The following is a 71,331-nucleotide window of genomic DNA, read 5'->3' on the forward strand; positions in this document are numbered from 1 at the left end:
GAAAAACACATCATTGCAGGCTGGCAGGTGTCATCTCTTAGGCCTGGCCTCCTAATCCTCTAGGCTCTGATCAGAGTGGAGACTGTTCTTTATACAAACTCTTTGTATCCCTTGGCTTAACCAGGGACCCAAAACCAAGTGCTCAGTGAATGACTGTTGATGACAAAAGACTGACTGAACCCAGTTCACAAGTATATGTACCAAGGGTCAAGCAGTGGGATAGGCTCTAAGCATAGCTAGGTAATTAAAACCCAGCCCCCGACTGAAGGAGCTTCTCCTCCAGCTAAGTTTCTACAAAGGCCTGAAACAGTCACGCTCCTTTCCAGGCATCCAGTTCCCAGGGCTGACCCCTCAGTGAGGCGGCCTGCTTCCCTGTGTCACAAACAGAAGACAAAGGCCAAGTCCGCAGAGCCATTTCTCCCCAGAGAGACCTAACAGGACATTTAGTGCCCACAGACCTGGGGCCGTTCAGGACCTCACAAGCTGTCCACATCGCCTGCTCAAGACCAGCCCAGCAGCCCCTGCTCTGGTGGGGGGAGGAGATGGTAAGCACGGGAGCTGGCCCATGCTGTCCTTACCACAAGGGGACAGCGCAAGATTGCGGGTGACAGAGAACTTGTCAGCAAGAGATCCCTCATGACTCACTTGAGCGGTGCAGTATCTGAATGATTTGTTCTTGGGTGGAGTGGATAAAAGGGGAGCACGGGTCGGAAAAAATGAAACCATCTGTTGAATTCACAAGTTGCCACAAGTCATGAGTTCAACCGATGTTCAAATGACTAAGTATTTTTAGTGCAAAGAAATAAGGTAATTTGAGGGTTTCAGAAAAACTCCCTGCAAACCCAAATGATAATTGAAGAAATACTATACATTAGCAAAAGTTTTACTCTTTCATTTGCAAAAACAGCATGACCTTTTTTTTTTTTCAGGAAAAGGAAGGCTTTCAAAAGTTTTTTAAAAACTCACAGTTTAGAGACTAAGCCTCCTCTGAAACAGAATAAAGAAACTTTCCTCTTATCTGGGTTCAGAACTGGCAAGCAACTTGGGTGTGGGCGCTTCATAAATATTCATTGTTGATGCAAATGTTGAAGATGCAAAGAAACCATTTTGTCATTTCCAGAACCCTTCTAAATGCCAGTGGTTGAAGCAGGGTCTTGACTGTCCTTTGCAGACTTTGAACAAGAAAAGCCCAGTTGGGCGAGTCACGTGGAACGGAACGAGAACAGTGCATTGGTCTGTCCTGGAGTCTTGGGTGGTAACAGTGCTTACAAGGAGCAGAGCACATTGAACAGTGGGTAGGATTTTTATTTTTAATTTTTATTTCTTTCCTTTTGGTTTTTTGTCTCTTTTTTCCTTTTCATTCGTCTCTTTCTTCTTTCTCTCTCTCTCTCTCTCTCTCTCTGTCTCTTTTTTTTTTTGCTTTTTTATTATTCTGAGTAGGATTTTTAAACCACTACTCCCAAAACATCTAAGCAACTGGGAATCAGAGACTTCACAGTGTGGAGAAACTGGCTGTGTCTCACCGGGCCTTGCATGTGCAGGCTGTGCATATAAACTGAAATACAGTCCGAGCAGGGAAGGCAGTCCATTTCTGTCATCTTACTGTCCTGGACACGATGTATCAATTGAGCTGAGAGACATTCAGAAAGAACATGCTGAAACCAATACTTCAGTATGTTGCCCAGTCAAGGTCTGCTTGTTTTGGCCTGAGTACACCTGACCTTGGCCAGTGTAGTCTCGATAAACAGAAATGAATGGACCTCAGTAACTACTGCCCAGACAGCCTGTGCTGTCAAAGCCAGGTTCTGGCTGCAATGTGCTGAGTTGGCTTGAGGCCGTCAACCAAGGGAGCTGGGCTCTTCACATCCCTATAGGAACCTCCTTCTGGGTTCTAAGAAATGCATTCCATTTGCCAGTGGTTAAGTCAGGCCCGAGCAGGGATGGGACCTCCACTGCTTTTGCGGGGGGGCGGGGGGGGGGGATTATGCACCTGGGCTATACCACACCTGGAACAAAGCACCCCTATCTCCTCACACCAGGCCCCACACCACACCCACCACCCCATGCTGCCAGCCCCAGTGAGCAACTGCAGTATTTCTCAGCACTAGAGTGCTGGGGAGTGGAGGGGGCAGGTACCTCCTCCTCCCCAGTGGCTTCCCAGGCACCTGGGGCTCCCTGGCCTTGAGGTGAGCTCCAAGGTTAACTTTGATACAAGGGGCAGCTGAAGTCCATGTCACGGAACCAGAACCCCAGTCAGCGAGGTGGCACCTGAGCATTCAGGGCTGGCCCGGGGAAAACCAGGGCACCTGCCACAGCCTCAGCCCTCGGACCTGGGCCTCGCGCACACACACCTCGATTTCTAGTGCGCCCCTCCCTCCTGCCCTCCAGCTTCCCACAATCTGCCCTCTCATTCACCCCTCATATGCTGGCTGAGCAACTATATGTGCAAGCCAGACCTTGGGTGAGAGAGGACATCTGTGACCCTCCTAAATGTGAACGGCCAGGGAGGGAGAAGCATCAGTTGAGTCCTTGCTTTGTGCCTGGAGCTTTAGATGCATGATCTCTCTCAAGCCTGCCCTCATAACTAAGAGGAAGGCTTCATTATCCCCCTAAGAGGTCAAGAGCAGGGACAGTGCCATGTCTGCTGAGTTCAAAGTTCAGCTTTGCTACTCATGCTCTGTAAGACCTTGGGCACGTGATTGACCTACATGGTATAGAGGTCAAGAGCAGGGACATTGCCACATGTCTGCTGAGTTCAAAGTTCAGCTTTGCTACTCATATAAGTCCTTGGGCATGTGATTGACCCACATGCCCACCTGACTGGTCCCAGTGAGGGAATTGGGCTATTGTGAGCATTTAAATGAGATAATTTATGTAAAAAGTGCATTGAGCAGCCCTACAGAACAGTCAGCTGTCCATGTATGTTATTATCTATTATTATATGCTAAAGATGAGAAAACAGAGGCCACGAGACCATGTGCAAAGCTTGGATCCGAGAGGGCTCCATGAGACGTTCTTCCCTATTCCACGCTGCTGCTCTCTAACACTTTCGAGTGTTGTCCCCTCCCAGGAATGGCTACCTTTGTCTCATGGCCAGAGCCTCCAAAGTGAGTTTTAAACCACTGTGTGGGAGAGGATTAGGGGAACAGGAGCCACCTGAGCCTTGTTTGGGAGCCTGAAATTGTGTCCCGTGAGCTGAGGGTTGCCAGCTACCCACAGTAGCCCATCCCTCACCTCTGGGCAGGAAGGCCAGGACTGTTGGAAGAGTGCGGGCCCTGGTCCCCGCCCTGCCCCACTTAGAAGCAGGCTGGTCCACAGCCCTCTAACCCAACCCTCCTCGCCCCCACCCCCATCCTAGAATCTGGGCGGTTTTTCCCAAAACTATAGCAGAGCTGGGATTTCAACCCAAGCCCATGTTTCCTCCATTCTTATCTTGTCGGTTGCCCCAGAGCTACCCAGATGTCTGAGGCAGACAAATGAGGCCACAGGGGCTGACAGTCACGACTTGGCCTTCCTGTGCAGTGGAAGAAGGAGACAGGAAACTGGGACGGAGGCCAACAGTGAGCACAGGCACATGTATGCATAACTAAGCTATGTGATTGCTCAATGTGTAAATCCAATCAGTGGGCAGGTCAGGTGCTCTGGCCTCACGTGCTCAGGGACTCCCTTCAGGCCGAAAGCAGAGACGTATCCAGAGGTGTCTTGGGTCAAGTAAACTGCAGTCTCAAGGGTGTAGAGTTTTCTGGAACTTAGGGCTCCAGTTTGTCACGCAGTCAATCAATACTCTCCTCATTAGCTGTGTGATCTTGGCCAAATCTCTCAGCTTCTCTGAGCCTCAATGTACTAATATGTAACACAGGGCAAATGAGCCCAAGTACACAGGGTGTTCCTCACAGTCAAACGCGATGCCGTGTGCGAACAAGCTGGGGGCTTGCACACGGGCGATGTGGATAAAATGTGGGGTTTCCTACACGGTGTAAGGACCTGAGCACAACAGCCTCACTCAGCTCCACTCGGAGACGAAGACCCTGGAGAAGGCTCTCCGCACACTGGCTCGCGTGTCCCAGCCGCATAGGGCCTGAGCCTGGGTGTCACTCCCCTTCCCCATGGGCAGCAGGAACCCTAGTTGGGAAACCGGCTGGAGCAAGCAGCGCCAGTGGTGGGTTATCGCCATCTTCCTGGGTCCTCGCAGACCTCTGTGACACACTGTCCCACTGCTCCTCCCCTGTCAGACCCTCCAAGCTTTTCCGTGTGGCGCTCACTGGTTTCCCCAAGGCGAGGCGGTTCCTGTTACCCAGTGGACAGTTTTTCTCAGTTCGGCAGAGTCTCCAAATGCCCACCATCCTGCCTGCTCAGGAGGGCGGTAGCGAGGGCACGGAGCTTAGCAGGGGACTTCCAGAAGTCTGTCAACCTGACATCCCAGGCCCGGCACCAGGACGCCTTCAAGGGAGTGAAGGGGTTCTGCAGGGCCCAGGCAGGCAGGACTCCCGGTCAGATGGAAAGGGAAACAGACAACGGCTGCCCAGGTCAAAGAGCGTGAGTCTGCAGCAGATTAGTCATCGTGACTGGAGACCGACTGTTGACGAGATTATTCATTTTGCTGGTATGGAGGGACAGGCTCGTTAATTTTTTTTCAAGTGTTTTCCTCCCCAGCACTCACGTTGTTCCCATTCTGCATTCTTAATCAGCAGAGCCCGTGTAACTCAACTCCAAGCTCTCTGGGACAAGAGGAGGGTTTTGAAGCCAGATTACCTGGTGCAAGCTGTTCCCCTCTCTCCAGCTTGTGACCTCTTGAACCCCAGATTTCTCCTCTGAAAATAGGGACAGTTGCTGTGGCGAGCAGCCCGTAAGAACATGTAGGCCTGAGGAGGCCCCTCGTAAAGTGGGGACACAGCAGTTACTGGGCACTTGTTTTTAATGGGCAGAAGCTCTAATTTCTTTTCAGGCCAACTGGCGCGGTCTCAGTATCAGCAAAGAGAAAGAGTTATTTGGCATTTTGTGATCTTGGGGGATCTTAAAAGGTTTGAAGAAGAGCAGTTAAGTGCTTTGGTTTCTCACCTGTTCTTCCATCCTGTCCCCAGCATCTAGGGGGAAATACCAGCTGTTCTGGGGAAGCCTCAGCAAGTGCCACCCTCAGGCCCCAGCCAGGCTGTCTGCAGGGGCAGCCCACAGCCGCTAGCTGGCTGGGGAAGGGTGGGCTGGGAGGCACTTCCCACTGTGGGTCCAGGAGTGCATTATACACTTCTCCTTCTGTGGGCCACTTCCTCTATCACCAGTATATATATTTAAAATTATAGTTTATGATTGTATTGATAGAAAAGTAGATATAATCCAAGCTAAATTCATTATTACATATTCATCATTATTCATTTTTCTTAGGCTTGTAAAAAAAATGAATGCTGAGGAGCCATTTGGCCGCTAGGGGGCAGCACCAGCTCACTAGATGCTCACGGGAAATGGGTGGAGGGGTGGCGGGTGGTGGATAGGTGGTGGAGAAAGACAGAGTAAGGGTTCCCAACCACTGACTCACAAAGGGCTTGTGCTTCTCACAGCGTTTCCTCTGTGAGTGCTATGCTTCTGACAACATTAGCCCCGCCCCCCCCAGGCAGGCGGGGCGGCAGTTATTGCCCCACTCTGGGCAACATGAGAAGCTCACCCTGGGAGGTACAGGGTCCTGTGGGTCTGGGTTACACAGAGGCAGGGCCTGGCTGACCAGAATGTCCTGACTCTACCTGCCATTCTCCTTCCTCCCTCAGAGCTTCAGCCTGGCTGGATCCTCTGAGCAGACAAGGTCAGGGCCTGTTGGCCAGACCCACCTTGACACTGTGGGCGGGTCAGTCCTGCCCTGCAGCCTTCCCCATCCTGACAGAGGGGACCCTGCATTCCAGACCAGGCCCACCCCCAGCCTCCCTGGGGCCAGGCATGTCTTTGTCTACTCCGCCTGCATGACTGCCTGCAGGTGGGAGACACGTTCATCCCCTCCCTGGAGAGTTGAGTGAGGACATCAAAGGTGCACAAAAGGCATTCACTGAGCAGGGCGGAAGGAACCACAAGTACTCCACCTACTTGGAGTGCCCGGACAAGCGGGTACAGTGAAGTAGGAAAGACCAGAAGCAACACAGAGCCTAAGATGGTGCCACTTGGAGGCGGCTTTCTGCCTCCCAAGGGGTACACCCAGCATGCTGCCTGGTGGAGTGCACATTCCTGGCAGGAGCAATGGGCCTGTGTCTTCTCCACATGACCAGGAGGAACGGTACCTCTTAAGGAGACCACGTCTGAGCTGGGCCTTGTGGGCAGCTAGTACACACAGTCTCCTGCTGAAGTGGTGAGAATGGTGCATAGCCCCATGTGAGAAAGGCAAGGCAGGTTTGTCCTTGCTGGATGAGCAAAAAAAGATTGTTCGGTTTTTTAGGGGAAAAGTGAGATGTCAATTGACTCTGACGTGGATGTGGCAAAAAGCAGTCCTCGGTGCTGGTTCTTTCAGAGAGCACCTTTGTGGTTCAAAGGAGCCAAGAAGCTCCTGGGAATAAGTAGTCCTTGGCAAAGTACAGCCAGGCCTGAAACAGGGCCATGGCATTACACAGGAGCCCTGGAGCAGGGGGATGGGTGGGTGGGGCCTTGGCTGCCCCAGACACTCCAGGGACAAAGGTGACATCCACCCACTGAACAGCGTCTGCCCTCAGAGTCACCAACAGGCCAGAATCTCTCTCCCCACTCACACACGGAGTGACCCAGTGTTGGTCTGGTTAGGCAGGCCCAGCTGAAGGAGGCGTGAGAGGCCTGTCACGCGGATGAAGAATAAGAGTCACAGTTCAGTTTCTGGGTCCCACCCCTGACCGGTCAGGAGATTGCTGGGCAGAGCTGACAGTCTAGACTAGTTTGGGAGCAGAGGGACTGTGGAACCTGCTCTGGGGAGGAAAGGAGCCCTCAGGACAATGCCTGAGCTTTCCTGAGGAGGCTGTGGGCGCAGTGCCTTCCTGGGAGGACAGGCATGGTGGCTTGTCTGGAAAAGGCTTATCCCAGGAAGGCTTTCCCCAGGCTGAGCCAGACCCACGGACTCCGGAGCTCGGGGCCAGAGGAAGGTGATCCCCTCACATTGGCGCTGGGAGGGACTTTGGGGAAAATAGAGTCAAGACCCAATGTTGCCCAGAGGGATGACATGACTTGCTGAATGCCCCTAGCTGCTCAGAGGACAGGAACAGGAAGTCCCGACTGATGTCCCAGAGCTCTTGCTGATGACACCACCCCCAAAATGGAGGAGAGAGTGGCCCAGAGGTGTCCTGAGGAGCCAGGTATCTCTCTGAGGCCCATGGGGCTGAGGGTGCAAAGTGTACCTTACTTTGAAATCCAGACCAGAGAGGGAAGTAGGCCACCAGAGCAGTGCAATTTATCAGAATAGCTGGAAAAACAAAACACCACCAGCTCCAGATCACATGATGGGAAGGACGTCTGTGACATGATGTCTGAGTTTCCTTCCATCTCGTGTTCTGTGACCCGCTGTCCTAAGAGCCTGGCGCTGCAGGGGGACCAGAGGGAGTCCGTGGGCCAACCTGAGAGGGGCAGGCCCTGCAGGGCAGTTACTTACTCCGTCAGGACTTCCCTGGACACTGAAGCAGTGCTGAGTCAGTCTCTGAGACTGGCAACATCGCCCAAGGCCTTCAATTGTGATTCAACAGAAAACAATAGGACAACACATTGCCCTTGGGTGGAGAGACCTGTCACTTTGAACCACCCAGGTGTGCCTTTGGGACAGCAGGGAGCTGCTTGCTTTCTCCGGACAGTGGGACAGTGCCGGCTGGCAGAACCCCCTTGGCTCAGGGCTGGGCTGGGGGGCTGGCCATGTGCCCTGAAGCACCAGTGTGATTTCTTGAGTCAAGCAGCCAGATTTCTTCAAATGTTTGTTCTGCCAAAGAGAAAAGGAGCATAGGGTTTAGATTTGGAAGACACTTTAGAGAACAGCTAATTCTATAATTTCACAGATGAAGAAACAAGTATGAATAGATTTCCCCAGGGCTATACAGAACCTCTTTCCTCAAGGCCTCCGTTATACCCGGCTAACCAGTGAGCAAGCGGGAGGAGATTCTCCTAGTGGTAAACTCGGATACGCCAGGTAGCACAACGCCACACACACCCCTCCTGTTATCCACCCCCTAATTCCCAGAACCCACGAATGTATCACTATACGTAGCAAAGAGGACTCTGCAGATGAGCTGAGGATCATGAAGTTAAAAAGATTACTGTGGGTTGTCTGGGTGAGTCCTATGCATTCGCTGGGATCCTCATAAGTAGAAGCCTAGGGCAGGAGAGGCAGAGTCAGGGAGAGAGATTGGAAGTTGCTGGCTTTAAACATGGGGAGGGGGCTTTGATTCAAGGCATGTGGGAAGGCTGTAGAAGGTGGAAAAGAAGGAAACACATCTCCCCCCTAGAGCCTCCAGGAGGAACAAAGCCCCCGCTGACACTGTGATTGGAGCCCTGTGAAACCCGTTTTGAACTTCTGATCTCCAGAGCTGGAAGATGATAGACTTGTGTTGTTTTAGGCCAATAAATTTGTGGCAATTCATTATGGCAGCACTAGGTAACTAATACATGTCACCTCACCTCTCCATCCCACTGCTATGTAATTTGTGGTCGTAAAGCATGTGCTTGGAACCCAATTTGCCAGCCCTTGATTGCAAACTAATGAGATATAAAAATAAGTACTTTTGAAAATCACAGTAGAAATACCAAGTCCCTTGCATCCAGTAGTGAAAGCTATAGATGCTGAGCAAGTCGGACTCAGCTGGATGTAAAAACTAAGCAGCTCCATCTTTCATCACCGACCTCTTAAGCTCCCTCTGTTGAATTATTCTTCCACTTTCCTAGGTAAAGGGTGAGGCTATCCTACACCTTTTCTGGTCAATTCCGGGTATTAATAAACCTCCTTTTTAGGCGTGCAAAGTCCAGTCCAGTCACACAGCAAAGCCTTAGTCTCTCGTCGAATACAGAGCTTTCCCACCTAGTTTGGGCCCGAATAGGACTCGGAGCCACGCGGAAGTGCAGGGGTGGGGGTGCGGGGGATAGAAACAGGTAGCTTCTTGACGAGTTTCCTACCTGATTCCTCCACTCCTCTGCCACTCACTTTGAGGGCTCGGCTCCTTCCAGGGGGGAAGGGAGGGGCAGGTGGGACCCACTTGGGGTGTGGCAGATGTCCCAGTGACAGCTCCTGACTTCTGGAGGATTGGGGAGACCTCCAGAAACACAGTTCTCTCCCCAGGGGACCCAGCCACTGGGTACCCCCTAAGAGCATTTCCCCCGGTTCCTCCACAACAGTGCACCCCACAAAAAAGCCACCTTTCTGTTCGGGACACCTCACTCCATCTTCTTGGGTGGGGTCTCTTTCACGGTGGCATTTTCCAAAGCCTCTGTCTGAGCCACAATGAAGGCACCTCTCTGCTTTGCAAAGCTCTGCAGGTGCCCACCGTCCCTGCCCAGCCGTGTCCCTCTCCTATCCCTCGCAGCTCCAGCCGGAGTCCCACCTTCAGGTTTTCCCAGGTAAGTTTCCTTGTTACAGACCATCCTAGGCCAATGCTGCCACTGGATTGTTTGTGGGAGGTGACAGGAGCTGGCCATATGTAGAAGAAGGTGAGGTGTGTCCTTCAGGACCCCTGGATCTGTCTTTGCACAAATGAGTCATCTAAGGGAAACATTATGGCATCGTCGATGTAAGATTCAAATAAACTGTATGGTCAGCATCAGATTCCTCAGAGCCAGTTGCTGGCTATGGGACCATGTAGGGATCAGGCCTCTGGTATCTTAAAGGTAAAGGCTCCAGCACCCTGGATCTATGTCTGCTCAGTTCATCCAAGTGTGAGGGGGGTCTCAAATATTTGGCCAGTCCACACAACTTGAATACTACAGATTTCACCAAATACAATCCCCTTTAACCATTCATTAAGCTAGTTAGTGAAGCCTCTGGCCTTGCCCAAAGATAAAGATAACTAAATGCCCTGGAGCGGCTGTCTGTGGGGTGAAGGTGAGGGTTCAGCTTAACACACATGCACGGCGTCGCCTTGACCAGGTTGCAGCATTTCACATCACACTGCAGGCGTCATTACAGTCAGGCTCCAGCCTCTGTTCCTCTCGGTTCCTGGGGACTCAGGTCAGGCCCTCCTGAGAAGCCTCTCCCCGAGGTCTGTCTCAGTCCTGTGATGCCAGCGTGGGGTTGAGAGGTCTCCGCAGCTGTGACCAGCCAGGAGGCAGGATGTCGGTCTCCTGGGAGATAGCTCACCTGAATTCCCTCTCCACTTGGCCTGAGGTGAAGATTCATGTTCTCAGAAGGCCAACAACTCTCCTGGAAGGGGTCCCACCACTCACCCTCTTCTCCCCAGCCTCTTTCCCTCCTCTCCACACCCTGTGGCCAGAGATGAGCTCAGGGTCCCAGGGCTGGGTTTTTTGGGTCACTGCTCAGCAAGGTCTGTGTGGATGGCCTCGGCTCCCTCCTTGGCGTGCGTAACTGCCACATAATATGCCTGGTACTTAGCTTTGAGGGATCAGCTGAAACTCTGTAGCAAGAGGAAAGCCCCACCCTTCTCATCCGGCTGCAGAGTAATGGAATTCGTCATGTTTTCCTTTTTGCCTTCATTGTCAAGGTCAAATTTAAGACTCGTCTGAGTAGCTCCTCAGCCGAGGTGTTCAAATCCCTGGCTGGCCTGTCCTTCTGCCTCCTCCCCCCTCCCTCCCCGTAGCCCTCTCTCTCCTCTCTTCTGCCTTCCTCCCCGTGCACTTGCTGCTGTCCTCTGGTTCCTTCCCCTCACTTCGGTGATCCTGTTCACTTGCTTAAAGCTGAGACGAAGCTATTGAGAAGTGAACGGATTGTTTTAAACAATTGTAAAGTTTTACTGTGCACATCCCAGGGGATGGTTACATGAGGCGTAAGGAAAACGTGAGTGCTTTCCTCGTGTGAGGTTACAACGCCAGATGCACGCAGACGGCATTTGTTTCACTAGAGGTTACTGTGGTGTCTCTCTTTAATCAGACCATGAAAGATAAAGTGTATATGACATCGGAGAAACAGCCGATAACAGGTTCCGAAGAACTGGGAGAAACTTTGAACACAAAGGTTTAAAGCAAACATTTCTTCTTTTCAGAAGAGACTGATGACAGCCGAAGGAGCAAGACCGAGGCACAGGTGCTGAGGAATTTCAGCGCTCTGGTGACCTGCTCTGTCAGAAAAAGAGGGAAACAGTCACCCACGTCTCTGAGAGTGTCAGAGGGTCACATCAGGTCTCGGAGCACAGTTAGCCAGTCCCAAGGAGGGACAGAGTGGCTGTGTGGCCTGTAAGATCCAACAAAAACGTCCTGAATGCATCAGCAAGAGAAAGACTGGCAATTATGGGGCAGGGAGCAGGTCGGGGGAGCAGAGAAAGAGGAGAGTGACTAAGGCAAAGGACAGTCGAACCCTCCCTGCAGTGAGTGCCCGGGAGAGGAGGGGCCTGTGGCAGGGCTGCCCCCAGTGGAGAGATACCTTCCGGTGGGCTGGCAGCCACAAGAGTCTGGGTAACACGGGCTCAGAGGCGCTTAATACCAGTAATTTGGGTTGGTGGTTTTATGAACCCCATGATGAAGTATGCAAATTGGGCTATCTAAGCCTGATGTCCTTCAACATTTAACACACATACTTCTGAGGAGGACCTGCCTTTCCCAGCCTGAGAGAGGATGGGCTAACGGAGCCGGGACACACCATGGCCCTGGGAGACTAGCACACTTGTAGTTCCTGGCTCAGTGTGAACGAATAGATGGGTGCCCTAGGTGATCCCAAGGCATCTGGCCTTGTACTGAGGCCTGGTGAGTGCCTTCTCTTAGAGCAGTGGTTCTTAGACTTCTGTGGGCGTCAGTTCACCCAGACGACTTATTTTCCTGAGCTGTGTGTCTGATTCAGCAGGTCCGGGTGGGACAAGCTCTGCGGTTACACTGAGCCGGGGTCCAGGGACCACACCTTGAGAGCCACTAAGAGTCCCTCCCCGCTGCCTAAGCCACTCCAAACGTCGGTTGAATCAGAATCTCTAGAATCAGAATACAGGCACCAATAGTTTTTTTTAAAACTCCTGGGAGGTTCCAGAGATGACCCGACTCTCGGGTCTGCCATTCGAAGTGGTAGACATTAAAACACCGTCATCATCCGGGCATGAAAGAAGCATTTCCCGCCCTGCGGCCAAAGAGCACTGGGGGATGCTAGTTGCCTGGAGAACGGTAGTTACCACCTGCCCTGCGCCGATATCCTGCCAGGATGAACTAGTTTGCTCCTTACAGCTCTTCCCAATGTTACAGATGCATGGGACAGGCACCCAGTGAAGTGAAGTCATTGGCCAAGGCCATGGACCTAGGGACAGGACTGGGGTTTGAATCCAGGCGCCCTGGCCCCCCGAGTCTCTGCGCAGGGCCTGCGTGCTCGGTCTGAGGGAGCCTGTTAGCAGCTCAGCTCCCTGTGAGCAGCCTTGGACGTGCCATGAGTCCCACCCACCATCAAAGTGGGTTAGAATCCAGAATCCACCGTTGAATAGTGATTTAACTTGAGCAGGTCCTTTAGCCCTTCTGAGCCTGCTTTCTCTGCTGGAAGGTGGGTATCAATGTGCCTACCGAGATGCATGCCGGGAAGGCTTGAAAAAGAAATTAGGCAAGTACTTGGTCCAGCACCCGACTCAAAGCTGAGGGTCGAGAAATATTCACTCTCTGAGCAGGGGTGGGGGCTGGGGGAAGGAAAAAGAAAAAGGAAAAGGAAACAGAAATGCCCACTCTCTTCCCCTTCTCCCTCAGCCTTTCCTCTCAGGGTCCTCAGAAGCCAAAAGAGTTTTTCCCAGTCGCTTCTCGAGTGACTTTGCAAACAGCCGTTTTCCTCCCAGCTGGCAGGCTCCTTGGGCCACACAAATACATTCTGGGGAAACGAGGAGGTTTTCCTGCTCTGTGGCAGGAAGCACAACTGTGAGGCTTTTGTTGAACAATGAGGTGAACACGCAGGACTCTTGAAATGAAGGAAACCTGTGCTTCAGCTCGGGGGAAAATAAGGCATGATTCAGAGGCTGTGGTGCCCCAGCACATCCCCGAGCAGCTGCACGGCAGCAGGGGCCGGCGGCTGGGTGGGGCACCCACAGCTGCAAGGCGGTTGCTCCCAGTGAGACAGGACTGAAGCGTGTGAGTGACTCACCCCCCACAGTCAGACGTTAGACTCCATGCGCTTTCTGTAGGGGGCTGAGCAGGGCAGAGTCTAGCTCACGGGGACTGGCCACCACTCTGGAGCAGACCTCTGGGAGACTTGCAGCTGAAAATATGCCCAAACGGATTGCAGATGCTGTGTAAGGCAGATTGAAAGAGCATTTTGGGGTATCTAGAATAACAAATTTTTATATCCACACGCTTCTGGGAAGTTTTGAGGGGGATCATAAAAGAAGATACAAGGCCCTGGCTGGTGTAGCTCAGTGGATTGAGCGCGGGCCTGCGAACCACACGATCGCTGTTCTATTCCCAGTCAGGGCACATGCCTGGGCTGCAGGCCAGTTCCCGGCGGGGGACACACCAGAGGCAGCCATACATTGGTATTTCTCTCCCTCTCTCCTTCCCTTCCCCTCTAAAGATAAATAAATGAAATCTTAAAAAAAAAAAAAAGATACAAGTACCTTAAACAAAGATGGGATAAATAAATCAGAGAGAGAAAAATCTGGTGTGGCCAGGGGCAAGGAGGGTTANGGAAGTTTTGAGGGGGATCATAAAAGAAGATACAAGGCCCTGGCTGGTGTAGCTCAGTGGATTGAGCGCGGGCCTGCGAACCACACGATCGCTGTTCTATTCCCAGTCAGGGCACATGCCTGGGCTGCAGGCCAGTTCCCGGCAGGGGACACACCAGAGGCAACCATACATTAATATTTCTCTCCCTCTCTCCTTCTTGTCCCCTCTAAAGATAAATAAATGAAATCTTAAAAAAAAAGAAGATACAAGTACCTTAAACAAAGATGGGATAAATAAATCAGAGAGAGAAAAATCTGGTGTGGCCAGGGGCAAGGAGGGTTAAAGCATGCGAACTAATCCCGAAAATCTAGGCTAGGGGGTCACTTGACATTGAGCAGAAATTAGGCTTTGAGACGCCTGGCAGGGAAGGCAAAAAGAACTGTACAATGCATTATGTGGCTTTCTTTTCTTTTTCCTTTTCACTGATTAACATTTAAAAAAAAAGAAAAGAGAAGCATAGCCAAACTTTACCCAAGCACTGAAATCCAAGTGAAAATTATCTGCAAGGTTTTTGTTTTGTTTTTTTAAATTAAGCAACATAATGGATGTCTATGGCAACTTACAGAGAATTTAAAGTTGTTCTTCCTCTGACTATTTCTTAAAATGACACAGGATAAATGATCTGAGAAAACGTCTTTATTGAATCCTGGAGTGATCTTATCCTGAACAGAATGTTGCAATCCAGAGAAGGAAAAGTTGAGTTCCTTGCAGGTTACAACTTCTGGTTGTTTTGGCAACATCTAACTGTCCCCGACCCCACACCAATGCAAAGATAAACATTATTTGATAGCTCTTTAGTAAGAGTACATTTAACAGTGAACAACTTTCTGTGTATGCAGGCTATCTAAAATGCAGCCCGTGGAGAGAAAGAGAAATCCAGTTTTGTTCTTCTTTTTGGACCAAAGGGGTTGGAGTGAAAGGTGGTGTGCAAATTCCAAGGTTTTCAAATTTAGAAAAACGAAACAAAATCCACTTAACGGGGATTAAGTTCTACTTCGAACAAAGGATGGAATAGCCTGCTTTGCTTTCTGAAGTGAACAACGGCCCAAAGGGAACCCACGTTTTGAATTTAAAAGAAGCAGGATGAGACTAAAGTTAAGAACAGAGGAAGCAACAGAGTCTTCCTAAATATATTATCTTCATTAAACGCATTAGCTTTCAGATAGTCAAAATTTACTACCTAGTCGCTGAACTGTGGCCCAGTACACGCTTTATTATCAAACTTGGCCTCAAGAAGCTTTAGGAGCCTTCAGCGCATGTCACCGTCAGGCCAGAGGGACTCCTGGATCTCCTGCCTTTCCAATGCAACATGCAGCCTCCTACCCACCCAGAGCCTGGAGCCCACCTGCAATCTTCCCTGTGCTGCTCGGATTGTTCAGCAAACACTGTTGTTCACAAAAGTGCAAGGTTCAATTTGTAATATAGACCGGCAACAGCAAACACCCAAGCACAGGGTCACAGTTACTGGGCTGGGGCCTCCTGGGGTTGCAGCGCTTAAGCTCCCTCTGAGTGCACCAGGGTGGAGAGGCCCCGTGGGAATCCAGCCAAGGGAGGGCCTTGGCCGCAGGCGCAGAAGCCAGCCAGCACCCAGTGGATCACACACAGGGACTGTGTCCCTGAAAGAACCTGCCACGTATGCTGCGGCCTCAGGCTGCCAAACACATACGAGAGCTTGTTCCCAGGTTTCAGGGCCCTAGACATGTGGTCTGCCCCTTTTGTGGACAGTCTGCTGACCCCTGAGCACCATTGGCCAGCAGAGGCACCACCTTGTCCCAAGCTGCCACCTCCAGTCTTGGCCCTGCCATGTCAGGAAAGAAGGGGGCTTTGGGCCTGGCCACGCTCAGCTGCGGCCATCACGGCCTCAGTCACACCACCTGCCTGGGGCTCATTTCACACCTGTGAAATGGGAGCAATACCAACACTGAGCTTCCTACCCACCCTCGAGTGTTACGAGGACCCTGTGAGGCAACGAATGTGAAAAATGGCAACCTTGCTCGCCACAAATGAACTCATATGTGAATCCCATTTCCTTCTTGATGCCTTGCTGGACTGAGGGAGGGTTGATTTTGGCCAGTGGGTTGTCTTAGTTTCTTTTTCTTTGTGTTGACTCTAAAATTGAATTTGTCTTTGCCTCCCACACCTAAAACCTGTGCTTTCATGTTTCTATTTGGCTGTTTGCAAGCCCCCTGTCTATTCAGACGTAGAGGCCCGGGGCCAGATATAAAATTTCTCTGGATGGGGTCTGCTTCAGACTGCTTTTATATTCTGTTTTCCAAACACTGAGAATCGGGTTGATGGTAAAACTAATTTCCGATATTTTCATTTTTGCATAATAGTGTTTTTTTCTTTTTCCTATGTATAAAAATAAGTACACGGTGGAGATTACTCAACTCTATGTAATTTAACTCATAGGCTAACTCTAATAACATTTTGTACCCTACACTTTTTTCAGCATTATAGCATGTGTTGATGTTTTTCCACAGCATTTAAGTATATGTAAATATTGTTTGTAATGGCCATCTCTCCATTTAGTAGGCTATACCATATTTTACTAAATCATTTCCCTACATTTAAACATATGAGTGGTTTCCAAATTTCCACTATGATAAATAATAATGCAGTGAACTTCTTTTTTTTTCCATAAAGCTTTTTCTGCTTCCTGTTTGCTTCCTTAGAATACATTTCTGTGAGAAGGCATTCTGGGTCAAAGGTTACAAAGATTTCAAAAGACTTTTTGATGTCATGGTGTAGAGTGTAGGGCTAAAATAGTTCGGAGCAGTAAGGATTTTACCTAAAAACTATGATTGACCTGAAAAGATGACAGAAAGAGAGAAAGATGGCATGGGGAATCTCTTAGAACTGGAGGGCCTTGTTCTAAATGTATATATTCATTTTCATAACTCTATGAAACATTTGTCTGCTTCAGAGTCTTTCCCCTGAGAGTGTCACCAGCTTCACTGACAGCCTGCACTCAGGCAGAAAGTTGGGACAGTATCTGGCAGTGGGGGGTGACAACTGCTTCCTCCACATGCAGACTGGGGCTTCTCAAGTGGCCCCACGCTGCTGTCCTCGTGGTTCCGGTGATTACAGAAGTAGAGAGGACCTTCGAGATGACCACCTAAACTCCTCACTTCACTGTCAGCAGAAAATCGAACTCTCCCATGGGATTGCAAGGAAAGCATTCCAAGGAGCCATGCACACAGGAGCTGGTGATGTGGCAGGGTTTATTTGGGTGGAAATCTCCCCCTTAGTTTCCAGTGTCTCATCTGCTTCCGTCCCACCATGGAAAAAGTCCTCAGCAAGGCCAAAACAAAGGCCAGTGTCCAGAGCTTCTGTTTCATATTAAAGCATAGTCCTCGGGCCCACACAGTCTGCCACGGGCCCTGATAGCTGCTAGAGCCACATGGTTTCGTGCGTTCCAGGGTAAGACAGCACATGGACTAACGGGGCAAGTAGAGGTCAACGAGAGGAAGGGCTTTTTTGTTCCCCTGGGATTAGATTAACTTGGGTTTGGGACAGACCAAGTGCTTTTCCCTTTTCTTTTTAAAGATTTTATTTATTTATTTTTAGAGAAAGGGGCAGGGAAGGAGAAAGAGAGGGAGAGACACATCGATGTGTGGTTGCTTCTCATGCACCTCCCACTGGGGACCTGGCTCGAACCCTGGGCATGTGCCCTTGACTGGGGATCGAACCGGTGACCCTTTGGTTCACAGAACTGCGTTCAGTCCACTGAGCCACACCAGCCAGGGCCCAAGTGCTTTTTTCAAAATAACCAATCAACTGATCAACTTCCCAAGCTTTCATGGGCTTTTGATAGGCCCACTCCCTAGTTGGACTGACAGGCCCCTATGGTTAAGCACGTGCCCCTGCGAGTCCCAGCAAGTGCTCCAGGGGCATTTCCTGTGCACCCAGGACTAAGTCCCCTCAGCCAGGGGACTGGAGTGTGAGAATGAGTCTGTCAATGCTATAGCTTCCTGGCTAAGCAAGCAGGGTCATGCACCCCCGTGAAGTAAACGCAAAGTCTAGTTCCCTTTTTTCTATTTCTTATTGCTAACAACTAGTAGCTAAACTATCTATGGCACAAGTGGCAAACACAAGGCCGGCAGGCCGAATCCGGCCCTCCACTTTGTTTTATCCAGCTGGGACCTTGTTTCTACCCGGCGGCAGCGCTGAGCTCCTTGCCCCTAGTTAAGGAGTAGTTACGTTTATACAGTCCTAAAGTTACATTCGGCCCTTTGAAGGCAACTTGGGGGCTGATGTGGCCCGTGGTGAAAATGATTTTGACAGCCCCGATCTATGGTAACACTTTTTAAAATTATTTTTTAAATTCTCACGTAAGGCCATGCTTACTGATTTTANTGCTATAGCTTCCTGGCTAAGCAAGCAGGGTCATGCACCCCCGTGAAGTAAACGCAAAGTCTAGTTCCCTTTTTTCTATTTCTTATTGCTAACAACTAGTAGCTAAACTATCTATGGCACAAGTGGCAAACACAAGGCCGGCAGGCTGAATCCGGCCCTCCACTTTGTTTTATCCAGCTGGGACCTTGTTTCTACCCGGCGGCAGCGCTGAGCTCCTTGCCCCTAGTTAAGGAGTAGTTACATTTATACAGTCCTAAAGTTACATTCGGCCCTTTGAAGGCAACTTGGGGGCTGATGTGGCCCGTGGTGAAAATGATTTTGACAGCCCTGATCTATGGTAACACTTTTTAAAATTATTTTTTAAATTCTCACGTAAGGCCATGCTTACTGATTTTAGAGAGAGGGGAAGGAAGGGAGGGAGAAAGAGGGAGAAAAACATCAATGTGAGAGAAAAAACATTGATTGGTTGCCTCTCCTATGCACCCCAATCAGGGGCCAAACCCACAACCTAGGTGTGTACCCTGACTGGGTATTGAACCTGCAACCTTTTGGTTTACAGAATGATGCTCAGCCAACTCAGCCACACCAGCCAGGGCACTACAGTAACAATTTTTACAGTTGAAGAATCCGAAGCTTAGCTTTCCTGGGACAGTGGCTCTTCACCCTGGTTGATATTCTGATTTCATTGGCCTGAGCAGGGCCCAAGGTTTCAGTATTATACAAAAGCTCTCTAGGTTAATACTAACATGACCAAGATAGAGAAGTTCTGGTATAGCAGGAAAAGTCTGGGCTTTAGAATCACTAATATCTGGGGCAAATACCAGCTTTGTCATTCATTAGCTGTGTGCTTTTGAGTAGATTAAAAATGAGAGTTCTCATTTTTACATAAGACTTTCATGAGGATTAATGAAATTACATGTGTAGAGTATTTTTTTGAGGTTCCAGGCACGTGGTTGGCATTCAGAAATACTGGGTGGGTCCGAGGGCCCGTGGCCAGTCAATGGCAGAGTCAAAAGACCAGTCAGAACCATGCTAGGCAACCGGTAGGCACTCAATGAGTACTTGGTGGAATTCTTTTTATAGGATGATCTTTGAACATGAATATGCATGTTACGGAGATGTTCTAACTGCATGTTGAGTTGACATTAGTCAGAACAATGAGAGATTTATCTGATTTGCTAGGCATGAATTTGCATCTTATTTTTAGTTCCTCAACTACTAAGGAACCCAGTTTAATTCTGAGAAAACAATTGCTTTTGACTGACCTTTGCTGGAAAAAAGTTACATTTTTATGATCCTATAAAATAAGAGAATGTTTATGTAACTCATGTAATAAGCTAAGGACGGTTAAAATGTCCTTTTAAAAAATTGACAAGAAAATTGTAAGACCCCTCAGGCAATGGTCTAAATAACCTCATAGTTCACTGACACCAGCCTGTGGGTCTTTAGCATAATATTTTCTGTCTCCATTCTGGGTGGTTGGGTAGGTAGACAGATAGGGAAGGCAGGACTTTGTTTGAAAAGACCTGCAATTGAGACCTGGCTCTGTCATTCACACGTGTAAACCTTCGGTGTTATTTTTTCTTTTGCTCTTTTGCCTTTTCTTGAGTAAAGTGAGGACTTTCATGCCACCATCTTTAGCACAAAGTGAGTCTAGAATTATGATGCTGATCAGTAGGGCACAGTTATTAAATATTTATTACGCGCCTGCCCTGTGCCCGGCACTACGGCAGAAAGCCCTGCAGGAATTACAAAGCCCTGGGCCTTTATGGGGACTCCAGCCAGTAGAGAAGAATCCCACAACTGCGGAACCAATTTCCACCTAAGAGCTGTGATAAGTCCAGCCCAAGTGACTCATGCAAGACATAAATGGGAACATTTAACAGATGATAGTCACGGAGACACGGAAAAGAGGTTGAAACTCAATTTCCTGCCTCTTAGCACTTTATTTTTCTTGAGTCCCTGACACAAAGTCCTGTATCATAATAAGCTGAAACAAAACTGTTTTAAGCTGGTCGGGGCCAAGCATTTTCCTAAGAGCACACTCCCTTCGTCCGCCTTCTACGTCCTGGTTACTGTGCCCGGTCCCAGCAGCCTTTGCGAGCCCCGAGCTGGCCCCCGCCCCCCCGGGCAGGCCTCGGCCCGTCTCCTGCAGCTCCGGACAGAGCCTGCACTGTGTCCAGGACACACAAAGGGGGCACAGAATGCAAATGGCCGCGAAGAAAGGGTGGCAGCAGGAATGTCTGAGCCGTGCCATCTCACAGATGGCCACTGGGAGGGCGAGGCCCGAGCCGTGAGTCACCGCCCTTGGCAGGGCTGGGCGACTTGATGAGACGGGTGGGCATTTTTGCCTGACCCCATTTCAAGCAACTCCCCAAGTCCCTCCATCACCCTCTTGTGACAGTCTCTTCCTGCACCAGGAGAATACCACAGTGGCAGCCTATATATATCAAACCTCAAAAGTAAAGCCGTCTGGATTATGAAGATGGAAGGGGAAGTTCGAGAGACTTACAAAGAAAGGATTTCACAAGAGCTGACTGTGAGAGTGTTGATTTGGGAAGTCTCGGAGCATTGGAAATGATTTCCTTAACAACGGAAGGAAAATTGACCAGGGGCAGGACTGTTTCATTCATCTTTCAGATCAGCAGGGCGGCATTGCCAACAGAAGAGAGTGTCGCCCAGGGTTTGGGGCCTCCGCGCAGCCACGGGATCCCTGTGTGTTCCTGCGCATCTCCCGGGTCCCATTCTATCCATCTGTAAAATGACAGGCTGATCCAGGTTACGCTGTAAGGTCCTTCCTGACTGGAACATCCTGATTCTATGCAAGCCATTTGAGGGTTGCTAAATTATTCATTGCTTCACGCAGAGATCTAACTTTGTGCAAGAGATGAATAAAGCATACTCATTGACTTTCTGACTAAGTGGGGCCTGCTGGGGCACCTCGGAACTGCTGGGCCTCTGTGCTGGGCTGCGCTGCTGGGGGATGACGAGTCTCCGCCGCCCTGGGGAAGAGAGCTATTTTGAGGCAGGGCTGATTAGAGATAAGGTGTCTCCTTTCTTCCCAGGGCTCTGGCCCTGACTCACCCGAAGTTCTTGGGTTTAAAGCTTAACCCTTGATGGATGGATGTAAACTAACCCCTCTGCTTGCCTAAGTAAATGGCTCCCAGAACACTGCCTCCTGAGCCCCAGCTTTATCAGTGTCCCGACAGAACATTCTTTGACCTCAGCTTGCTTAGAGAGCTTCTCTGAAGTCCAGTCCTTGCTTGTAACCTCTCTCCTTGACATCTTTTGTTTGCTCTTTCCTGTTATTCCCAGAGTCTTCTGGATTATATAAAGGGAACAGCTCAGTAATCCTCTTAACAGCAAAGAAATCTGGCCGTCCTCTGTTAGGTTGGGGGATGGAAGTGTCACAAGGTTCTTGAGAGAGGCACTAAGTAGAGCTGCGAATGTTTTGCATGGAAAAGCCAGGAACACAAATGACACAAGACCATTAGAATTATGCTGCTTTGAGCGACAATGAAATTAAACTACAAGGCACAGCAATTCTAACATTTTAATTTAAAAACTTTTTATTAAACCAACAGATATCTACTATTACAAGAGCTTGAGATATCTTTCCCCATTTATTTACACTCTTAGTGTGTTATCTTTCATTGATTTTTTTTGGGGGGGTAGCTTGGGAATGTTGAAAGCACCCTTATGACACCTGACCTGGCAGGACCATGGGGCTGCAGCTTGGGCTGTGCCTGACTTTACTCAGTCACTTTGCTCCTGGCAAGCTGGATGCAGATGGAAATGCTAAAAAGTGACTCATATTTCAAAGACACTTGAGAGAGTTCACCCCTTTGAAAAAATGTGCACCAAAGTCCTTCCTCATATAATCACTTTTCTGTTTGTTTTTAAAATTAAGTTTCTGAATTTTAAGTTTTCTTGACGTAAGGAAGATGACCTAGTGAGGAATGCACTGTTCTGGAGAGAGCTGTAGGGTCACAGTGACCCAAGGTCATGGGGCAATTATAGTCACCTCTTCAAAGGGCTCTTTCTTTACCTGGGAAAACAGGCTGTGGGCATGTGCTGGATTCGCAGACACAGAGTTGGGGGGTGTAATGAAAAGAGGCCGGACTGGGTTCCAGAGCCCGAACTCCTGCTTACGTTCTCTCCTAAGTGGTGTGGCCTGGGAAAGGTCGCGTTTCCTTTCTGCGTCTTGGTTTCCTCATCTATAACATGAGACGATTATACAAACTGGACTCAAAGTTCCTCTCAATTTTTATATTTTAGGATTTGAGCAATTCATTGTTTGGTAGCAGCTACAAAAATAAAGTTGGTAGTATTGATTTCAATTCAAGTTATGAAGCAGCCTGGGCACCTGCGGCATCTGGGTGCTTTGTATAAGATAGGAGATAACACTCAAGCATTCATTTGTCCAACAAACACTTATGCACACCTACTGTGTGCTAGGCACTGTGCTAAGGGACAGGGGTACAGATATGAATAAAAGCTAGCCCCTGTAGGGAGCTCTCAGTTACACAGAGGAACTGGGCATGTGAAAACTCACTTTAAAAAAATTATTTACCTATTTAACTCATTAAACTCTCAGATTTTTTAATCTTTTAATGAAATTTATTGGGGTGACATTGGTTAATAAAATTATATAGGTTTCAGGTATACAATTCTATAACACATTATCTGTATTATGTGTTCGCCACCCCAGGTCATGTCTCCTTCCATCACCATTTATCCCCCTTTACCCTCTCGCCCCTCCCCCGCCCCTCCTTCCTGGGCATCACTGTACTGTTCACACTGTCACCTGCGTCTGAACTTAGTTTTCTCTTTTTTTCCCTTCACCTTTTCACCCAGCCTCACAGACCCCCCTCCCCTCTGACCGCGGTCAGTCTGGTCTCTATGTCTGTGAGTCTGTTTCCATTTTGTTCGTTAGTTTATCTTATTCCTTAGATTCCCTATCTCAGTGAAATTATGTACTATTTGTCTTTTTCTGACTGACTTATTTCATTTAGCTTAATACTCTCCAGGTCCATCCATGCTGTTGCAAACGGTAAGATTTCCTTCTTTTTCACATCCATGTAGTCTTTCATTGTGTGCATGAACCACAGCAGTTTTATCCACTCATCCACTGATGGGGACACTTAGGCTGCTTCCACATCTTGGCTATTGCAAATAACACCGCGGCAAACATATGGGTATACATATTCTTTTGAATTAGTCTTTGGGGTTTCTTCAGATATATACCCAGAAGTGGAATCACTGGGTCATAAGGCAGTTTCCATTTTAATTTCTTGAGAGACCTCCATGCTGTTTTCCACAGTGGCTGCACCAGTCTGCAGTCCCCCCAACAGTGCATGAGGGTTCCCGTTTCTTCACATTCTCCCCAGCACTTGTTGTTTGTTGATTTATTAGTGATAGCCATTCTGTCAGGTGTGAGGTGATATCTCACTGTGGTTTGAATTTCCTTTTCTCTGATGATGAGTGACACTGAACATCTTTTCATATGCCTATTGGTCATCTGTATGTCCTTTTTGGAGAAGTGTCTACTCAGGTCTTCTGCCGATTCTCAAATTCTTAATTACAAAATTAGGTACCAAAGAAACATTTTCACCCCACCCCTCAGCTTTTACTTCATGCCTCAGAATCACTGGGTTGAGGTAAAGTCAGGGCTCTCTACTGATTTTTTAAAATCTATTTATTATGGAAATTTTACATGTGGGAGAGAGAGAAGAAATAAATAGAACCCTATGTAAACATTAACCAGCTTCAATAATTATCAGTTTGTGGACAGAACTGTTTAATGTTCATCTCAACCCTCATGCACGGTTGGTGGGAATGCAGATGGGTACAACCACTGTGGAAAATTGTATGGGAGTTTCTCAAAAAAATTAAAAATGGAACTGTCTCATGACCCAGTGATTCCACTTCTGGATACATATCTGAAGAAACTTCAAACACTAATTCAAAAGAATATATGCACCCCTATGTTCACTGCAGTGTTATAATATCCGAGCTATGGAAGTAGCCCAAGTGCCCATCAACAGAGTGGATAAAAAAAGCTGTGGTACATATATATAATGGAATATTACTCAGCCATAAAAAAGAACAAAAACAGGACTTGTGAGTGACCACACGAGTGGACGTAGAGGGTATTACGCTAAGTGACGTAAGTCCATCAGAGAAAGACAAATGCCATATGGTTTCACTTACGAGTCTATGTGGAGTCTAAACAACAATAAGAATGAGCAAACAAAATGGAAGGAGACTCAGGGATACAGAGAACAGACTGATGGCTGACAGGGGGATGGCGTTGAGGGACTGGGGGAAACAATCGGAGGGATTACAGAGTACACACTGATAGTTACAAAGTAGTCACGAGGAGGTCTAAGTACAGCACAGGGAATAGAGTCAGTGATAGTGTGATAGCTACGTGTGGCGCAGATGAGTCCTGGAAATATCAGGGGGACCACTTTGTGAAGTACATGACGTCTAAGCACTATGCTGTGCACCTGAAACTCACACACAATGATATTGAATGCAAACTGTAATCGAAAAGGAGCAAAAAATAATCTGCACCTTCCCTCAACTCCAGACTACTTTGAAGCAAACCTAAGAATATCATCACATCTGTAGGTATCTAAGGGTGTGTTACTAGAAAACAACAGTTCTTTTTATTATTTTTAAAGAATATACCACGATGCCCTCAGTCATCTGTTTCTGCACCTGTAGGCTGTCACTACAGTGCTTTCCCTTGTAGAAAATTCATCGTCTGTGCACTGGAGGAACGTTGCAGGTGTGCACACAGACACACACTTGAAAGGGAGTGAGCGTGGCCTCAGAGGGTGCAGCCTGTGGTAAAGCTCTTAGACGTTTGGAACAGGGGAAAGTCCTTAGGTCGAGCTGGGGACCCTGTGTGACTGCGTAGGAGAGGTGAAGGGTTGCCTCGTCTGCCACAGAGGGGCTGGCCGGGGTGTGGAGCACCCTCCGAGCAGCTCTGAGGTGGGACCCTTCAGAGGCAGGCCCAGGCCACGTGGGCGACTCCAGGACCCCCCAAGGCGCACAGCCTGTGCATGCACATGGCCATCCTGTGTGATGAGTGAAGAGGCAAGAAAATGAATCTTTCTCTGTCACTGAGTTATTTTCCTTCAGATGCTTCTATGCACTCTATAATTTTTCTCTGGAATCCTTGGAAGGCTCTCTTCTTGTTTCAGAAGCTCTGTCGGTGTTTCTGAAATAGTCTAGCAATTTACACCTCCCCAGGCACCCCCAACACCGTCCCACCCTTGGATTTTACAGCCACTGCTCCTGCCCACATAGGGGACGCGCTCCCTAAATCTCCTTTCCTCTCTGCTCCCCAAGAATTCCTCAAGGTTCACCCCCTCTGCTTGGGGCTGCCCTGTGGCCCCACTCCACAGCTAACCCTCCCATTCTGTATTGGCACCCTCAAGGAGGCTGCTGTCGGGGCCAAACCAGACCCGTCCCCCTCCAGGGGAGTTAGGAAGATCGGTGGGGATGATAAAAGCAAGGCAGGAAATTTTAACATCTACAGAGGAGAAGAGTATCGAGTTTCACGAATTCATCACTCAGCTCTGCCAGTTATCAGCTCATGGCCATTCTTCTCTCACCTGAGTCTCCTCCTCTCCTCCTCTCCCTGTCCCGCACCCTCTCCTTCATCACCGGGTTATTTCGAAGCTGATCTCAGGGCGTGTATTTTAATTTTTTTAATTTGAGTTTCTTCTGAATAGGTAATATTGACCTGACTCAAATGCGAAAAGTACAAAGGGCTGAAAAGAGAAAAAACTCTCCCTCCTGCCTCTGTCCTGTCATAGGGCAGATGAAAACCAATGACCACTATACACTGTAGCTCCTCCCACTGAAAAACGTAGCTTATCTCTCTGCCTTGAATGTACATTTGCTTGTGTGAATTGCTTTGGCCAGAGGCACTTCACCAAACATCACGGAAGTGAAGGCTGCAAAGTGTGCGCCCCTGGGCTTGCCCTCCTGCTTCTGGGGACTCTGACATGCCCAGGTGAAGCGGCCCCCGCCCATCCAGCCAACCCACAGAAACGTGAGCTGGATAAAACGGTGGTCGTTTCAAGCCACTAAGTTTGGGCTGGGGTGGTACACAGCACAAGTCAACTGAACCCCCACCCCACCCCAGTTCCCACACCCAGCAAGTACGCTCCCTCCTGAGGGATCCAATATTACCAGCTTGTGAATCCTTCCCAAGACAATCCTCCTTTCCCAACTCCTTGTTTTTTTAAACAAATGACAACACACAATTCTGCACCTAGTTGTATTCGACGTAACAGTGTATTTTGGAGCTCACTTCCTAGCAGGGCATGAGGAACTTCCTTTATAGCGTGTCATTGTACGCACAGACTGCAAACGATTCCACCAGTCTTTGTTGACAGCATTTAGACCGTCTGCAGGCTTCTGCTATTCCCAGCAACGCTGCAGTGGACAACCTCACACTCCCTCATCCGCACACGCGTGCTGGTTTCTGCAGGGTGAATCCTAGCTGGGGCTCACAGGGTAAGAGTGAGGTGACGTCACACACGGAACGCAACCTGGAGGGAAGGAAATGCTTCCTGTTCCTCAGCCTCCCCCTTCTCTCTGGGCCACAGCGGCCTCTTTGGCCGACAGGACTGAAGTTGCCAGTCCTGGCATGAGGCCTCTCAGGTTGGCCCGGCCCACCCTGCCCTCACCACAAGGGGACCAGCCCGGAGCTTCGTGGGCTCCACGGGGGTGGCGTGCTCTGACTACTGCTTCCCTTCCAAGCCCCAGACGTATAAAAACACTGATGTGTGAAGCTTCTAGGATCCGCACACCCACGATTCTGGGACAGTTCTGGTGTGTTATCATTCACTGACAGACTCTCACAAGGCCAGTGGAGGCCAGAGTCCCTGCCACTCACAGCGGACGAAGGGGCCTGTGTGGCATGAACTCCGACTGAACACACATCGGCACCTCAGCCTAGACCATTCACGCGGGGAGCACTCTGGCTGGCAAACCTGAACAGACCAAAACAGCAGGTGAGATGCAGTGCCCTGCCTGCTATGGAAGAGGGGTAGACACACAGCAGCACCTGGGCCAGGTGCACGGGAGCAAAGGCCAGGCCCACCTCCCCCGCTCTCAGCCAGCTCCCTCATGGTCTGTTCCAGTCACTGCCAGGCCCTCTTCTCGAAAGACTGTGCTCCGCTAGATCTCTGGGCTCCCAGGGAGGAAAACAAGTTCCCAGGAGACCAAACCCTCATCGAGACCTGCTGGCCTTTGCGGTGTGCTCTGGAGGACCCAGGCTGGGGACCTGCTGTCTTTCCCTGGCACTCTCCTCCCTCTCTCCCGCCTGGCCCAGCTCAGCGTCTGCTCTGTCCCTCCTTAACACTTACGTAAACCTCTCGCTTCCTCCCCAATTCTGGGCCACATGCCTGGTCTTGCAGCCCCCCAGGCCTGTGGTCACTCCAGATTTGGCAGGTGACCACTGTGCTCAGTCCCAGAGGTGCCTGGCCCTCCTCTGCCCGGGTATGGGGAGGATCCTGGGCTTGGAGCACTTGGAGGAACAAGACAATTCTGTCCACACCTGATAAGACTGACGCCGAGGTGAGGTCAGAGTCTGGTGAGGAGGCAGCCAGGCCCAGGGACAGATAACCTGAAGATGCTCTGGGCCCTCGGTGCCTCTCAGGAAGGCAAATACCTGCATGAGCAATAAAAGCAAACTCATGGGAAGGAAGAGAAAAGCACAGGGTGTGGAGATGAATCCTGTGATGGGGACCTGTGAAGTGGCCTTGGGGTCTTGGCCGGGGGTCTCCTCGGGGCCTCCATCTGCCCACACTCATGGCCTTTATCTCCAAAGTTGCAGGCACCAGGAACGTTTTATCTCTCACTCCCTGTATCTCGGATGCTTGAGCTGCTGGAGAGTCGCACAGTGCGGCGGAGCCTGTCCACTCCCCGCCCGCGTCCTCATTCCTACAAGGGGTGGAAAAGGTTTCTCTCAATCTTCCTGCTTAAAAATAGATCCTTAATAACTATGTGTGAGTTCGTGGCTTAAAAAATCACGACTCCACTGCTTGGGTGGAATTTAGTTTGGACAACGCTAAAAGGCTACTATGGACTGAACATCATTGTACTTCCGTCACCCAGCAGAGCCTGTCTGCAGGGCAGGGAGAGCCTCCAGTTAGTGGGGAAGAACACTGAAGCCTTGGAGAGGCTTGCCCAAGCTCACACAACGGGCGGGGGTCGGGTGGGGGTTTGAGTCCGGTCTGGAGGACTCCAGCGTTCCGGCCCCTTTCCCTTAGGGCCCAAACGCTGCTTTGAGGTTGAGCTGGGAAAGCATAGAGGTCAGAAGCAAAACAGCGCAAGGGACGGAGCCTTCCTCTCTCTTGGTCGTGGGTCGTGATGCACACGATGCAGGGCCATCGCTAGGCACTGTGCAGCCGGCAGGCGCCACCAGACCGCTAACAGGGCAGAGTGGGGCCGCTGACATTGGGTGTTGCACACACCAGCCTCCCCCCAGAGGCTCCCTGGTGGGAGAGTGAGTGAGCGCAAACCTTTCCCCTCTTCCCTTGGTTTGACCTGAAGCACCTAGTACCTCCTGGACTTGTGTGTGATCGTGTGATCGATGAATACTTGTGATTTTTTTCTGAGGTAGTCTTTGTAGTTAAGAATGAGGATGTACCTCATTTTTTTAAGAAAAGCATTACCTCCACTTAAGCTCCTGTTAAGAGAGCCCGCAATTTGCTGCAGGACCCTCAGGGAGTTGTGGGATTGGAATTAATAATAACGATCTGTTAATTCTCTGCCTTTGCCCCGGCTGCCTTCCAAGACTTGATGTGGCGTCCTGCTGTTTCCGCTCCAGATCAATCAATGATAATCTTCAACTCAGTGAGGGGCACGTTCTGGGGACGTACTCCACTGTCAACGCGCGGCGGCTAAAATCAGATTTCTTGGAACCCGTTTACAAGAGGCTTTGCATCTGCCAGATTGCTTGCTGAGCCTAAAACCCTGCACACGCGTGGTGACCTTGACGTGGCTGTTTCCAGGAATCCTCTTTTCCCCTAAGCCATGGCTGTGTGACATTTCCAAGTCACCCGGCAGGGATCCGGCTTCAGTCTCTGTCTTTCCACTAATGACCATGACCGTCATCCAGGTCTGGCCCATCCTCTGGGCCCCACGCCCTCGCTGGCACTGATTGTGCTCTGGGGGGGTGCAGGGGGGCAGGGGGCAGAGAGGGCCGCACAGGGAAGGAGGAAGCAGGCTGCGCGTGCCTGCCAGTGAGGGCTGATGATTTCGCCTCTCTGCCCGGCTCCTCCTGTGGGGCAGGCTTGGGGAAGGAGAAGCTTTTCTTGACCTCAGTCCCCTCACCCATTTGTTTATTCCTTTGTTTATGCACCCGCTTATTGGCCATGCACGAACTGAGTCCCTGAGAACGGAAGCATTGTGTGGCTGAGCGAATCCACACAGAGGAGGTGAGAGTTGGATTTGGCCTTTGAATAGCCCAACTCGGGCAGAGAAAAGAGAACCCCCAAACGCCCACACTGACCATGGCCAGGGGGCAGATTGAAGAGTGGCTTTTATTTTCTTCTTTACAGGTGTTTGTTCCTAATTTTCTTCAATGGGCATGCATCTATGAGTATTTGTGTGATAAAAGTGACTTAGAAGGTGAATACACGGTTCATCAGGTGCTGGGTGCACAGGGGGGGGGTGCAGGTGAGAATACCTGGGGAGGAGAGAGGAGGGGAGTGGTGTTTTCTGCATCACTCACGAAGGTCATTGTTGAGCTGGGCCTTGCATCGGGAGGGAGGGCTGGCAGTGAACAACCCATCTGTGTCGATTCAGCCCTCCTCCCCTCCCTCTGACTCCCTCTCCTGTCTTCGGACCTCGAGGAGCCCCCTGGGGATCACGTTGCTCCTTAAGAAAGGCTCGTCTGAACGCTTGGAAGGGCTCATCTTGAAAGGGAGCGGGAAAGCTACGGGCGCACAGATTTCAGAGGTGAGGTGAGGGGCCCCCTCTCCTGCCCGCCTTGCCCTTTCATTCTGTAGATGCCGCACATAATACAAGGAGCCGCAGCTAGAACCCAGGCTTCTGACAATGTCAGCCTTGTCACATTCTGACACCTGGCACATTCAGGTAATCTCCATCCTTCATCCTCCGCACTGTTCATCCCACCCGCCTTCAACATTGTGTCTGCCTGGGAAGGGCGTTCGGAGGGTGCCAGCTGCCACACAGCCCAGGCGTTTCTCCAGGGGGGACCCAAGTCCACAACACATGCTTCGCCGAGTCGATCAGCCTGTCTGTGTCTCTCCGGCAGAGATGGGGATCGTCTGGCCATGAGGGTGGAGGCAGCAAGACCTCGTGGGTTGTTTCTGTTTTATGCCCATGCAGTTACCTTAGCAACAGAAAACAAGGGGAGGCAAAGCACCACTTAAACACAGCCTCAATCCACCCAGAGGCCGAGGTGTGGGGAGTGGAGGAAGCCCCAGCCTGGAAGTCAGGAGGCCAGGCTCCTGCCTGGGTTCTGCTGGACCCTGAGTGGCTGCTGCCGGCAAGTTGCCTCCTCTCTGGGCCTGTTCTGGACAGAGGGGCGGTTGAGGGCTCTCAGCATGGCCCGAGGATGGTGTGGAGGAGCCCAGTCCTCTGTGGGGAGAAGACCCTACTATTTCTTCTCTCAGTGGCTTCAAGAACTATCTCAGAGCAACTGTTTTTCAGCCAGTCTCCCGGGACTTAACTTGTCACTTGCCACCTGTGATGCAGAAATGTTTGAGGACTAAGCAGACGGTTGAGCTCCAAGGAGGCTGGCACTTGGCAGGTGGACCTGGATGGGTATTCCTTTAGCTGGGGTAGGAAGTAAACCTGGCACATGAGCGTGTAGAGAAAGAGAGGCGGAGGAAGTCAAACATAAATAGGAGCGGTTCAGCTCTGCAAGTAGCTGTAATAGTAAAAATAATACCGAAAATGCCTTCAGCATGGCCCTTAATATTTCTAGCGCCCTCTCACACCTATTCGCACGCCGTGTCCCCACAACCATCTCGTGAGGCAGGCAGAGTGGGCATCGTGGCCTTCACGTTGCCAGGAGGATGCGAGGCGCAGGGAGGCAGAGATGCTGGGGTCTCGGGCTGTGGCGGAGCTGGACCTGGACCTCTGTCCTCTGCCTCTTGGCCTTGGAACCTTTTTCTTGGACATGACTGATGAGAGCTCTTATGAAGCAGAAGAATTTGCCAACCTTATTTGTGGCCATGATTCCCGGATTTAACACACGTCAGAGGCTTTTCTGAAAAAGAACGAAAATCAAGATTTATTCATTTAACAAATAATTTTATTGAGCATCTACTATGTGCCAAGCTTTGGCTGGAGCACCGAGGATGCGAAAGTGAAGGATGTGGTCTCTACTCCTGAGCAGCTCCATCTCTTAGACACTTGCTTTTGCTTAGTTACAAATCCTAGGTTGACTTTGGATCGAATCACTGACCACGAGTTCCCCAAAGCGACACCTTCCTCTCTGCAACCAATTTTGTATCCCAGCAGAATTTCGCCAGCTGCATCCATGATAGGAAAAGACATACTTCTCCTAAAACTGATGAGAGAATAACCAGAAACAGGGAGCAAAGATGAAAAGCCTTAAGCAAGTGGTAAAGCCACGCCTGTTCTGGGTCAGGGCCTGGGTGGCAGGGGGATGAGAGAGCCCCCCTGGCTTGAGCAAAAGTGCTTCCAGGAAAGCAGCTGGGAACAGCCTTCCAGACAAAAGGCTGGGGGCCGACAGGGGTGTGTGTGTGTGGGGGCAGCCTTGGGAACAGCAGCTGCAAATGGATGTTGAAAGGCAACCTGAAGCTCTTTCTGTGAACACACAGAGCCATTGAGTTCCCGTTTCCATAGATGGAAACTTAGGGGCCACACCCCATAGGCAGCAAATCATCTTCTGAATTGATGTACAGAATCTGAAAGCCAGAGGCCTAAAGGTCCCACCCAGCTTGACAGTCGAGAATCTGTGACTAAAGCCCCACGGAAACAGTCCAGCATTTTACCACTTTCCCTCCATCGGCCCAGCCATGCCTTGTTCTGTGAACAGAAAGAGTATCCGACAGCCTTTTAGATTCTCTTAGAGCAGCTCTTATCTGCTCAGTGAGATGACAGCAAGCGGACAAATTTCCACTTGAAGAACCCAAACCTCCCAGGCCCAAATAAGGTTCCGGTGATACACCCTCAACGCACAGCAAATAGCTTCTCACTTAGATTTCTGCCTTTCTCTGCAGAATTTGTAGCCCAGACATGGACTGTGGGTTAAACTCAGCAGACCCGAAGACTCAAGTGGAAGGGACTCAACCCCCTCCTCTCCCCGCTGGTGATGGAGGTCATGATACCCACGGGAACATCAGAAGACAAATTAGGGCCCACATGGTTTTAGTTTTAATATACGGGGACACAGCCCACAACAGAGGAAAGGAAGTTTCTTGCTTTATTTTGTTTTGCTGATTAAGACCACTTTCACATGAGCTCATCTTTAAAACAGCAAAGAAATGCTTTAAGAGCTAGACCATGGGTGCGAGTGACAAGTGGAGTTGAATTACCCTCCTGTTATAAACACGGAATATTAGACCTGGAAATTGGAAGAGGCCTTAGAAATCATCTAAGGCACTGAGTTTATTTTTCCAGGAAGAATCTGAATTCTCCGTTATAAAGATAAGACACATGGTTAGCGAGCAATCCGAGTGTCCCACAGGAGATCTGGCTCATGTGGAAGGAACTGGCCTTCACTTGCGAGGGTGGCAGTAACGAAGAGCCACAAATGTTGTGGCCAGAAGTTTGTCTCCTGATTCTGGGGCCAGAAGTTCAAGGTAAAGGTGTGGTCAGGGTTGGTTCCTTCTGAGGGCTGGGCGAGAGGAATAGTTCCAGACCTCTCTCTTAACTTCCGGTGCTTTGCCGGCCATCTGGGTGTCCCCTGGTTTGTGGATGCATCACCTGTTCTCTGCCTTCGTCCCCATGTGGTGCTCTCCCTGGGTCCATGTTTGTCTCTGGGTCCAAACTTCTTTCCTCAATAAGGACACTAGTAATCCTATTGAATTAGGGCCCATGCTAATGAGCTCATCTTAATCTAACCAATTGTATGTGCAATGACCCTATTTCCCTGCAAAGTTGCATTCTGAGGTACTGGGCACTTCAACACATGAATGAGGGGGGAAGCACACAATTCAACCCTTAACGGAGCTCTAACTATATTGCACCTGGTTCTAGCAAGGCTGCAAGCTTTGTGTGATTCACATTCTATGGCTGGGTCAGGCCCCAAGAGATGGGCGGTACAGAGGGCCTCGCCAGGTAGACCTGAAGTTTCCAGAACCAAGCTGCTTGGGTTGGTAGCTCTGCCCTCTCATCTACGAGTGAATGAATGTGGGTACATTGTTTAACTTCCCTGTGCCTCAATTTCTTCATCTGTACAACAGGGTCAGTGTAGGTCTACCGTTTGAAAACCTTAAAAGCTCAAAATACCAAAAACGTTGTATTTATAACTCATTTGGTAGCACAAGCTGGCCTGAAATAACCTCATTTGGCACGAAAACTGTCTTGAGTCGACACAAGCTGCTGACAGTCTTTATTACGCCGCATCCACGCCCCACCTCAGGGGTATCCGCAGGACTGGGGGATGCCGTGGCAGAAGGTGCTGCAGGGCGTTGCACGGTCTACAGCACATGCTCTGTATCATCCTTAGTAAAACCCCCCAAAGTTCCGACACACCAAACATGGCTGGGCCTGACGGTTTTCAGTAAGGGGTGACGGACCTGCAGTGTATCAATATCACACGGTCGTACTGAGGTTGTACGGTGGCTTCACTATTACCTGGCACATAGCAAGCACTATGAACATATTTTCTAAATATAATAATAACAGTTGTCTTGTCTAAAGTCACTCAAGTGGTAAGCTAGGAAAGAAAGTTCTGGTCTCTTCATGCAGGAATGTCTGACGCAGAAGCCGTATTTTGAGTGGGCTGAGCCACCTCTGCGACGCCAGGGCTGAGGTTCACGTCCTTCCCTCCCCAACCCAGCCTTGTTTATACAATCTATTGAAATTGTCTCCACCTTCTGAGATGGTTATCGGGGGAAATCAGGCTCCTATTTGCAGTAATCTGTGAGGGCTGTCATAACAAAGCACCACAGACTGGGAGGCTTAAACAACAGGAATTTATTTGCTTGCAGCTCTTGAGGTTGGAAGACCAAGATCAAGGTGTCTGCCCGTTGTTTTCTGAGGCCCCTGTCCTTGGTTTGCAGATGGCTGTCTTCTCACTGTCTTCACATGGTCTTCCCTCTGTGCACGTCTGTGTCTCAGTTTCCTCTTCTTATAAGGACACCAGTCACAGAGGATTAGGGCCCACCCTGATGACCTTGTTTTCACTTAGTTATCTCTTTAAAGGCTCTGTCTGCAAACGCAGTCACATTTGGAGGTGCTGGCAGTTAGGACTTGCACATATGAGTTTGGGGGGTAGGGCACAATTCAGCCAACTACACTACTTCAAGAAACTAAATGAATTACCGCTCATACCAGATGCATCCCATATAATTACGGGCTAATTTCTGACCCAGTAGTTTTCAAAGTGTGATCCGGGATCCCCTGCAATTGATTTTCCCAGAACCTTAATAAAAACAAGCCTGCTCAAGCCTCTGAGTCAGAATCTGGGGGAGGAGACCACAGGTCCCAGGTTGGAGCTTGGTTGTTTTTATATTTATTTGCAGGTGTAGTTTAGTTAAGGGGATTTAGGCAGACAGCAAGGTAACCAACCCCCCCAGCCTCCTCAGCCCTGACACAGCCCTGTAGCGGTTGCAGTCCCCCAGGTGAGGGCCAGAGAAAAAGGAGCAGGAGAGGGGAGAGGGGACTATGTGCGGGAAGTATGAGCAGGAAGCGAGCACAGGGCACCCACAGCTCCTCCGGGGTGTTTCCCCCTGGGGGGTGACAGCGGACAGTACTTCCCTGCTTGGAGCTGCTTCCTGGCAGTGCTCAGAGCCCTCCTTCAGTGCAGAGCTCTGCAGCGTGGATGCCGGCCGAGGAGGCTGTTCTCCCAGGCAATGCCAGGCTGCGGAAGGCGGCCTGGAACAGTGGGTTCCAGTCATTTCCCGGGGCCGGCTACTGGCCTCCCTCCCCAGCTTCTGGCAGACCTCGATGTTCCCCCTGCCTCTCAGAATGGCATAAGACCCAGCCTTGAATCATGTTTAAGAGACTGGTGATGGGGGCATTTTCCAAGGCCAGATGCTGAGCCAGGGAGCAGAGGTCAGGGCGGTTGAGGAAGTGATGGCTCTGCTCCAAAACTTCCAGTGACGTCATGGCAGGTGGGTGACTGGCAGGGTCCGGCTGGCTCCCTGCAAGCGGATCTAGAGGAAACAGGTTTGCCATCCATCCACATCAGTTACAGCCTTTTAGCCCCCACCCAAACCACCAGCTGGAGCCTGCTCGGGTGGGTGTCTGTGGGTGCCATGCCTGCATCAGGGTGGCCCCCAGCCTCCTGGGTCACAAACTCTAGCCAAGCACTGGCGAGTGACACTCTAACTGCAGATGACTTTCCTAGCACTGCAACACCAGCCCCCATCAAAGCCACTGTCAATAATCCATCCTTCACCTTTCTCTCCTGTTCTGGCTTAGATTTCTGGTGTCTTATGATATGTTCCTGGCTGGCAGTGACTCACCTGGACCGGCACTGAACAGAACAGGTGCTGTCAGAACCCAGCACAGCACCTGTTTGTGTCTCCCGCTGCTCCCGTCAAGGGCGAGGCGTATTTCTTGTTCTCCTGTCAAAATCGGGGTTGCCAGAGAAAGGAAAGCACGTGGGACGTGTCCACCTGCGGTGCTTGTACTGAACAGAGTTGGAGGCAATCAGTCCGGTTCACCTGGGAATCTCCTCCACGTCCCCTGCACAGTGTGAGGTGGGCTCCGTATTCGATAGGGCACCGTCGAAGGTGAAAGTTCATCTCCAGAGAGCTCCACGCTGGGTCCTCTGACAGCGGCTCGGTGGAAAAGCCAGTTCTCCTTGTCGGGGTCCCATGGATGCTGACCGCGGCATTGGTCCAAGGGCTCCTCTGAAGCTGGTAGTTTCGAAACTGCACGGTTTGTAAACTTGAATCAGGAAAAACTGGGGCCAATCATTTTGCCACCAATTGAACTATGTCTATGTGTCCTCTCAATTCCATCTGAACTCTACCAGTTATAAATAGTGGAATATTGACATCAGACCTGGATTCAAGTCCTAGGTTGTGTGGCTTTGACCGAGTTGCCTCACGTCTCCGAACATCTCTTTCCTGAACTGCCAGCGTGGAGCTGACGTCACCTTCCACGTCACAGAGCAGTGAATGTGAAAAGGGACCGTGGGTGTGAAAGGTGCCAGAACAGAATGTTGCCCATAGAAGCTCGTTTCTTTTCCTGTCTTTTCTGTTTGAGTTTTCCCCCCTGCAATTTGAAATGAGCACCATTTCTGACTAACAAATGTTGGCACATTTCAGTATGTAGCTGTGTGTGCTTTCAGAATGTCATAAATAATTCTCCAAGAGGAATTAAACATGCTTGGGACACAGACCCTGAGACAGGCAGTCACCAAAGTCAGGAGCGGTGACAGGTATGGCCCAAAAGGCAATAGCCTCTGTCGTGATTTTTGGAAGCTGCAGGGAAGTGAGTTGCATTTTTCTTTCAAAGGGCAAATATTCTCTGCGATGTGACAAGCCTGGGCAGCTCCAGGGGCACAGGCGAGAGACCCTGGAAGCTCGCCATCCCCACACGCTGCCTCCTTTCTGACACCCTGTCTCCAGCCCACCATCCTCTGGTTAGACTCAGCTCAAGGCCCAGATGACCTCTCCAAGCCGTCTTCTCTGGCTCTTCTCATCGGAAACTCAGGTTTCAGTTCATTTATTTGGTCTCAGCTTCCCACCAAAGACAGAGAACAGATCTGAGTCCAGCTTCAACCTTATTGGCTGCAACACTACGGATAAATTGTTCAGCCTCTTTGAAACTCAATCTTCTCGTCTATAAATGGGTCTCCCACATCGTTAGGTTGTTGTGAAGGCTCATGTGGATAAAATGAATATCAAAGTGTTTGTAAACTGTAACGGACTGAAAAAGAAAATAATTCACATCTCTCTTAGCACATATACCTTACTGACAGATAGTAAGTGCAAAAAGATATGTGTCAGACTATTTTTGGATTAAAAATCTTTGCCATGGGGATGCTGTCCAATCTCCCCAGACACACCAGGCATGTCCTGAATAGTCCCCCGGGGGCTCCACTGGGTTCCCTAGTTGGCTTCTTAGGGGAATCAGACCCTTACTAGGTACTCACTATGTCCAGGCTTGTGCCTGGGACACCCTGTCTGATCCCACTGGACTGGCATTGACCAAAATTTCGTGACTAGTGTGGAGCAAATGAAGCCATGTCAAAACTAATCACCCAAATGTTAGTTTGTTGCCGTCGTCTCTCCGGAGAACTTGATGCTAGCAAAGCACCTCTCCCTCCGCACTTTTGGGGAGCCCTGGGGTGTCTTACATAAATTCACCCGAACCACTGCCAGGGCACCAGCCACTACCCCTCTCCCTGCTCCGCCATCTCACTCTGGCAAAGCTGCCTGTGCAGAATATGCCTATCTCTCCTGTTACACTCATTTATGGTGACCCTGCAACAAAGTGTCTTCTTGAGTATTTTGGCAAACAATCCTGTTAGCTTTCAGTGACAACCCTACCTGGGAGTGGATCCAACATGGGGGAGGGCCAAGGACAGATTAGCCACAGTGCACTCAGAACAACTCCTTTCTCAGCACAGACACTTGGCCACTTGGTGAGCTCACTGTGCTTGGCTGCTCGCAGATCCTCAGGAAACGCAGGCTCCCCGCCCCTGGGGGGTTCCCCACTAGCTCTGCAGACATGACCGCATCCCAGCACTGACTCCAGCTTGTGCCCTCCCAGTATCCCACTATACAGATGAAGAAACAAAGGCACAGAGGGTCAAGTAACTTCCCCAAGGTCACACAGCCAACAGGTGGCGGGGACAAGAGCCAAGCCCCGAGCAAAGTCCAAACCCCAAGTTCTTTCTGATCCAAATCCCATGATCAAAGTGGTAACATGACAAGCTGTTCTGACCCTGGCGTGCACACAGAAGGGCACACTGTGCCGGTCACTGTTTACCATGTGTACTTTCCTCCTCCCCAGCAGCTTAAGTTACTTTCTGCTCGGATTCTATTGGGAATCCGTCATATGATGGGTTTTTATGCTTCAGTCATAAAAAACTGGGGATTCTTTGCCATTTTGCCATCCCTAGCTGCCCTTCCAATAGCCTTACAATTTATTTAGTGTCATTTGGCTCATGGTTAAAAGCACCAGGGTGCTTATACAGACGACACAACAAGCAAGTCTTCTACGGCACAAAGCCAATGTTAGTAGATCAGGTCCCAAAGCCCCTACAACCTGGTCACCCTACACCAACCCTCTGCTCCAGCCTAAGGGTCTTGGCCCTGAGTTCTTTATTATGTGCCCCTCCCTGGCCCCTGTTGCCTGGTGCCCAGTGCGGTGCGGTCTGTGCACTCGTGCCCACCCCAATACAGCTGTCCGTCCCAGCCCACTCCAGTGACCTGGCCTCTGCTCCCTTCCTCACTGATATTCTAATTTCCAGGGGGGAACCCACACTCAGCCCTGGCCCCAGCTCTCCTGGCCAAGGCCTTGACCTTCTATCTTGGCCTTGCCAAAGCTTTCCATGGTGACCTGAATAGCCTTCTCCCCCAGATGCTGCCAGGAGACCTGACTGTATCTAAACAAACCTTCCCCTCACCTCCAGAATAAATGACCCCATTTCCTCCCCGGGCACCAGCTCCCAGACTCTGGCTGTACTAGCTCCACTCAGCAGATGACAAAACTCTCTGGGGAGCGGGGAGGCACACCAGCCTGCCTTGGTCTCAGCAAAGCCTGTCCCAGGAACCCCGGAGTCGGGTGCCCTGCTACTTCCTTTGGCAGGCTCCTAATACATCACCAGCTGGGATTCTCAGGAGCTCAGGAGCTGGGGAAGGCGAATCTTCAAGCTGGATTTCTTGAAAGACCCTATTTTATGCCATATAACTCCCCGCCAACTCCACATTCCCTGTCCTCTCATTTTTTGCTTTCTTTTTTTTCATAACACTTATCACCACTTTGATACACCGATGCACTCCCTGAGAGTTTAGTCTGCTTTGCTCGAGCAGCGTCTGGCCCATGGTTGGTGCTCAATAACTATCTGTTCAATGAATGACTGGAAGGCCCAGGGCCTTGGCAGGCAGTGCCAGAGCACACATACTGAGGTGTTGGGAAAACCAGGACTTCTCATTTCTCAACTGTCACAGAGCCCAGTTGCCTCGGGGCTGCCAAAGAGGATTTCCAAACTTTTCTTCTTAGCCAGGGCAATAAAAGGTCTACAAGTGCTTCCCCAGCACAGCTCTGGGCACTGTGAGAAATGCCAAGCCTTCAGGCAGCTTATTATTCTGGCTTGCCTCTGAGCCATCCACCCCACTGAGAAATTGACGGTTCCCGCTGTAAGCCCCCGGTGTGTCTGCACCCCTCAGTGCCTCTCTGCTACCCCCCTGTCTCCTTCCTTCCCAGACAGGAGTCCACCTCGCTCACCTCCACATCCCTGGTGCCCAGCACAGTGCAGAGAAGCTACAGAGTGTGTGAAACATGCGCCGCAACTGAACGAATGCCTGGATCCCACGTGCAGAGAAAGCCAGCCCATGCTGAATGACTATGTGACTCAAACTCCGGGGTGTGATGAGTCCGTTTCTTCTTATTGTGGCCGATGACTTTTTTCTTCCAAAGAGTCTTTCAATTCTGAGCTTTAAGTTTTATATACTATAAATTCCAAGGTATCCTTATGGAATAATACTATTGACGAAAATACACAGCATAACACTTAGACTAAAACTGATGATTCTGTTTCATTTCCCAAGACCTTAAATATCTGTTTTTACAGAAGGACTGACTTTAAAAAAGGTTACGTGGAATGTTTTATGATATTAAAAATAAAAGTCTATGAAGGAAAGCTGATGCTGCCTTTACCATTTCTCCCGCAATAAACTTTTTACTTATTTCAAAAAGGTGTTTTTATGGCAAAAACTGATTACCCAGTCTCTCCTGGATTTAGGAGAGGGAGGTTTACTTTAAAAAGAAGAAATAATGTCCAGAGAAAAAGTCAAACAGCTGTCTTCACACTCATAAGAGAAGAGACTGAGCATTCCCTAAATGGCACTGTCTGTGGAGTGCACTGAGCTGTAAACCAGACTGGACGTGAAGTTGAGTACATTCCTCGGATTCAATTATTAACGTTAATTTGATCACTGTGATGAGAACATTTAAAAGGAGAAAAGTTCTGCTTTGATTTATGATTTTAAAACATTATTTACCTACACCGGTCAGTGTATGGATAAATGCCCAGGTTCAAGTTCATTTTAGGTGGATGAACAGCCTGAGGAGACTGAATTCACGTACTTTGAAAGGCAAAAGAGAAACACACATTGAACATTTCAGCTTCTGCTCAACGTGGCCGAGTAGGGAAACATGGTTCTTGCCTCCTCCCACAACCACATCAAAATTACAACTGAACTACAGAAAAACCATCATTTAGAACTGCCTGAAATCTGGCTGAAAGGGAATTAAAGAAGAAGCGACATTGAGACTGGTAGGAAGGGCGGAGATGCAGAACAGGCTGGTCCCACACCCACTTGGGGAGGTGAAAATTGGGAGGGTATCTCAGCTGAAGAGGCTCCCTGTGAGGAGCAGGGGGTCCCAGTCTCACACCAGGCTTTCCAGACCCGGGTTCTAGTGCCAGGAAGAGAAGTCCCTATAAGTTCTTGCTGTAAAATCTAGCAGGGATGGAGGTTGAGTGAGACAGAGGCTTCTGAAGGCCCAGGCAGTTCCTCTTAAAGGGCTTGCACACAATTTACTCAGACTCACTTCTTCTGGGCTCCAGCACTGGGGCAGTAGCTTGAAAGGTACCAAAAATGTATGGGGAGTCTGGTATCAGGGCAAGAGCTTGGGAGACAGCTTTTTCCCAGACAGAAGTGCTGGCAGAGGCCATTATTCCTTTGATGAGTCCTCCCCCATCAGAGCTGGCAGACAGACACCATATTTGAGACTCCATCAACCTGGCTTACATTGTTCGTCCTGCCCTTGAGATTCTATGATCTACCCCCCACCCCAACCTTCAGTCCCAAATAAGTGTTTTCTAGTGACTTTTCCATACAAATGGCCTGACTTGGCTCATGCTCAGATTTTCCTAAACCCTCTCAAACAAGTAATATCTAGCCCTAGTGTTCACCATACCTTTCACTAAGTGGCCCAGACCTGGCATTAGCAGCAGATGACCTTGGTTCATGGCTTGACCTTGCCTGGGCACCCCCAACCCCAGCACAGGTATCAGCAATCAACAGATCGTTTTGTAGCTTATGCCAGCCGGACCCATGCAGAACACAGGTGGTGGCTGACCTTGGCCTGGACCTCTCTGGAGGCCCCAGAGCCAGTGCACCCAGTGGACAGCTTCAGAACATGTTGACGCACCACCACCCAACCACCTGCACAAGTAATACATTCCAGGAGTGGACTCAGTGGGCGATAGCCCCCCAATGAACATAAGTCCTGCTCTGTGGGCTGGGCTCCTCCACAGCTGATTTTCCACAGTGTCCAGAGGTGAGTGGTTGGTGATTGGAACCAGTCCTTGAATCTGATTGGCCTGAGGGTAAATACCTCCCATTGATGTGCCAACAGCCATCAGGTCTCAAGTACAACAGGAGGGTGTACATAGCGTACCCTGGGGTGCAGCTCAAGTACCCAGCTTGGGTGATGAGGGAGGTTGTGCCATTGGACCCCACAGAACACCTACTATATAAGGTCACTCTACCAAGCCTGTGAGCTATAGCAGCTCTACCTAATACAGAGAAACAAACACAGAGAGGCTGCCAAAATGAGGACACAAAGAAACATGTCCCAAATGAAAGAACAGAACAAAACTCCAGAAAAAGAACTAAACAAGATGGAGATAAGCAATCTATCAGATACAGAGTTCAAAACGCTGGTTATAAGGACGCTCAATGAACTGAGGGGAGGAGTAGGTGAACTTAGTGAGAACTTCAACAAAGAGATAGGAAACATAAAAACAGAACTAGAAAACATAAAAAAGAACCAGCCAGAAACGAAGACTACATTAAATGAAATGAAGAATATGTTACAGGGAATCAGCAGCGGCATACATGAAGCAGAAGATCAATTCAGAGATTGGGAAGATAAGGAAGCAGAAAACACCCCATCAGAACCGCAAAAATACAGAAGAATCAAAAAAAGGAAGCAGTGTAAGGGCCCTCTAGGATAACTTCAAGCATACCAACATTTGTGTCATGGGGATGCCAGAAGGAAAAGAGAGTGAGCAAGAAATTGAAACCTTATATGAGAATATAAGGACAGAACACTTACCTAACTTGGAGAAGGAAATATACACACAAGTTCAAGAAGCACATAAAGTCCCAAAGAGGATGAACCCCAAGAGGTCCACACCAAGATACATCCTAAGTAAAATGGCAAAGGTTAAAGACAAAGAGTCTTTAAAAAAGATTTTATTTATTTATTTTTAGAGAGAGGGGAAGGAAGAAAGAAAGAGAGGGAGAAAAACATAAATGTGTGGTTGCCTCTTACATGCCCCCTACTAGGGACCTGGCCCACAGCCCAGGTGTATACCCTGACTGGGAATCAAACCAGCGACCCTTTGCTTTGCAGGCTGACACTCAGTCCACCGAGCCACACCTGCCAGGGTAAGACAAAGAATCTTAAGAGCAGCAAGAGAAAAGCAGTTACTTAGCTTCAAGGGAGTAGCCATAACACTCTCAGCTGATTTCTCAACAGACACTTTGCAGGCCAGAAAGGACTCGCAAGGAATATTCAAAGTGATGAAAAGTGGGGACCTACAGCCCAGGTTATTTTACCTGGCAAAGCTATCGTTGGTAACAGAAGCATAAAGATCTTCCCAGAAAAGAAAAAAACTAAAGGAGTTAATCACGACCAAACCAGTATTACATGAAATGTTAAGGGTCTTATTTGAGAAGAAGAAAAAATATATAAACAACACCATGGCACTAAGTACCTATCTGTCAACAATTGAATCTAAGGGAACCAAATGAATGAACAGACAGAAACAGACTCATGGATACAGAGAACAATTTGATGATCGCCCGATGGGAAGGGGTTTGGGAGGATGAGTGAAAAAGGTGAAGGGATTAAGAAGTACAATTGATTGTCACAGAACAGTCACAGGGGTGTAAACTACAGCACAGGGAATATAGTCAATAACAGTCTAATAACTATGTATGGTGTCAGATGGGTACGAGATTTATCAGGATGATCATTTACTGAGTTATGTAATGGCTAATCACTGGGGTGTACACCTGAAACTAATATAATAATGTATGTCAACTGTAATTGAAAAATATAAATAAAAACGAAATGTCAAAATATTATCCCTATTATTCCTGACAACATCTTTTAAGCATCTGAAATCTAACCATGCCTAAAGCCAGTCTATCCAGTTTAGCAAACCAATGGATTCTATTTTTGGTTTGGCTGGTTACAGCTGGCTTTTAGTGACTTGCCGTGTGGAGTCCTGACTGACATGACAATGACAACGTCTATTTTATGTTATTTGTGTGGCATTGGGCACAGCTCCACATGCAAATGGGGTTGCTTAAATGTATGTGATGGTCAGATTGCTGCCGTGGCTAGATCCTGATACCAGTTGCAAAGCTTGTTTTGGAGAGATTCCCAAGTCCACTGCTAAACCTTAAAGTGCATTGCCTCCTTTCACATGGTAGAAGTTAAAAGAAGGAAGGAAGAATCTTTCCTTTAGGTTATCTGGAATCAGAAGGCCCTCTCTTTCCATTCACCCCTTTGGAGATTATACTGGGACCCCGCCTTATGTCTCCCTGTTAACCCTTCCTGCTTCTCTATAAGCACATTTCAGTTTCCTGTAGTAAAAAGACTGAGAAAAAACAGCCTCTCAGCTGTAACTTCCCCTTCCCTCCCAACCGACTCCTGAAGCAGTGGGCTATGCCCTGTACCCCTGCGGCTCATCTTCCTGAACTCTACTTCTAACCCAGTGTGACTTGGTTTCTGCTCTCATGTCCCCATCGAAACTGGAGTCACAGGAGTCATCAATGACTTCCTCATTGTCAAATTCAATGGGCACATTCCAGTGCTTGTTTGCTGGACGTTTCTGCGGCATTTTTTCACTTCCAACCACTTCCTTACCCTAGAGATCTCTTCATTTGGATTGCTTCATGCCACTTTCCCCCTCCCTGGTTTTCTTCACACTTTTTTGCCCACTCCTTAAGATCCCTATGTGATCTTCAGAAGCTGGTGTCTGTTGGGGTTAGGTCCTCATCCATTCCATGATCTTCTCATTCTGCCTGCTCTTTCTGGGCCATCTCAGCCCCATGCCAGCTTCAGTGACCACCTCAACTTGGACCAGGGCACCTCCAGACCTTTCTCCCACCGTTAGCTCCCATGTTCCTAACTGCTTCCCAGCTGTTTTCCCTGGAAGTCCCACAGGCATAAAGGGTATGTTCCAATGCACCATCTCCCTCTCAGACCAATGTCTGTTCCTCAAACTGCTCTCACAGTACATGTTATCATCAACCATGAACCCACACAAAGAACCTGGGGGTCCTCCCGGATTCCTGTTTCCCTTTCCCCACTCCTTGCTTGCTGACACAGAAACTTGTGCCTGGCCGTACCTCATGTATCACCGGAGGCGGTGTGAGAGGATGGATGAATGAAACAGGGGAACACTCAAAACCAGGGCTCTCACTTGAGTCTAACACTTGACGACATTTTACCTTTCTCAGTGTTTCATTTCGGTATGAACACAAAGGATCATCTTTGTCCCAGATGATCTTCACCTCGGATGATCTGCGATTCCGGACTCCTCCTGCCCGACACCTGAAGCATTAACCACCATTCCTTCTTACCTACTCAAACCTGTTGCTCCCTTTTTGAGCCTGTCCTGCCTAGAAAAAAAGGCGAGAGGACCCTGTGATAAAGTAGGCAATAAAACATGAATTATACCACCTTGCAGAACACATTTCACCCTGATAAGAGGTCCCCGTGTATCTTGGCAGCCACGGTGAGTCACAGCGAGAGTTGGGAGGGGAGGACGGGGAGAGGGAGGGAAAAGGGTGGGAGCAGCCGAAGAAAAGATAAACAGAGGCCATTTCCTCCTTTCCCTGTCTTGCCGGGTCATGCAACCCCGTGAGAGTGTGTTCAAGTGCCGCACACGGGAAAGCACCTTCCCTCCCCTTACGCCTGACTGCTGTCTGGTAACGAGCACTGTGATTGTCTCATGACCGGCTATGTGCTTAGCACTTCGACTTCTCAGCACACTGAAGGAGTATTTGAGTGACCCCCACGTGCAAGCATCGTGCTAAAGCAATGTGCACTTTACCTCATTTAAGCCCAGAGACCAGAGCAGGTAGGTCTTTTTTAATCTTCTGTTTGCAGACCAGGAACTAGGGCATAGGTTAATTGTTTTATTAAGGCCATCCAGCTAGTAGTGTAGTCCAGAAAATCGTCAAATCAAACCTAGGTCTGCCTCGGTGGTCATTGTTACACGACTGATGTATTCCTAGTTATCTTTTGTGCCCTACATATAACATTTAGTACACAGTATCCAGGTGCTTGATAAACGTGCACTGAAGGAGTGCCTGAACCATGCTAATACAAGCCAGATCTGATCCCAGCTGCCAGAATCCAGAAATGCAGCATTGGTTATCTCCTATTGCTTTTTTTGGACCTCAATTTCCTCATCTGTAAAATGGAGGGATAAAACAGGAATCCTCTGAGGAGCCAGTACCTCTAGCATTCTGTGACTCTCTTCCAATAGTGCAGTGTCCGCAACGTGCTGCTAGGAAACCGAACGAAGAGGAAAGCTAAGAAAGCTGGGTACTCTGCTGGGGGTCCCAATGCTTCAGGACTGAGGCATATGCCATATCTGCAGCCCAGCACCAAGCTTGGAGCAGACGCGGCCCCTCTCTGCGCATGCGCATGTCTGGTCACCCGAATGCCCGGAATGCCCGCGCTGGGTGTAGGTGGGACTCCCTACCCTCACGCTGGGGAAATCAGTGCGGCTGCTAGGGAAGTGGTAATCTTGCCGGGAACCCAAGGGACCCCACTCAGGAGGTGCCTGGGCATCGTTGGGAAGGGCCAGAGCCTCTCCCAAGGCCCCTGGGAAAGGTGTTCCCAGCGCGGTAGAGCGTGCCCCAGGCTCGGCGCGCGGGACGTGCTGGGCAGCACGGAGGGGCCGTGCCTTCCCAGCGCAGAAGAGGGAACCGCGCCCCCGGCGCTGCGTACTGCGCGGGGTGGTGGCGCGGTGTCGCGGCGGCGGGGGTGGGGGGAGCCGGCCCTGCNGCATCGTTGGGAAGGGCCAGAGCCTCTCCCAAGGCCCCTGGGAAAGGTGTTCCCAGCGCGGTAGAGCGTGCCCCAGGCTCGGCGCGCGGGACGTGCTGGGCAGCACGGAGGGGCCGTGCCTTCCCAGCGCAGAAGAGGGAACCGCGCCCCCGGCGCTGCGTACTGCGCGGGGAGGTGTCGCGGTGTCGCGGCGGCGGGGGTGGGGGGAGCCGGCCCTGCGACCCGGACTCGGAAAGCCGGGATTTTCCTTTCAGAACGATACTGAGGATTAAAGTAAAAACTTCTGAGGTCACTGGGGGCATTTGACCCACGAGTGGTGGGGAATGCGAGGTCTGAGGCGTCACCTGATAGTGAGAGCTGCTAAAACGCAGTGAACACTGCAGGGAGGCCCACGCTTCACTGCTGCTTCGGCATAAATAAAACCTGGGCAGCTATTTTTACCCTGGGTGAAGCACGGAGAGAGTGTGTGTGTGTTGGGAAGGAGGTAATGGGGAGGGGTCACGGGGAGAGAGCGCGTGCAGCCTACTCATCCTCTGATCTTTCTCCTCTTCTTGCTGTAGAGTCCCTTCCCAGAAATTAAGATTAATTTTTTTTTAATCGGGGAAGGAAAAAGGATATTAATCAAAAAGTTTCCTAAATGATAAAAATAAGTGAGATATCAGCATTCTGATTTGCCCATTGATCACCTCCGTCCTTCTTTGCCATCTGCTGAACGTCCAAGTCAGAGGTTATTGACCCAAGTTTTCTGTTTCCTACTCTGGGAACCTGGAATGTCCTCCAGGAAGTGCGGATCAGGGGGCTGGAGGAAACAGGGGAAGGGAAATTCCTTCTACCAAGATGCCGTTCAAGTTATTACTTTCGGTTATCCGGAAAGGGTGGTTGCTTTGAGTTTTTAGCCCATCTGGGCCAACCAGAGGCTGTGCGTATACTTCCCTCTGTCATAATAAAGGTAGTGCCGAACTCCCCACTCCCAGGAGATGGACATGAGAGGCAGCTGCTCCGGAAATCATTGCTGACAGCAGTTCATTTCAGATCACTCCATTTACTTTGAGTGCACTTAACTTTATTTCCTTTTCTTCTCAAGCCCTGACAAGTCTGGAAAAGGTGACAATGAAAATAATTTTAAAATTTAAAGAAGGCATGAAGTAACCTCTAAAATTAAAGAGAAGTTGTAAAGACTCACCATTTTAAGGATTTGCTTTAGATGGCCTTTTAGCAGTCTCCCTTTTGAAAATTATGGAGATCAAAAAAAAAAAGACAGTCTTCACTCAGGAGGAAAGTTTACCTGGAAAACTCTGTCACTCAAGATTCACCAGATGGGTTTAAATGTGCTGCTTCTCTGACCAATGTCTCCAACACTGAGAAAAAAGCAAGCTTTGCTGTCTGCAAAGGGCAGTTGGAATTCAAAATCATGGGGAAGCATCCTGTCGAAGAAGCCACCACAACCTCCTAGGGTTCCAGCACAGCTGGGCTCCTAGGTGTTCATCCGCTTCTTCCCAAGGCAAGCCAGAGAAGACAGTGTTTTAATATGGTGATAACACAATTCAGGGGCCCTTTCGTAGAAGAAAATCCCCAAACATCCTCAATTCTGTATGCCAGTTCCTTCTTAGCCAAGTTTGAGGTGAGACCCCATCAAACTATCCTTATTGGTTTTTTTGTTTTCATGTGTGTTTGTTTTATTTTAAAAACACAGCAGAACTTCTGTGTCTAAATGGATGCCAACTCTGATCACTTTCCCACCACTAAAAAGGTGGGGGCAAAGCCACCCACCTCCATCCCGGATGACAGTTCTGTGCCAGCCACCTTTCCGACACCCCCAACAGGTTAGATGATCAATTCCCATGGTGCACTTCAAATGCAAGCAAGCTGCCCTCCCCGCCCTGGCCACAGTCACTTTTACCAGCCTGTCACTCTACATCCATTGCAACTAACCCAAGTCGGAAAGTCAGAAAGACGGGTCCCTGAAGCGATTAGATCTCACAAGATGTTAGTGTCAACCATCTGCCCTGTGGATCTATCAGAGGTCACAGTTATTTATAAGAAAAGAAGTATAAACTTTAAGAGGTCAAATATCACTTTCTTTTTTGTAATATAGTACAAGAGAAAAGGGTCCTTGGGAGTGGTAACTTAATTCGTATCTAATTTCAGAAAAACAACTGCAGACTGCTTCCAGCTTGCACGAACAGCATGGTACAGGTCCCAGTAGCTGCTTACTTTAGTAGCCCCCCCCTCAGGAGGAGCGCCAGCTCTTCTCAGCTGCACGTGGGGAAACCAAGGGCACTGCCAGGCTGTGGCAAGTTGGCATCACATGTATGAGCTGGCAACCGTGATGCTTAGTTCCACTCAGATTCATTTCTCATTTTTAGTTGGCGTGTGACCTTTTTCTTTATTCACTTTGGGGTCCTGATCACTTCCTTTCTCTGCTTCCCTACCTTCCTACCTATCTCTACCCACACAAGCAGCTTCTGGCTGAATCCATCTAAAAATAATAGCATGAGTGCCAAGTGGGTTGTATAAAATCTTTAGGGAGAGATGTGAAATGAAGCACGCTGTTCTTCAGGGCTCCTAGGGACCAGAGTGTACCCATCCACAAAAACAAACTAATATGCAGTGAAATTATACATCTCTCTCTATATACGTAACTTATGCAGAATGGAATAATGCCAAAAATGTGACTTAAATAGCTCTGGTGTAGATGGTAAGCCGTGTTTAAAATGACCCCAGTGGCCACCATCTGCTCGTATCACCCCAAACCCTCTTTGTGTGTGGGCTGAACCTAGAGACCCTCTAATCATATAGAATATAACACAAGTGATAGGATGTCACTTCTGGTATTCGGTTACAAAAGACGAGGCCATTCTCATTCATATTTCTCTCCCTCTCTCTTTCCTTTCTGTCTCTGCCCAGTGCCATTTTGGAGCTGCCCCACAGAGCCCCATGTGAAAAAGAACTGACTTCAGAGACCTGCCAACAGCCACGCGAGTGAGCCTGGAAGGCGCCCCACCCTCGTGCCAACCTGGAGATGATGGGGCCCTGGCTGCACTGTGCTCCCAGCCTGTGAGACCCTGAGCCCGACGACCACTCAGCGAGTTCCGGATTCATGATCCACAGAAACCATGAGAGAATACAGTTGTTTTGAGCACCTAAGTTTTAGGGTAATTTTTTATACTGCAAAAGAAGTACTAATTAATACTAATATTCCCTGAAGCAGGGTATTGAGAACCTCCAGTGACCCCGCCAGAGCTCTGGCTCCAGCCTCAGAGCCCGCCACCACCCCACCGCCCCACCGTCACCCCTGGGGCCGCTTTTTGAGCACACTGTGCTCCTGTGTATCGTTGTGTCTTTGTATGTGCGGGTCCTCCTGCCTGAAACAACCAGTCTCCTGTTCTCCGGATAAATTCCTGCTTTTCCCCTTGACACCTGCCTCAGATGTGCCCTCTGGAAAGCCTTCCTAACTCAGCCGGGCGAGTCCTGCCCCTGCCCTGAGGTCCCCGCAGCACTTCGCCTCCGCCCCTTGCTGGGGTCCGTCCTGCTGTGTTGTCCTGACTGGAGGCCCCCCGAGACTGCAGCTCCTGGAGGGCAGAAAACTTCTCTTCATCTTCCAACCCCCAGCACCCAGCGCAGCAGTGAAACACCATTCCTGGAATGGATGGATGACTTCTGTAGAAGTAAGGGCCGTGGGCAGGAGAAGGCGTGTGGTACGTGGTGCCACACCCAGCTGATGCAGGAATCCTACCACGGTCTCCTTTAAACATGTGGTAGGAGAGTGCTTGGGCTAGACTTCTGGGAATTGATCCAAAATCCTTGGTTTTGGTAGGTAGGTAGGACAATGCATGGATTTTTGAGCACTCGACCAGCAGATCTGACGTGGGAGCAGCCAGTAGTGTTGGGAAGCTCTGGTTCCCACTTTGCAGGCCTTCAGCTAAAGGTCACGGGAGCTTGGGAGTTGACAGTCTTGTCATTCGAGTTGCTGTCATTACAACCCACGACCTTTGGCTTGATATGTTCCAGGCCTCATGACATTCTTTCCTTTCACTTTTAAAGAAAGCTAGAAAGAAGCCATGAGGGCATCCTTTGGGACATCCGGAAAGAGGGGAAAGTTTTCTTTGTATGTCAGATGGGACTCTAGCCCATGAAGGGAGGGACTCCTTGCAGGGGAGGTTGTTTGAGGGCCATGAGGGTGCGGAATGCATTGTAGGCCTACCTACCCATCACTGAGTCCTGGGAACTGTCTCTCCTAAATAGGATCACCCCCCCTTTCTCCTATGTTGCTCTTCTTCTGGGCTCGAACTCGTTTGCAACAGCTTCCTAACCGGTCTCATGACATCCACTATGACCCTTTCCAAGCTTTTGCCTACCGGGAGGCTGCAGCAATCTTTCTGAAATGCACATTTGATCACCCCATCTGTCTCCTCAAACACAACAGTGACTCCCTGTGCGCGGTCTGCCCTGAGACCAGCCTTGCTGTGCCTCCTGCCTGTCGCTGCCTCAGCTTTCGTCAAACTTCCATCTTTCATGGTCTTGAACACACAGGGCACTGTCCCACCACATTGATGCAAGGGCTGGCCTGGCCTACTTAATCCCACTGTTCCTTCCAATTTCAGTTCGCTCATCATTTCTTCAGAGATTTTCCTGACAGCCCTTATTAAATCAAATTAACATAACATTGCAGTCTTACGTTAATTTGTGTGGGTATTTGATCAAGCCCATCTCCTTCTCTATTGCATAAGTTCCATGAAGGCAGAGACCATGTTTGTTAGCTGACATTCTATTCTAGCTACCTAATATGACCCAACAAAGAGCGGGCAGTCAATCAGTATTTGCTGAGTGAATGAATGGATGAACAATGGGTGCCACGGAGGGTGCATGGAGGAAAAACAAATGCAGGAAGAATGAGAGTTTAATGGAACCCAAAGCTGGGACACAGGGAGATAATTTGAATGTACACTATTCTAAAATAAGATCTTGGAGTTCCTGAAGGCTAATTGCAGAATTTGCAGAGTGCACATCATTTATAGTGATATGTACCCCCAGGCCACAAAAGCCTCAGGGAAAACCAAGGATTTTGGATCAATTCCCAGAAGTCTATGGCTCTGCCTTCCCATCCCTTCTACCCCATCCTCCCTCAGGCCAGCTCTCCTCTGCGGAGGGCGAAGAGGCAAGGGCGGGGGGGGGGGGGGGGGGGAGGGCCGCCCAGAGTCTTTCTCTGGGGCTCTGTGTGTCTGCGCTGCCTCGTGGCCGCCACCACAGCAGGGTCCTGCAGCCTTACTCAGGCGCTTTTTGCTACTGACAGCGCCCCTCTTCTCCCAAAGGGGTACGAAGGCCACCCCACGGTGGCAGCCCCTGCTGGTACCTCTGCTCCCCATGGATTTGGAGTGATGACCCATTCACCTCTCCTCTCCCTTAGGTAATTCCCACCCTTCCTTAACTGTCATCTTCTCTCAGCAGTTTTGTAGGGTGCAAATCACGTCCCCTTATTTGTTCAAGCATCTTGAGATGAGGGGTCTAGGGCCTGCCATTTGGTTTCATTTCCCAATCCCTGTTTCTCCCAGAGCTCAGGGGGCCTGACCATCCCTCCCACAGACATCAGCTGCGTCAGGGAGATAGGTGAACAAGATGCTGCCCTCCCCCCAGGAGCACAACATCTTCTGTGGCTCTTTCTGGGGACGTTCCCCCTGGGACGAGGTGTTCAGCTGTCAGGCCAGATCTCAGAATGCGTCTCCCCTGCAGTAATTTTTGCCAAGTGCCCAGGAGTTTAGAAAAACATTCATCTGGCTTTTTCAGCTTTTCCTACACAGATGACAACATTATTACCCTCAGCTTTTAATGTGCAAGTCTGTACACAAATCACAGAGACCAGGAGGACTCCTGAGTCATTTGAGATAACTCCTTGTTTTTTCTTTCTACGTCTCCTGTCTCTGTGAATCAGCAACGTGGAAAACGGGGGCTTCAGAGAAATTAAGGGAGGCGTGAAATGAGCAAAGCAGAGCAGAGTGTTGGCAGGAGCTGAGGGTGCCACACTGGGAAAATCATGCGGTGCGTCATCGGAGGGAGCGTGCAGTGCTGTCTGTCTGCCCGCTCTGAGCAGCATCCACACTGGCTGGGGCAGCCAGATCACTGTGACTTGGGCAAGGAGGAAAAGGCCCAGCACAGCCAGGGTATTCTAGAGGCCTGTACTGTCAGGACGGCCTGTGCAAGCCTCATAGTCTTCTGAGTCACAGCTGCTGGGCTAACCGCGTGGTGTCAGGAACCCATAGCAAATCCAACGGCCTCTTCCCGCATTGCGCTGGCTCCTGCGGCACAGAATTGGCTGGTGTCTTATTAACACCCTGGACCTCATCATATGGCAACTGATGGATGATTTGTCCCTTCTCTGGGCTGGGAGCTCGCCCAGGAAGGAACCTGGGCCCAGTTTCTTCTGCCTGTCCAGGGTCTGGCATCTAGTAGGTTTCTATGGATAAGTGAACAGTATAGGGACATACAGGAGGCAAAAGACTTACTCCCATATGGAAGGAAATGTGCTCGATAGCGTAGTACTCTGTTGATTCTCTACAGTTCTGGACCTAAAGAAAGAATGATTTGTCCTTTCCAGACAACGTATGCCTCGTGCAGGGAACTACATAAGGGAAGGTGCCTGAAAATTGGGAATCAGGGAAGGCAGAGGTGGACGAAGGCCCCAGAAAAATGACTCAGGAAATGGAGGTGTTCATCCTAGGTGGACCCCACAGCATCTGAGGCAAAGCCCTTATTCTCCAGGAAATCCACAGACAATGCCTGGGAACTGGGCGAGGGGAGGCCCGCTCAAATCAGTCCCCTCAAAGACACCCCACCCCTCCCCCGGCCGACTCCCGTGCTTTCCCATAGCTGGGCACTAGGGGGCAGACGGAGGCAGGAGAAGCGGTGAGGCGGCAGGGAGCGCCCAGTACACCCAGGCTCGCATCCAGCACAGTGGGTTGTTTGTATTAATCAGACAAGGCCAGGCCTTTCTTCCTGCCTGTCGTGGCCTCTGTGATTTTATATGGTGTGGCCTGTGACATCAGACACCACACGGCCATGGTAACCAAACTACACAGCTCAATGTGAATGGTAATAAACAGGGACACATATGATCCCTGTTTTTCTTCCTTTCCTCTCACCATTGTGGTTTTTCTTTATAATGTCTTTAAATTTTATTTTTTAATTACAGCTCACATTTGATATTATTTTGTATTAGTTTCACGTGTACAGCACAGTGGTTAGATAATCATATACTTTACGAAGTGTTCCCCTGGTATTTCTGGCACCATGATATGGTTTTTCTATTCATCTTCCATGGAACCTTTATTATCCTGAACAATCAAGGTGCACTTGAGTTCCACCACTTTTAAAATGAAAAGATAAATGGGAAAAATGTACACTAGTCTCCTGTTCATCTAGCCTTGAAAATAGCAACTCATTTCCTCATGTTCAAGTTACCACCACTTCCTCTTGATATCCTGCCCACACATCATTTCAAGGGAAAATTATTTTCTTGATAATTCCCACACCTCTTGAAAAGTCATTTCCTCTTAAGAAACTCCAGCTGATGGGACCCCCCAATTGGTTTGAGTTTCTTCTAATCCTCAAGGATTCATACGAAACAGCACACTGCCCTCCTACCCATTACCCCCTATACAAATCATTGAGCCCATGGACCTGGGCCTAAGATACACGCAACTGAGCGCGAAGGAATAAACACTGTACGAGGCCAGACCACAGAAAGGAAAGTCTCTGTGTGGAAATGAGAGTTGCTTCATTCAAAATCAGAGAGTTTGAAAGTACAGTTCTCTGGCTTGCTGAGAATGTCCGATTAGAAACCCATAAGTGTTTGATAACATTAATAGAAAGCTTTGCCTGAATGAAGTTAAAAGACTCTTTAATGAATTGCGTCTTTAATTGGAATGGAAACAAACCAACCATATTACATCAGCTAATGGGGAATGGCAGAACCATCCTACAAGAAATAGATTTCTGGTGGAATCAGAATCCTTACGCAAACCTTTGCATGCCGCAGGCTTTTTTGAATGCTACCCTTGATTTCATTGCAATAGTAACCACAGCTGAGAAATATCTTTTAAAGGTACAGCATGACGTCAAGTTCCTTTAATGGTTTGCAAAATGCTCTCAAGAGTTACCTAAAAATATGCACTTTCAGTGATACCCTGGATGAATTCATCTTAAACAGTTTGATTTTCAACTAAGAACATAAACAGGCTTGAATATATTTGGACACAGATGTTGCTGGAGTTTCCAGATTCCTTTGTTTCAAGGTATCCCATAATATGACAAAAAGTGTTGGGAAGACATCCATCTGATTGGGTATTCAGGCTTACAAAGAAAGTAATTACAGGGCCAGAGACGGGGAGTCAGCCCTCGTTCATCTAAATTCCCATCCGCATATCAACACAGATTGACCTTGATTTTTTAGATGCAAGGAAAGGACACTGATGTAATTTGAATAAACCCGTCTTTCAAATGCCCCCAGGAGTCTGGAATCAGAAACGACAGACTCCACAGAAGTTTGAAGGAGTGAGTAACTCTCAGGTAATTACAGTAGTTTTAAAAACAGTGTCTTCCCTTCTTATCGAACTAAATTTTCATCTCCTTCCTAGGGAATGCTTGTTTGCTGGTTTCTTTGGAAAATACCCAAATGCTGGCCTCCCCCCCCCCCCACCGCCCCGCCCTTCTGCTTTTGAGCCTCTCCACCAGGCGGGCGGGCCCTCCTTGCCTCCTCTGTGGTCAGAGGCAGCGGATCTCTGCTGCTAACGTGACCTCCAACCTTCCCTGCCTTTCTCTGAGGGCAGAGGCCTCGCTCCTCTTCCTGACAAAGCACTTTCAGTCAACTCTTGGATTTCTTCATGGCTGATTAAACTGTCTGTGTTTATTCAGGACCCTTCTCCTCTTTCTGTGTCCGGCTGCTGACCTTGCTGTGAGTTCACTGGAGAGGAGAAAGCTCACAGGGCAGTGCATCTGACTGCCTGCTCGCAGCTCTGGTGAAGATGCTGCCCTGGTAAATGTTTAGGCTGTTAAAATATTAGCACATCTTCAAAGCACATGACTTTTTGCCTGGTTAGTTTTCTGAGTAGCTGTTACTGGCTGAGGCCAGGGGCACAGGAAAGACAACGCTAGATGGCCTGTAGTTATGGGCCCTGGCCTCCCCCGTGAACCTCGCCGATGTCGACCATCTCACCGGGAAGCTTCACATAATCTGTGGATCTTTTTTTCCCCCCTTTTCAATTCCCATTGACATTTGGTGTTACTTTATATTAGTTCCAGGTGTACAGCATAGTGGTTAGACATTGATATTATTTATGAAGTAGTTTCCTCCCTCCTCTTAGACCCGGGGCCCACCTGGCACCACACACAGTTGTCACAATATTATTGATTCTCGTCCCTGTGCTGTACTTTACCTCCCCAGGACTATTTTGTTACTGCCAGTTCTTACTTTTCAATCTCTTCCCAATCTTTTACACCCAGGGCCTCCTAACTTCTCCCCTCTGGAAACTGTCAGCTTGTTCTCTATATTTATGGGTCTGTTTCTGTTTTGCTTGTTTATTTTGTTCTTTAGATCCCACATATATGTGAAATCATATGGACCTTGTATTTCTCTGTCTTTCTTATTTCACTTCACATAGTACCCTCTATGTCCATCCATGTTGTTGCAAATGGTAAGATTTCAGTCTTCTGTAGGGCCTGGTAACATCCCATTGTGTACAGGTACCACATCCTGCTTATCCGCTTGTTTCCAGATGGGCTCTTGGGTTGTTTCCATGTCTTGGCTATTGTAAATAATGCTGCAATAAACATAGGGGTGCGTATATCTTTTCAAACTAGTGATTTGGATTTCTTCAGATATCCAGAAGTAGAATTGCTGGATCATAAAGTAGTTCTATTTTTAATTTTTTGAGGAACCTCCATGCTGTTTTCCACAGTGGCTGCACACAGTCCGTGGTTCTTAATAAGAGTCGGTCTGGCCTCACTGCTTGGAAAGGGGAAGGAGAAAAAAATGAAGCACAGAGAGATTTGCTGAGTGACCGTCAGACAAGCCACGACAAATGCCTTAGACCAGACCCTTTTATAGAGATTCCTGTTAGCACAACAACTAAGCCACTGCCTATAACCGTGGCCTGGGGCTTTCAGGCAAGCTCAGCTCCCCTCACAAGGCCCAGGTCAAATGCAAGTTCCGCCACATGCAGGCAGTCATTCCTTTCACTGAACACTGTGACAAGCACTTGCTGTACCTCTCACAGTGGACATTTTTGTAGTTTGCTTATTTGCGTATGAATCTTATCAGTCTGACTTGACTGTAAGGTCTTGGACCTGGGAGGGTGCTTTCGGTATCTTTGCAGGTCTGGAAGCACACAGCGCATATCTTAGTGAAAGTACGGATAAATGCGGTGCGGACGGACGCTCTCCCCAGGCCTCCTCTTACATTCCTTTAATGCCACCGTCCTCACCTGTGACAACGCGATCCCCTCCGCACCACTCCTCAGATCATCCGCTGCTCCCACTTGCACAGTTGGAATGGCAGGAGGAAGCATTGCTCCGGGTTACGTTGGAAACATAAGAAACTTCTTATGTTTCAGTTTTCTTATTTGTTCATCTCACCTTGACATCCCTGCTTCGTCGTTGCTGACCGTCTTGTGTCATAAACTCTCGGGCGATGGGTTTCCACTGAGCTCCCTTTGCTTGCCATGCTCCACGGACTTCAGAATATGATGCCATCACCAGAGAAGAAAAGCAGCAGAGCTGATCGCTGGTCGTCTCACAACCCACGGACTGGTCCAGGACTTCATGTATGTGCTCAGTCACTACTGTGCACTGCCAAATCCCCCCCACACACTTCGTCTGGTGTAGCTGCAAGTGAGTTGGAGAGAGATGAGGAAGATCACTCTCTAATGGCAAATTTTTCAACAGCGTCACTTGGAGAGTGGGGCTGTCCTGTGTGCCGTGGGATGTTTGGCGGCGTCCCTCACTCCGCCCCACTAGAGGCCATTGTTGTTGTTTCCTGTAACCAGCATGGTGTTCAGTCCCAGCCTGTTTGGGGACGGTCTCTCAGAATGCATTTAAACTACAAAGTACTCCACCACTTGGCCCCTTTTCCCCCTAAGGGGCCATTTTTCTCTGCCATCACCCATGGACTGTGCTCTGTTTTCTGTGGCTTGATCCCATGTTGTTTTAGGAACCCACTGGTTTTCAGGAAACCTGGGGGGCACCCAATGAACCCAGGGAGAGGCATGCAGCTGGAGGTGCTGGGCAGGGCTGCCTGCTGTCCCCAGGCCTAGACACTGTGTTGTGAGGGCACCATGTGTGGGGATCTGCACCTCCACTTTGTGTATCCAGGAACAAGATTTTTATCTCTTTTTGGCACATTAATAAACCATTGTGAGCAATAACTTATACAAACGGGACTCACCAGAAACTAGGCTACAAACCAGAATGTGACAATATTGCCTTAAAATGCGTATGTCCGCATGGCTCCAAGCAGGGTTTGGGAGGCAGGGCAGGCAGCATGAAGTATGCTCCAGAGTGCACGCAGGGCCCCCAGGCCCGCGGGCTCCAGGCCTTGGCTGGGTGTCTGGCTCCTTCTGTCTTAGTGGCCAAGGGAGGGAGTGATCCTGGTGGGGTGATGGGAGAGAGAGGGGGGAGGCTGGGATATGAGAGGCCAGTACAAGGGGAAAGATGTTCATAGTCTTTAGAAATTGTTCCCAGTTTCTGCTTCATTTAAATGTCAGTGTCTTGACGCTGAGTGCTGGCTGCCCCGCCCGAGGGGACACCTTCCCAGCCTGGCCTTCCACCCTCGGGAAGCCTGGGAAACCGCCATAGCTGAGGCAGATGAGAAATCAGGTCCGAGGGAGTCAGGCACTCATGAGACACTCTCCAGGCTGTGGGAACGCCTGACAAAACAGCCCTGCTTCTGAGGAGAGCTCACCTCCCGAGGGATGGGGGCAGTCACGAGCCCCGGAGCTGCCCTCCCAGAGGGGCCAGGCACCGCCGGCAGGCTGCGGTTCTCCCCCCCCTGTAGGCCACCACCCCTGCCATCACATGCTGGGCTCCAGGGTCTGATCGCCCACGTCTGCTAACACCAAATCTCACAGGAGTGACCTTTGGCATTCTGGGCACGGCTTCGAGAACCCAGCTGTCAGTAGGGATTTCTCCTAGAGTCGCAGCCTCAGGGCGGCCCTGGGCAGTAACCCCGGCTCAGATGTGTCTCAGGCTTGTCACTTGGCCAAACCCCATGGGACACCCCTTCTTAGGAGATGTCTTCTTGACTGTCGTCTAACTTTGATAGACAGTGAGTGCCTTCGTCAAGTTCATATTTTTCCTAAGAGAGAGTCAGGGAAAAGGAAGGGACGCTGTAGTCTCCACATTTTCAAGCGATGAAAGCAGAACGCCATCTCTCTCTCCATGCTGGCAGGGTGCCTGCCCTGCCTTCGGAGCCCTGCTCATCAGAGGCTGCCGCCGGCTCAGGCCCTGGCCGGGAGTGCGGCTCTGCTGGGCCAGCGGCGGGCCCCAGGGTGGGAGACACACGGGCCCCACCTGCTTTCCCGTCACGAATCAAGTGGGTGCAATAAGCTAACCACACTGAGAAGGCCTTTTTGCCACTTGAGTCATTCTCACGCCTGTTACCGGGCCTTTGTCAGAGAGTCCTTTGTCACTTTTGGAAATGTTATTTCTGGGAAATAAAAGAACAGTATGGCCATGGTTAGAGTCACTGGTAAGTTCTATTACTTGAGCTACATTTACTTTAATAGAAAATATGAATCTGATGAGCGTGTTACAAAGCCTATTACTACCACAACCATCATCTTTGTCCCCAAACACCACGGCACCTGCACTTCAAAAGCATGTTCTAAAAGCCATTGTGCTGGGGAAATAAGGATGAACAGCGCTTTTATGATGTCAGTTTCTTTTAAAAAGAAAAGAGAGGGAAGGACGAAAAAGAGCCACGCAGTTCCTACCGGGCTCTCGGTGAGTGCTGTGCCCACACTGGTCCGGTGTGTTGCCGGCTGGGTCAGGCGTGCTCCATGTCCTGTGTGTATTCATTTGCATGGCTTCTTGTCCATCCCTAAGTCAATGTTCTCCATGCTTGTTGAGGTTAAACACACCTTTTCCTCCTTGTGGGCGTCTTTGCATCTCAGAACTTGCACACTGGGTGTGAAGAGCCTCCAAGGACATGTGAGCAGAGGCCTGGTCTCCGGGTCCTGGAGGCTTACGATCAACACGGAGCTGCTTTCTGCATCTCTAATTCTGCTCACACACTTTCGGGAAATGCTGTTTTCATATTAAATAGTGAGATACCCATGGAGGTGAGCGCTCGATTGGCATGACTTTTAAAGGTAACGCACAAGGCTTCAAAACACGTCTTATGTTTATAGCCTATACCAGAAACCACCCCCTCAGACTCCTGAAGTGGGCAGCACTATGGGTTGGGTTGTTTCCCCCAACTAAGTGCAGTTCCTAACTGACCCTTGCACCTCGGATATGAACTTATTTGGAAATGGGGTCACTGCAGACATAATCAGTTTCGATGAGGCCGTAGTGGAGTAGAGTGGCACTTGTAAAAAGAGAAAACTTGGACACAGACATGCACAAAGCAAGAATGCCACGTGAACACGGAGGCAGGGATGAGAGCAGTGTGTCTACAAGCCACCAAACGCTGACGATTGCCCGCAAACCACCAGAAGCTGGGAGAGGATGGGACAGACTCCCTCCCACAGCCTCAGAGGGAACCAGCCCTGTCAGTGCCTTGATCTCAGACTTCTGGCCTCCAGAACTGGGAGACACTACATTTCTGTTCTGAAAGCCACACAGTGAGTGGTACTTTGTTAGTGGAGCTCTGAGCAAGCCCATCCAAGGAGTCAGTCTTTGTTCTTGCTGGTTTCACTGACAGGGTTGGAGAAGCACGGAACTATGACTTAGAAAGGGCCCAACTCTAAGTCTGACAGGCCCAGCTCTGGATTCTGGCCTTGCCACCTACAGCGAGTCGTGCAGCCCTGGGCACGGGTCCAAAGGATCCAATCCACTGTAAGGATTAAACGAGAGAGTGGGACCAGGCCGCCTGGCGGGTTCTCAGTTAGATGTTATTCATGTTTTCCCTTTGCCTTCCCACCTTCCTGTCCCCAGAAGCCTTTCTGTACGAGGGAGGAGGGGCTCAGGGCCTGGAGAGGTAGGATGACTTGTGCTCAGTCACAGCACGAGCAGGTGCCAGGCTGGGTACCAAACCCAGGCCACCTGACTCCACACTGTGCTGTGATTCCCCTCGATGCGGTATTGCCTGCAGCTCCCCACTGTAAGAATCCTTAACACATTGCCTCCCACAAATAGTTGTAAAGGCGAAGAAATGACCTCATGAGAAGTGCCTGCTATGGAAACCTCCTTGCACTAACCAGAAATACCTGTTACTTCATTGCTTACTTCATTCTCCTTTTTACGTATTCTTAACATGTAATTGTTAGCATGAAGTAATTACTGCCTCATGAAAAAGCTATATTTTATTCAAAAGTGTTTTGCCATCAGCATTACAGAGAAAAGACGGCTTTCTTTGGGGGGCCTTTTCTGAAGAACTAATTGGAGTCTGAGGCCGAGCGAGGCTGTAACCACAGGGAGGCCTGTCCCGAGGGAGCAAGGCCTGGTCCATGGCGATAAGGACTTGAGAAGGAAGGGATTAGAGCAACTTAGACGGTGCTGACTAATTCCTGGTACAAAAGGCCTGAGTTCTACCTGCTAGAACAAAGGCATCAGGGAGAAATTGGGTTGCAGATTTAGGAAGCCTGCCTTGATTCAGTCCCAGTGAAGATCAAGGGCTGATGTCAAACCCGCACAGGTCTTGTGCACCCCAGTAAAGCCTGACACTCCTGGAGAAAGCTTCGGGTCACTTCCTGCGACATGCCCCAGTGCACCCCTTCACACGATGTTGCAAATAGTCACAGGGAGGTGGTTTCCTTTCTCCTGTTCACTCTGCGGTCCCCCATCCCCAGGTGGGGAGCCAGCACCTTCTACCTCAATGGCCCCTTGAAGGAAGATGTATCACTTCTTTTCTATTTAATGGCTAGAGCTCTGTTGAAAGAAAAATCTCTGTCCTGGAGTGAAGAATAGTTACTGGTGTGCTGGTACTGGTGGGAGAAACGGAAAATCAAAGCTTCCTGAGTGAGAAGCGCAGCCAGAGTCGGGAAGCCTGGTTGGGTTGTAAGCCGTCATGTGGCTTCGAGTTAGTCGCTAGGACTGTCAGCCTCCGCTTCCTGAGAGCCCCTGCGGAAAGGACGGCACTGCGCTCACAAGCCCGGTGAGCGGTCAACAGTACAATACCCTGCACCTCAAATCCCTGTGTAAGCTGTCACCTGAACAGAAAGTGCTGTTAATATAAAAAGTAAATGTAGTGACAAAAATACCTAAGCGTTTATACTGTTATAAGTTTGTTTTGAATTTGAATAATTTTAATACATTGTAATAGAAAGCCTATTTCATGGGGAAAAAAGGGGGGGCCCTATTCTATCTTATGTTTGAATTTTTATATCTAGTGGAAAGCCTAACCTAGAAGTTGCAAACCAGCCCACAAACTTGTGCTATTTTACCTGCAGTGTATTAAACAAGTTTTGTTTTCTTTGTTTTTTTAATCAATTACTAACATTTAAAACTAGATTCTGGGAGAAGGGTAGAGTGGAAGAGGGTACAAAGGGGATAAATGGTAATGGAAAAAATACAATAAAAATAAATTTAAAACTAGAGCCTTTACTGGTGTGGATCAGTGGGTTGGGTGTTGTCCCACAAACCCAAAGGTCGTAGGTTCAATTCCCAGTCAGGGCACATGCCTGGGTTGTGGGCCAGGTCCCTGGTTGGGGACATGCGAGAGGCGGCGATGTTTCTCTCCTTCTATTTCTCACTCCCTTGCCCTCTCTCCGAAAGTAAATAAATAAAATCTTTAAAGAAATCCTAGAATATTTCCCATAAACAACAACAAAAAATCCCCACCAAAACCTACATTTCAGCTCCTCTCGGGAAACTAGAAACAGAACTGCTTCTGCTGGTAGAGCTGGTTGGGATTTCGTCACTGCTCCCCACTCCCGGGTGGTTGTTCCCCACAACAGTCACGCCCAAGGCGCCCCAAAGTGTCACATTCCCACTGGGAGGCCTGGAGCTTCAAATAACAACTTTAGAGTTTCAAGTAGCAACTTCCTTGAGGGATGCTTAAACAGGGGTGTCTGGTCTCCTATCGGTAGCTGAGTCTGCCTGGCCCGAGTGTGGTGAATATGAATTTCTTTCTCATGAAATTAGCACAGGATCCTTGTGAGAAAGGATTAGATAATACATATACACACACATATACACACATACATACACATATACACACACACACACACCTTGCAAGAATGGACCCTTGGTCATAAACACATGGTAGCTCTGAACAGGAGCATTCCAGCCTTCCAGACCACCCAGGGCATCAAAAAAGATTCTGATGAATGACCCACAGTTCAAATTCTAGGAGTGGTGGCCACATCCCTGAGCTCCTTAGAGGATCAGGCTGAGGACGAAGGTACCCCTGAGACCAGGGTTTCTGAGAACAAGTTTGCAGCCCCCAGACCCCTCCAAGAAGACCCGGAACCCAGGGCGGAAAGAGACCTTTAAAAATACCACAGATGCCCATCGCCTTTGGTGAGTCACTCCTTTGTCACCAGGAGTCTAGAAAAGGTGGCCCTTTGTTTCAAAAAGGTCACACGTAGCAGATTTGATAAATATCTGCATCTGCTCCACAGAAACATTGCCCCGGGGCAGCCCAGAGCCAGAGCTGCAAGTGCTCGGTTCGGGTGCAAAGGCTCACTCAACTTCCTGCAGGCAGCCGGTGGCCAGGTGCCTGAAGACCTGTAGGGCGGCCTTGACTTCTCTGGGGTGAGTGGGAGTCAGCTGCTGGGCATTGCTGAGACCCTGACGGGCAATATCTCCAAGGACATCACCAATCCCTGGAGGCCAAGCTGAGGAATAATCTCACCACTTTCTTCTCCCTGCCAAGGATTCCACCCAAGCCTGTTTTTATAGGAAGTTGCTTTTCTTCTGAGCAGAAGGGGACTGTCCTTCCGTCCAGTAAAAGATGAGTAAATGATTATTGGCTGCCATTAAAGGGTCTCATAAAACATGAATTTTGTCCCCAAAAGGCATCTGATTTTTACACATCTGTCTTTAATTCATTTGTCGCAGGTGGAAAGTTGCCAAAGCCACTTAACGATTTCAGGGTAAGGCTCGCTTCAGGAGCTGGGCTAGCTACGGGCTTGGGGTTTCCCCACAGTTTCCTCTTTCATCTCATGACCTGAAAGAAGAAACTCTCCCAAGTCGCAGGCCAAGCAGGCTTGTCTTGAGCAAACAATCCACTTGCTATTACAAACTAGGAAGGTCCCCTGAAAAGAAAACCGGGGCTCTTCCAGGGGTGGGCCCTGCTCTGGAGTGGGGCAAATGATGCAGTGACGAGCCCCATGCTGGGCACGCTGAAATGAAAAGGGGTGCGTTTTTGCCAGGGAACTTGAGATCATCTCAGTTTGAGCTGTAACCAAGGCAGAGATTCTGAACCAGGGTGGGAGGGTCCCCAGGGAGCCTGGATTCAGAGGAGAATGGGTGGAGCATGTGAAAGTCTTGGTGACCTCAGGCAGCCAGGGTCCCCGAGAGAGATCCCCGCCACTCCCACTGAAAGGAAGCTGTCTGCTTGGAGGCATGGATTTCCTAAGACGGCTCCAATCTTCAAAGAGCCCCTGGACAGACCCTCTGTCCCAATGGACCTTGGTTTCTACTAACAGTCTTGACTGTGGTCCACATCTGTGTCTAGGAAATCTCACTGGCTCTGATCCCTCAATCAGTACAGAAACGAGGACATCCCACTCCATGAACCTTGAGCTTGGATGGCTTCCTATTTCCCTTTAGGCCTGCACAAACACACACACACACACACACACACACACACACACACTGCCAAGATTATCCCCCTTTTCTCCAGGCAATCAACTCTGGGAAGAACCACTTGGTCAATGGTTACTCACTCACTCCCAAATTTGGAGAACTATACCCCTTAGCAAATGCATTGATAAAAAGCATTCTGCCACTTTAATACAGGCTCTTCTCTGTCTGAAATGTACACAAATATGATTGTCTTGTGTGCAAAATGGTGATAAGCAGAGCTTATCTGGTTAGACTAGACAAAAACTGAACCTAAGCATTTCTTGAAGTCTCTCTCATGCCTAGAATCTATGATTCTGAGATCCTTCCAAATATACAAAATGCGGCTCACACAAAATTACTATTGACTGAACTGAGTACAGAATCTCATTTAGTTCTGGCCCCGAGAGGGAAGTTATAATTTACTTTTTAAGTGAAAACTCTTTCCCCACCTTAAACACTGCGTAAAATGGCAAGATTCTCTACTGAATGTGAGTGTTACCATGGCAAACAAAGGGGGAGACTGTAAGAATCTGAAATGAAAATATGTGGCCTGATATTTAAAGAAAGTCAGTGCAAAAAAAAAAAGTGGGCCCTATCCTCCATCTCGATGATGACACAGCCCAGGGCCGGCCACTTCGCACAGCCCTTCTGTGGTCCTTGGACCCCAGGGCAGCCCCTCTCTGGGCTCAGTCCTCCCCAAGCCTCAGAACTCCCCCTGCCCCCACTACATACACGCTTTGCCAGCTGAGGTTCCCTCGTCCAGAAAGTCTCTACAGCGCCAATCCTCCTTTAGGGAAACTTCACAGCTAGGAAAACTCCTTCATCTCTTCCCCTCAGGCTCCCAGCCCTCCCTGTGCTGAGAGAGCTCTCTGGCTTATACTACACTGTGTAGTTTGTAGTGCATCTGTCTCTACCGCTGGACTCAAGTTTCTGGAAGGCAGAGATGGTCTCCCATCTGTCATCATTCCCCCATGGGCACTTACACAGGCTAGCACCTAGCATGTCATATGATAGTGGGAGTGCCCTACTTGATGTCATCGGGGTTTCTCAACCTTGGGGCTATTGACATTTGGGCTGCATCATTCCTGGTTGTGTGGGCCTGTCCTGTGTGCTGTAAAATGTTGAACAACATCCTACAACGGATGCCGGCAGCACTTCCCCACCTCCCAAGTGGTGACAACCAAAAATGTCACCTGACATTGTCAATGTCCCCTGAGGGCAGAACTGGCCCCAGGGGAGAACCACTGATGTAGGTGACTCCCAAAGGGAGCCAGGAGGGAGCACCGAACACCCTGCCCAATGAGGATGCTGCACAGACTTGCTCCTGACTCCAATAACCACTGTGTTGATGCATCTGCTTAGGCAGCTACTTAACACCCTCTGGCCAGTTTACCCCAACAGGCTGTTGCAGTGCTAGTCGAACTCTGGAATTTTCTTCAGTGCGGTGGGGAAAGAGAGAAGTGGGTAAGGCTCGTCTCTTGGGAGGTCCAAATATCTTTTTGGGCGAGGTCACAGTCTTGGAGACAGCATAACAGCTAGAGAGAGCTGAGATCACACCAGAGAGACCACAAAGGCAAAAATAAAAATAAAAAACAACCCAACTGAAATAAAAGACATATTTTTTCTTAGCAGGTTGTGGGGGACCATCGCCGCTTAACAAATGGACACATACAAACCCAAGGAAGGTGCACCCCTATTTTGGCACAAGCCCTGGAGCTGTGGTGGTAGATGGTTTGGATATTTTGGTGTACATGAAGGTAACCCCCATGTATTGTCACCAGCTTCTGGGGCCGGGGCCCTCAGCTGTAGAGCAGCCCGTGGTGGAGCTGTCAGGAAGGGCATTTACTCAAATGTGGGAAGTGGTGTTTGAACAAACCACTGCCCCTACTTTTCTTTGCAGCTATTACACTCTGTCACGTCAGTGAGCTGAGTCGGAGCGATGCCCAAGTGGCCATAATAGACTCATGGTCCAGGGCCCGGGGGAGATGTGGGATTGCTTTTTTCCTCATTGAGGCAGTAAAGATTGATTTTTGAGGCAGTGACTGAGGCATTACGCATTAATGACCACACAGGGACTTTCATTTCACGTATTGCGCACTGACAGTGGAAACTGGGCCTGTTATGTAAGGTGTTGGCTCCATGCCCTTCCATGCATGACTCCTTCCTCATCACGTCATTTACCTGCCCAGGGGCCGAGGCTGCAGAGACATGGGAACGGTTGAGTCAGGACCCGTGGTTCAGTGCAGAGCATCTCAGGCTGAGATATGAAAAGGACATGCAGCTGCCGAGATGAGGAGGCCTGCCTGCCATGGTAATGGCCACCTGGCTGCTCTCACATCTGACTTTGTGTTGGTTGCATTGGGGAACCAGCTGAGGACCTCTGATGAGAAAAATCAAAGATCAGAGGCAATAAGCAGGCTGTCGATACGCCATTCTCCTCTCTGACACCAGGAGAGAAACTCACTTAAGTCCTGGCAAGAGATGCAGCTGGGCTCTACAAAGCACTGTTTCACCAGAAGCTAAATGTCTCAGCAAGACAAGAATGACAAGAATGACAGCTTCTGCTCTGACACAGAGGTATTGACAGAGAAGGTATTTCCTGTGTTAATTTTGCAAGTCCGAGGACAAATCTGCAAAATAGTTATCCAAGCAGATAGGGAACCTTGGCAAGAAGCCACAGCAACCTGCCACTCAGAGCGGCCTGGAGGAGTCCCTCCCAACCAAGGTCTCCATCGCCGTAGCCGTGGCAGCTGCCTGGCAGCATGGTTGAAAGGACCAGTTTAAACAGCGGCTCTTAGCTCAGACTCAATGTCTGGACAGCTTTCCTGCCCACTCCCAGGCCCCGATATTAGCACGAGCTTTTTGTTTGAGTGCATTGATGTGCGTCTTTCTGGGGAGAGGGTCAGAGTTTTCCTCTGTTCTCACAGAATACAGTTACTCTTCAAAGATTAAGAGCCACTGCTTTAGATAATGTGTGAGCATGATAGATAACTAACTGTAAATACCCCAAGTCACGCTATTAGCAGCAAAGATTTCAGGGGAGAAAGGGGGCAGAGGAGCACATTCCAGACTTCGGGGGACTCACAGAGATGCAGGAACATGGGATTCTTGGCGTCCCAGAGCACATGACAGACTTTTGGACATGAGACCAAAGCAGGTCAAAAGTTGGAAAGAAAATGGAACTACAGACAACATGGGCTGAGATGTCAGAAGAATTCAAGTGCTCTCACTCCTTAAATCAGAAGTGGGGAATGGACTTGCAGCCGCGAAGGCGGTGGGTTTTAGGGCCGGGCTGGGCCCTCTGAGGGGGACTAAGGGTCCCGGCTAAGAAGGTTCCAGGAGGGATGGTCCATCCTGGCTGCCCCTCTAGACACCAGGTCAGCTCTTGGTCCTTCAGTCTTCGTCCCCCACAGCGGGATGAGCGCTCCCCTGGGAAGCACCGTGGGGAGAAGAAGGCCTGCCCAGGAAAGGACAGATGCGCTTTCTCTGGGAAATGCACCTGGACCAGTGACTCCCAAGTTCGAGGCCAGAAGCCCTCGGCCTCTGGACTTAATTCTGGCTGTGATGCGACAGACCCCCGGCTGCTTCCACACAGTTATCGAAGTCCGTTTGTTTGGCCCTCATCCCTAAGCACACTAAACAGACAAAACACTGGAGATCTGGAAATAATGTGATACTGCAGAACAAATGATTGAAGTGTTCATCACTGGGAAAGTCAGAAGATTTTTATGCCTCTGCACTTACCCTGTGGCTGCAGTTTCTAAATTCTGCCTGGGGTGGTGCCACTGTAACCCGTACTGCTCCGGGATCCCATGGGTCCTGCCGTGACCCTGGCCCCTCTGACGACAGGGCCACCCCCCAGCACAGCAGGGTCCTCAAACAGTCGCCTCCCCATGCCTCTTCCAGGCACTGGAAAGCCTTTCTCAGGAACTCTCAGGATCTTGCCGCAGCCTGTGGAGGTAAAGATGCCCTGGCTTGTTTTCTAGAATGTGCCCTTGATGGCAGGAGGCAGCTAGTACAGAACCACTCTCCCCACCTTGTGCCCCAACACCTACTCCCCAGGGAAGCAAACCTACCGTCCTGATCCATCTCTGGAAGGGAATATTTTAATCAGTCCGATCTGCCACACACTAAGATGATTTTCCAAGTACGGGAAGCAAGGGAACCTGAGATCAGGGCTGCTGGGCCCCTTTCCAGAGAGACCAGATTCTGCCATTCCCTGCCCACCCTCTTGTCCTCATGGGCACTCTTCCCCTTTATGACACCCTCCCACCCTAGGAACGCCTCCCTGACCCTGTGGCCTGTTATGTCCCCCAAGTGTAGTGAGGCTCGTGTTACCTTGCTTCTGTCCATGACATTTACCTGCCCCCCTTCTCATGGTGTCGCTGCTTGGCTGAATGATGAGGATATCAGAGGGGGTATCTGGTCTCTTCTTCCCGTTCCTAAGTACTGGAGGGAACTTCAGGGCCCATGGCCTCATTTTCGTCCCCTGGAATGAAGTGACTCCTATCAGCTGGCAGAGGAAGACCAGGCTGGGAGACCACTAGGGAAAGCCAGCCTCCTGACCTTACCCCATGTCTGACCTGTGTGCAGGATTCCCCTCGAAGGAAACCAGGTGAGGAGAGTTTTTGGCTTCCGTCTGCTACATCATGTTCCAGGTGGAGGAGGGGACTTCAGCAGATCAGAAGGTGGCGGGTGGGGCCTGGCTCCGGCCCTGCCTCAACACGCTCCCTGGCTACTTCCAATGAGTCAAAGCCTGGAGTTGTTGATGAAAAAGAAAGGGAGAGGGGAAGTGCAAGTTAAGGCAGAATTATCTATTTTAGTTACTCGTACCTACTTCCAGCACAGTACCTCACCATCGTGGCTCATATTTAGCTTCTCATTCACCTCTCACCACAGCCTAAGAGTTTCTGGCTCTCGTCTCATTTCCACAGCGTCCTGCTTTGGTGGGGCGAGGTCAGGAGGCAAGGGGCTCAGCATGGCAAATGAATCTGGGCTCCGGGGCTGACGACAGTGAAGTAGTGCACACCTCCCCTGACAGGTGATGGGCCGTGACATGGTAGAGCGTTTCTGACTGGAGCTGGCTGTGCCCCGAGTGCCCCTAACACAGGTGGGAGGCTGCTAGAGTGCCTGCCTGACCCGGGCCCAAGGGCGGACGTGCAGACCCTTTGAGGTCAGTCAGATCCATCTCCCCTACAGTCTGAACTTGAGCAAAGTCATCAAAAGGCAGAAACCAGCGGAGCTCATTTGTTCACTGTTCACAGTGATGTACCCAGGTGACCCTGGGAAGGAGTCCTTGTTTTAGACCCTCTGTCTACGCTGCTCCCCGCCCATGGAGCTCCCAGGTTCCGCCCATTCTGTCCTGGTTTCTGAGCCTCTGCCCAAGTCATTGAGAAATCAGCTGTTTTTCCAGAAAATTCTTTTTTGGTCTAGATTAGCCAGGGTTGGTTTCTGTTGCCTATCACCCAAGGAGCCCTAACTCACACCCACAATGAATCTGTGTTTCTGAGTGTCCCTGAAGTCACTTAGTTTTAGAACGTTGCCCCAAAGCTGTTCTAGAAGCCAACGAAGTTGTTCATTTACCCGGACTCTGCGGTAATTATTTCCTCGAATCCATGTCTTTGGTTGCCAAGCTCAGGCCAGTCATGGTTGATTGTGGTTTATAACGTGCCTTTTGGCTTCCTTCAGTATTTCTTAGTTCAGTTCAGACTGGCTCAATTCGCTCCACCCCGTACCTGGGGAACAGGCTGGCTTTCCACGTTCTCTGCAGCTTGGTGCTCCTGTGGAGATGTGAACCAGGACAGCATTTTTGCAAACCAAGCTGGAAAACTATAATCAAGAGCTTCTAAAATGTTGGCTTTTTTTCTGAATTGGTAACTCAACTAATTCAGGAATTTATCCTAAGAAAATTGTCAGACAAGTTTAAAGATGAGTAAGCATATTTCTTACAGTATTATGTTGTAGCAGCAAAAATGTCCAGCAACGGGGAAATGGTTGAATAAACTATTGTCTATTCATATGATCCATTCAAAACCAAAGTTTTATAGAATACTGAATACTATGAAGAAAATTCTCACACTATTTTGTGTACCAGGGGGAAACAAACAAAACAGGACATAAGACTGCATGCATAAGATCATCTCCATCTGTTTTATTTAAATTGGAAAAAACGGCACCAGCAAAATAGCAGTGGTATCTCTTGATGGGGTGTCATGGATAGTTTAATAGGCTGTAAACAACTTGAGGGTAGGAATTGTGTCTTACTTAAGGTTATAACTCTAATTTTTAGCTCAGGTGCAGGTACAAAGCCAGCTCACAAAATAAATAATGAGTTTCTTTACTTTTTTCTATAACTTTGTTTTAAATAATGTGCATTCCAGGTAACATCAGAAAAACAATATTTTAGGCAATAAAACTTCAGTGCATGAGGTTTATTGAAATTCTATTCATGCTTCAAGGTCCTGTGGCAATTTTAAAATATGGCGAAAAATATCTGATTACTCTTTTCACAGAGAGGTGAGGTGTATGTGCTCTTCTTTTTAAAAAATGTATTTTATTGATTATGCTATTACAGTTGTCCCGATTTTTCCCCTTTTGATCCCCTCTACCCAACACCCCCCCCTCCTTAGGTAATCCCCCCACCATTGTTCATGTCCATGGGTCATGTTCTTTGGCTGCTCCATTTCCCACACTGTACTGCACATCCCCATAGCTATTCTGTAACTACCTGTTTGTACTTCTTAATCCCCTCACCTCTTCACCCATTCCCCCCACACCCCTCCCATTGGGCAATTATCAAAATGCTCATCGTATCCATGATTCTGTCTTTGTTCTTCTCGTTTGCTTAGTTTGTCT

The 71,331-nt window shown here is 49.5% G+C and overlaps 2 long non-coding RNA genes across 4 annotated transcripts; one reads left to right on the plus strand and one right to left on the minus strand.

The window, feature by feature from the left end:
- Positions 1-29,732: 29,732 nt before the first annotated feature.
- On the minus strand, positions 29,733-46,094 carry LOC118987472 (uncharacterized). Of its 2 annotated transcripts, XR_005066575.1 has the most exons (4): positions 45,983-46,094; positions 44,970-45,140; positions 35,781-37,194; positions 34,705-35,468 (listed from the first exon to the last, which is right to left on the minus strand). It is a non-coding gene; the product is annotated as an uncharacterized LOC118987472 (long non-coding RNA). The 2 variants fall into 2 exon arrangements; XR_005066576.1 differs by lacking the exons at positions 34,705-35,468; positions 35,781-37,194 and adding an exon at positions 29,733-31,387.
- On the plus strand, positions 45,414-50,587 carry LOC118987471 (uncharacterized). 2 transcript variants are annotated; one of them, XR_005066574.1, is made up of 3 exons: positions 45,414-45,601; positions 47,621-48,157; positions 49,444-50,587. It is a non-coding gene; the product is annotated as an uncharacterized LOC118987471 (long non-coding RNA). The 2 variants fall into 2 exon arrangements; XR_005066573.1 differs by lacking the exon at positions 49,444-50,587 and adding an exon at positions 48,233-48,600 and having other exon boundaries at positions 47,621-48,067.
- The last annotated feature ends 20,744 nt before the right edge of the window (positions 50,588-71,331 follow it).

The sequence above is a fragment of the Sturnira hondurensis genome, unplaced genomic scaffold (genome assembly GCF_014824575.4).
Source record: "Sturnira hondurensis isolate 20B ecotype Veracruz unplaced genomic scaffold, ASM1482457v3 Scaffold0005279, whole genome shotgun sequence".
NCBI classification, from domain to species: Eukaryota; Metazoa; Chordata; class Mammalia; order Chiroptera; family Phyllostomidae; genus Sturnira; species Sturnira hondurensis.